General features: G+C 44.3%; 1 protein-coding gene across 1 annotated transcript; it reads left to right on the top strand.

Annotated features, from left to right (window-relative positions):
* The first annotated feature begins 22,416 nt into the window (after nucleotides 1-22,416).
* On the top strand, nucleotides 22,417-59,703 carry LOC144266540 (deubiquitinase DESI2-like). The gene is made up of 6 exons (XM_077819974.1): nucleotides 22,417-22,494; nucleotides 23,712-23,784; nucleotides 27,543-27,636; nucleotides 28,727-28,868; nucleotides 54,378-54,413; nucleotides 59,461-59,703. The coding sequence occupies exons 1-6, from the start codon at nucleotides 22,417-22,419 to the stop codon at nucleotides 59,701-59,703; spliced, it is 666 nt and encodes a 221-aa protein (XP_077676100.1).
* The last annotated feature ends 12,386 nt before the right edge of the window (nucleotides 59,704-72,089 follow it).

The following is a 72,089-nucleotide window of genomic DNA, read 5'->3' as shown; positions in this document are numbered from 1 at the left end:
CCCTCACCCCATCCCCACTTCCGGAGTAGCTCCCTGGACATTAATGGAGTTGCTTCTGAATTACACTGGTGTAACTGACACCAGAATCAGGCCCAAAGCTGTGAGTGAAAGAGGTTTAGAAAGGTGCAATGCCATGGTTTAACTTTGCAAATATATTCATGGAAACAACTTTCTCACAACCTTTCTCTTTCTCCCAGCATAGCCACTCATCCTCACAGCAACAGTGGAGAGTCACTGGAATCATCAAGCCCATCTCTCTCAATAGCTTATGTGGAAAACAGTGTCCTTAGGAGAGGTGAATGCAAAAGGGAAGTGCATCCTCCTCTTGGTTCATCTCCTCCCTTGTTTTGTATTTATCTTTCCTTTCCCTTGTGTTTGTAAGACGTGAGCCAGTGAGAACAGGTGCAGCAGCTGGACCTGCCTCAGCATCAGCACAAATCTCCCTATAACCAGACACGAAGAGAGATTGCTGAATGTATAAATACCAGCCGCCTACCAAGTTGCATTTCTCTCTGGCAAATGGTGATCTCATCTTCCTTTTTAACCTGTTTATCTCATCATTGCGTTAGTGTTCAAGGGAAGTACTGATCTGCACTGGGATTCGTGGGCATGTGTTAATCTGGTGCTGCCTCTTCCAATTCACTCCCCTCTTTCCTTCTTCCTTACTGAAGATATATGTTCAGAGGCTTCCTCTTTGCAAGATGGGAGGGAGGAAAGAAGATGTGAAATGTAAGTGCAAGGAGCCCAAATCTGAATTAGCAGATTGGGGAGGGCATGTGTGTTCTATACAATGGTGGTGCTAATTTGTAAGAAAATGCTTGTTTTCAGGGGGAAGGAAGGGCCAGAGAGACTCAACATATTCAGTGGAGGGGTGGCAATAAGGAGACCCTCTGGAAGATGTTTGGAGGGGTGCTGAGGGAGAACCCTTTGGAGAGAGTGTGAAGGTTTCTATAATTCAGGGACTTTTTGGGGGATGCCCAAGCACTTCTGTACATTTTGGATTATGAGTGAGTTTGCCATGGCAGCAGGCCTCCACTTGAGCACAGGGACAGAAAAAGTTAAGAGCTGTGTTAAATAGTGTGGCCTAAAAAATAAGGATGGGCAAACCTCCAAGTGTTTGAAGGCTCAATTCAGAGAGACCGGGCATGTCTGGGATACTTATCTGACCTCGCCCAAGTGTTTGGGTCTGAAAAACTGGGCAGGGAGCCTGGGAATCTACTGAGGACATTGTCTCTTGTGTGGCTTCTGGTCAGTCCAGAGATAAAGTAAGAATGGCCTCTCTGGCATTTCTTATAGTTGGAGAGCTGAGACGTGTAGTAAAAACATTAAAAAAGGGGCTTGCTGTCATTCAAGTATTATGTGTAACCTAAGCAAAAATATATAATTTTAGGCAAATGAATTCCCTCATCTGTACCTGTGGAGAAAATGGCAGGAGGAATTCCGCAAAATGGCAGGAGGAATTCCCCCCAGAAAGGAATGGGCAAGGAAAGCTTTCATTTCAAGCTCCCATCTGGTAGACCACATGTGTGTTCTGTGGGTGGCTGAGAAGGAAGCTGTCCCTGTCATCAAGTAGTCAGGATACAGTTTGAGCAAAAAGAAAAGGAGTACTTGTGGCACCTTAGAGACTAACCAATTTATCTGAGCATGAGCTTTCGTGAGCTACAGCTCAAATGCATCTGATGAAGTGAGCTGTAGCTCACGAAAGCTCATGCTCAAATAAATTGGTTAGTCTCTAAGGTGCCACAAGTACTCCTTTTCTTTTTGCGAATACAGACTAACACGGCTGTTAGTTTGAGCAAAGGTTTCTAGATGAAATCATAATTGACCAATTAGCTCTTGCTTGCAAAAGGGATTTTCTTGCAATTATCCATGTCCAGTGGGGTGGAAATCCAAATCTCTCTGCCTGCTGTGGATTTGCTCTTCTAGTTCATCAGGATTTTTTTTCACCACCCACATAATTGTCAGGGCCAATTTTTCCCTGTTGCCACATGCTAAGGTTATAAAGATGATTGGTACTTCCTAGTGGCAGTGAAAAACATCTTTATCCATATCACTGTGTACTGACAGTTGCATTTTTTTCATTACAGTACTTCCTTCCCAAAGGCTGCACTCTAGTTGCTATTTCCAGAGCAGGTGTCTGCATGTAGCCTCGGCTATTCCACATCTCCAATATGTCCTCCCCTGTAATGCTACTATGTAAGGGCTTGTCTATACAAGCATCTTGGTTCCCAGCAGGCTGCTGGGTAAATCTATCCCGCGCCAACCGACAGTACACTAACTGTCCATGCTGCTGCTGCATACTGAAAGTTTACTAGTCCATTTTGATCTACTCCCATTTCAAAGTGCAATTATCTGTACAATGGGGATAGTAGCGTTTTCCTATCTCACAGAGATGTCGTGAAGATAAATATATTAAAGACTGTGAGGTTCTCAAGCCCTGTGGTGGACAGGGCTAGCTAGAGCTCTATGTTGTATTCTTCAATGATTTATCTTCATAGTCAGGATATTTCCTGACCACATGGCTTTGAAATTGGTCACCATTTGAATGAGTGTTTTAACGTGTCTCTGTGTGTGTAACACATGCATATATAAAATTTGCAGGTAGCCATCTATAGTTACTTGGGCTTTGCTAATGAAATGAAATATGCAGTGAGTTGAAACTGTTTCCTCCCACTTCCTCTACCCCATCTCATCTGGGTGTAGTGAAGTAAAAAGCTCCCCCCAAAATCAAACTTCAGCTGTCACAAAGCCAGCAGACCCCATGCCCTAGTGAATCTCTCTGCTAATGAAAGAAATAGAGGCTGCAGCTAAATGCTTCATCTGCCATATGCGGCCAAAGGCCAATGAAAACAAGGGCCAGGAGCAGGTGTGTGGGTTGCCTATTGATAAAAGGAAGCTCTAGTAAAAGAGATCAAAGCAGCAATGCCAAGAGGAAATGAGAATCCCAAGCTCAAGTGGTGCTATATCAATTTTCCCACCCCTAGGCAACACTGGGGTGGGGTGGTGAGCTCTAGTCAAAAGAATGAGTAGCAATTGCTAATTAGAGAGCTTGCTCCCATGTCACAGAGTTGGAGTAGAGTTTTAAGGGCCTGATTCTGCTCTCATTAAATTCAGCTGGAGCAGGACTGGCCCTCAGAGTGCGGTTTAATTAAGAGCACTTCTATTCTCCAGTCTGGTAAGAACTGGTGGTATGCACTGGAAAATTAGCAGTGCTTTGCATTTGCAGAATCTCTGAAGAAAGGGAGTGGGAGGAGAAGAGCCACTGCCTTGCATGGCAGGCAGCTGTAGCACCTGATTCTTATGAGAATTACATGGATTTATGCAGGTATATTTTATATGTAATAATAGATAGTACTCAGGTAGCATTTTTAATCTTTAAAGCATTTTACAAATGCCCATCCCATGAGAGAGGGAAGTATTTTCCTTCCTGTTTTACAGGTGGGGAAACTGAGGTAGAGCGCGTTCCTTGATTTGCTAAAGGCATAGACTGAGTTGGAGCCAGCCTGGATTAAAACTCAGGAATTTCTGGCCCCCAGGTTTCATTTATTTTAGATTAAGGCAAAGTATGAGTTTCATCAGTGGGGTGACACAATCTAATAAAGATTAGTAGTATTCAGAGCCATTGATTCACACACATTCTAAGCACTTGTATTTTTCTCCAACAGCCATTAAAGACAATTTTGTATTTGAAACGGTGGGAGGAAAAACATATAGCTTGTGTATATGTCTGTCTGTCATTACACACAAATTAAGGCAGATCTCTGATTATGACATTCATCTTGACTGGAGAGGAAATATAAGAGTGCTCATTTATGATTATGCCAGTCATTGGATATCTGTCATCTCCTCACTCACAGAGATAAATGTCCTGTCCGAGATCATCTATCATGGTTTTTTTTATACATGATGATACATACAGTGTAGCATACAGCTAACTGGAGACTGTGTACATCTTCGGATCCTAATAACACCATGGGAACAATGTAGAGTGAAACCTAAATTCTGTGCACAGCCTTATTTGCAGTGTGATCATTTTATGTACTTGATGGATCACCCAAGTAGTTAACAAGGAGAATCTTTTCCCCTCATTTAAAATCTGGTTCTTACCAGAGACAGCCTTTTGAGGTGTTCTGGCAAACTTTTATAAATGGGTCAGAGGATAAGTTTGTTTAATTGGAGTTTCTGCTGTGACAAGTGCAGACTTCAGAATACAAGACTGTTTGTATAATAAAGGTGAGAAGTTCTGTCCTGCTGTATCATCTAGGAGTATGGCATACCCTCCCATTTTAGAGTGCTTAAAAATGTACCATGTTATGAAATGATCCTACAGAGAGACAGACCGGGGAACAAATTCATCCCTAGGAGGGCTTGCCCCAGGGATAAGTGCATAGGATTTTAGTCTGTTTTATACATGCTTCCATGCACCATGGGGGTGTCTCCTCTTTCTCTCTTCTCCACTCCTCCAGAATAGTCCTAATTAGAGATGAGCCTGAACCAAACCAAACCACTGCATCAAAAAATACCCAAAGTTTGAGGAAGTTTGGATCTCAGTGCAAACGTTGTGGCTATTCTCTATTTTAGAGTTTACTAAATTGCCCATCTCTGCTAAATCCCTGTCTCTATAGTGGGCTCAACCAGAACCTGAATCTGAACTCTGGGAAGGTTTTAGATCCATATCTGGATCTGAAATTTCTGGCTTGGACCCATCTCTATTTATAATGGAATGGTCCAGTGCTGGAGACAGCATTTCTGCCAAAGACACTTGGCAAGGGCAGTGCAGAGGGGGACTTTTGGGGGCTATGGCCACCCCAAAATTTGCCTTAGCCCCTCCATAGCCAGACCTGCCAGTAAAAAGGTCAAACATGATGCAGAAATAAGGGTGGCATGGTATGGTATTGCCACCCTTCTCTGCTGGTGGTGGTGCTGCCTTCAGTGCTGGGCACCTGACCAGTAGCCACTGCTGTCCGGCTACCCAACTCTGAATGTTGGTGGTGTCCACGGCTGGTCTTAGCAAAAATGGTGTGAATGGGGGGTGAGGGGGAAGCTCCTTGTATAGTGACGACTGGAGTACGTACAGAGAAAAATTAGCAGGTGCTTAGCACCCACCAGAAGCCAACTCCCTCCCGCCCAGCGCCTCCTGCCAACCGCAGATCAACTATTCCATGGTGTGCAGGAAGTGCTGGGAGGGAGGGAGGAGGATGAGATGTGCTTGGGGGAGGGAGTGGAAAGAGGTGGGGGAGAAAGCAGGGTGGGAGTGGAAAGAGGTGGAGTGGGGCCTTGGGGAAAGGGGTTGAATGGAGGCAGGAAGGGATGGAATGGGGGCAGGAAGAGGAGGGAGTGGGGCCTTGGGGGAAGAGGTAGAGTGGGGTGTGAGCAGGGGTTGAGCACTCCCAGGGAAAATTGGAAGCTGGCACTTGTCACTCTGTGCTGTTGCTACATTTTTGGGGGTCTTTTTTTGGTAGGGGGCTAAGAGGTTACAGTACTGGTCTCTTCCTAGTAGCGAACTCTCTGGTTCAAGGCACTTGGCCGTAGACTGCACGCACGCCTTCTTGTGAGACAATCTCTCTAGGTATTTACACTGTTTTCATTGCCGTGGGATCCGAGTGCCTACAATCTGTCGCTTCATGGGGCCAGCTCACTTAGCTGGGATCATAGTTGGGAACTGAGTTCATGTGTTTAATAAACTTTACAAGCATTTTTAATGGTACACCTCTGAGTCTGCCTGGAGGATAATGATGGAGGCAGTTAGAAGCACTCTTTACATTCTTATGTGCGTGAGAGGTGGAATTAAAGTTCCAAGTGTAATTTTTTTTAAAAGTGCCTGTTAGAGGCTATGAAATTGTTCTTTACATGAACTTTTAAAATTTCCACCTGCATAAATTTGTTTGATCCAGTAACAGCTTTAACTACATCTAAATTGACACAAATTGAGACAATAAGCCTGGAATTACATATTGCCAAGTAATTACGTATTACAAAGTGACATCTTGAAGTAGATCAGTAATGTGCCATATTATGAAATGCTCCTACAGAGAAAAGAGAGACATATACATGTGCCAAGGGACCAAAATCCCCCCGGCATAATGTCATTGGCTTTAATGGCACTTACAACAACAGTTGAACTTGGAGGACAGGGTTTTAGCTGGTTTTTAGTCCAATTTGCATTTTTAAATTAAAAGGAAATAGTCGCTGGCCTCTTCCCATCACTTTCTTCTCTCTCTCTCCAAAAAGAACTGAGGCACAGGAATTAAGTGACTTCCCTAAAGACACACACACAGTCTGTGGCAGAGCTGGGAACTGAACATCGGTCTCCCAAGTCTCAGATGAGCAGCCTAACCACTCAGACATCCTTTGTCCCCTCTACACTAATGTCTGAACAGGATTCCACTTTCTGAATGGTTCCGAGTGCTATTTCTTCCAGAGGAATTGTCCTCTATTCCCATTTATAATAATGAATGGAACACAAGGGTTGTTCAATTGCCTGTGCAATTCTTATTCCTTCCTTTAACTCACATGATGATGGAAGGGATTTCTTATCCTTTTGTGATGACTATAGTCAAGACAACTTGGTTGCTATCTAAACTTTCTCCAAGTAGTCACTCCTGACTTCTGCTGAGTCCTTAGGGAGTTGCTTTATCTGGTTATCTTCTTTCCATGGTGTTGACAGGTGCCGCCTTTTTGAAACCTTAAGAGAGACTATTGTCCCTGATGAAAATCAAGGTGAATGTAGTAAGGCATGCAAGATGAATGCTGAGGCTAATGCAGGCTTGTTGCTGAGAGACTTGAATCTTTTCTTCTTCACTAGCTCTTTTAAGGCTAGTATTCCACCGATGAAATTAACAATCTCAACACAGCTGATGAAATTGAGTTTTTTGCTTTTTACTCGTACGCTCTTTTACTCTTGCCATCTGAGGGAGGCAAGTACCCTTTGGATGGGATCATGATATTCTTGGCAAAGGAGGCCAGTATGGTGTCCCTTTTTGAAAGGGTAACTACAGTAGATTGACTTCATTCTTTTGGACTTTATAGAACCTCATTATGTGTCTGTGTAAACACTTTCCCTTGCTGAGGCATTCAGTTTCCTTTTGACAGACAGTATGGATGTGTAGGTAAACACAGGCCTTTGAGTCAGGACATCTGCTTTCTGTCCCCAAATCTGCTCCTGACTCACTAGGAGACCTTGGTCAAGTTGCAATCTCTCTGTGCCAACATTTTCCTGTTTTTAAAGTGGAGATTATAATGTTTTCCTGCCTCACGTGAATGTTGCAAAGGTTAACAAATTAATGCTTGCAAAGTGCTTTGAAACCCACAGATGGACTGCAAAATAGAGGTGAAAAGTGTTTATTTAATCCCCTACTCTGAGTGAAAAGAACCACTGACTCTCTCAGAATTTATAAAGAAGCATTTACTTCAACATTCCTCTTTTCTGTCCAGGCTGGGAATTCTCCTCCTCTTTATGATTTCTCAGTATCTACCTTGGAGTAGCCTTCCTTTAGTGCCTCCTGAGAGACTAAATCAGAGAGCTCTGCTCCTTCTTTAGAGAGAGGCAACAACCCAGATGAGGATGAACCTGCACCTCCTGTCCTTAGCACTCTCTATCTTTTTATCTGGTTTTTCTTTCTTAGGTATTTGTAGCTCTGAGTCACTCGTTGCTGAATTCCCTTGGTTTAGCTGGTCTCTTTTTGTAACTCACCTCACTTCCAGAAATTCTCTCCTAATCCTCTCACAGGCCCAGTGCAGTGGTTCTTCAGAGCGAGGCTCTTCAGACAGCGTGTCTGCAAAATAATGCTGACAGGGACTTGTCCACAGTGGATCTGCATTTACCCACTCACTCCATAGGAAGACCAACTTTGCTGTAGCAGATAACACCATTGGTCTACCAAGTCCCATCCTCTAGCACTGGTCACAGCCTGATGCATGAAAGTGCTGCCTTCCTCCCTCCCCCACAAACACCTGGCTAATTACACAACTGTTTTTGTGGATGGTTTGGGGGACAGTCTCTTCTGATCCTGGCAGGTGAGCGCTGATGCTCTGAAGTGTGAGATTTGATTACACTTCCCTTAGTACAGTGTAAACAGAGGTCAGAGTGTGACTGAAAAAATCGTGAGGCAGGAGGCTGAGCAGGTTTTCCATTACTCCAAGCCATGAAACTAATCTAGATGTCAATGGGATTGCAGAGGGGCAGGCTGCTGTCATAAAAAATAGTTGAGGAGGAAGATGAAGAAATCTTCTCTTAGAGGGAGACTTCAATTTGCCTTAAAAATAGATAGGCCCTACTGATAAGATGTTACGTTAATTGTAAAACACTGGTCAGATGACAGCTCAGCTGACCGTAATGGTGAATAATTCAGTTCCTCGAGTCCAGTATCTCTGTGCTGTGGAAAGATGGGGGTGCTGTGGAGCAATTACATGATGGATAATCCTCCTGTACCAGCTATAAATTCCCTCGTTGGCTGGCCAAATTTATTCTCCTGTCTTCCTCAAACTGCAAAGGTAATGTAGTGACGTCTAATAATGGTAGGCAGGACCCATCATCTGCCGGCACTGCTCATCCGGGTTTGGGGAATGAGAAACTGCTTAGAATTGCAACAAACGCTATTGTTCAAGGGCTTCTGAGTGAACAACCTGAGCTTGAGAGGAAAGTTTTCACCTCCACCCACCACCATGACTGTGCAGAGTTCCTGGCTTTCCTCGCCTGGACGGTTCAGTGTCTGTAGCTTTGAAGGAGAGAGCTACCCTCTGAATAGCTAATGTCTCAGATGGGCCTGCTTTGTCACTGGATCAGACGATTGGTGTCCTTTAGTTCAGCATCCTATTTTTGACTGATGCTAATACCTGAAGCTTCAGAGGAAGGCCAGAAGGCCCCATCATGTACCTATGTATGTGCATGGTAAGTGGCAGGGAGAATTCAGTCCTGACCCCCATTGCTGATCAGCCTACACCCTGAAGCACAGTATTTGATTACCCTCATTATAATACATAACCACAAATGGTGGTGGTGGCAGCCATGAAATATCCCAGTTCTTTTAAAACCCAAGATCAGTTCTGTGGCCTACAGTTCCAGAGGCTGACTACATTTCTGCACAAAGCAGGAGTATTTCATTTCACTTGGTCTAAGTTTACTGACCTTAAATTTCTTTAGATGACTTTTTTTTGTCCCCTTTTTAGGGGAGCATAAAAAGAAGGATTCAAGGTAGTTTTCACTCCGCCCTTGAATACCTTTATCAAGTCCCCTCTAACTCTTCTCTTCTTCAGTCTTGGGGGTTTACAATCTCTCTTCCCATGTAAATTTCATCCTATTGCTACTCATTGTCTTCTCTGGACCTTTTCAGTCTTTGCTGCATCTTTCTTAAGATGAAGTGACCATGAGGCCCGGACACAGGGCTCCAAAAGAAGGGAAAAATAGCATTTTATTCAATAGGAGGTAATACTGCTCTGGCCTCTGCAGCTATGGATTTTCCCTTGGCAGCAGAATAAGTACAGTTCTGTTTTTCAGGAAGGAGGGCAGGTTTCATGCAGGGGATGTACACTCTGTACAGAGCATAGCTCAATTTCACAGCAAGTGGGGCCAGGACCCACGCAAAGTCAGGGCTGCGGGTATTGTGTTATTTTCTATCCCATTTTTAAAGTGCCCAGGTATTCCATGTTTTTTAAAAGTACTGCAGCTCTGCACAGTGGTAAACGCTCCCTTTGGAGTGACAGAAGTTGATAACAGTGGTGTACAACAGGAGGCATTAAGCCTGAGTCATTGCCCCTTCTATCACAGAGACTGTTCAGGATGCACATGATGGCCCTGTTAAGCAGTACTTCTGGTAGAATCATGGAACTGTAGGACTGGAAGAGACCTCAGTAGGCCATCTAGTCGAGTCCCCTGCACTCAAGGCAGGGCTATGTGATAACTAGACCATTCCTGACCAGTGTTCTCTCAAATTTTTCCCACCCATGTGCAGAATGAATTTTATGTGCAACAATATGGAAGAGATGTGTGACACATAACAAAATTCATGTGGTGGGGGTGGGACCGAGGGGTTTGGAGTGTGGGGGGAGGCTCAGGCCTGGAGCATAGGGTTGGGGTGTGAGGGCTTCGGCTGGGGGTAGAGATTCTGGGTTGAGGCCTTGGATGAGGGGTTCAGGACTGGGGCAGAGGGTTCTTGTGCAGGTGGGGGGTGAGGGTGAGGGCTTTGTGGTGGGGCCGGGGATGAGGAATTTGGGGTGTAGGAGGGTGCTGGGTGTTTTTTGTTGTAACAGAATGGGATCTTAAACTAATGTGATACCAAACCAGTGTCAAGGTGGCCAAACTTGCATCATCACTAAACACTTCTTGCATCTGTTGGCTTGGAAAGGATTAATTTATGTTTACCTTGGGTTAAGGTTCTGAAAGTGTTAGTGAATAACCTGCTGGACACCTAACTTGTGTCAAATCCACCACTATATTAGGCCAGCAAGTGCAGTCTATCTAAGTAAAGGCAGAAGAAAGTGTTTCTCATCTTTCATCTGTCATCCCTGTTCTCTCCAAGAAGTTTCTGTGTTTATTATGTCAGGTTCTAAGGAAGTAGTCTGACACCTTTCTCTTTGCTAACATGCCCCAAATAAGAGGTGAGTGGCCAGGGGCCGATCGCTAGCAGACTCTGTCTGTGGCTCATTCTGCATTAGGGACCTGAGTGCCTGCAAAAATCTACCCCATAGCAATCACTCCTTTTGTTCTACTCCCACCTTTTATGTATGGTAACAAGTAGTTAGTCAAACGAGTTGAGATTTGGGTTCAAGGTGAGCCCTCTGGTGCTAATCAATATAAAGCAAAATACATTTGTGCCACTATTTTTTCTGCTGTCCTATTATACTGGATAATTGCAGCCTGGGTGAAAAGCATAGGTAGGGTTTATTCAAGCCAGTAAAGCCCTTAACGGAATGGGAGGGAGTGTTAAACTCCTGTGCTAGCTGTGGGGAAGAGGGTGCAGGACCTAGAGGGTTGCAGAATCTGGGTTGGAGACTGGGTGAGAGCCTGGGCAGAAAGGCCAGCTGATGCGTTAAAGCTTCTTTCATCAGGAATGTAAAGTTTTAAACAGCGCCAATGTGACTTTCACCACTATCCCTGTCCTTTGTATCTCACTCGCTCCATTCCTGACATATCCAGCTGGTAACCATGAAAAGTCTTCATCCACTGCTCTAAGTCCTAAGCAGGGACCTCCTATCTTCCCCAGTCTCTTCCTTGTCTATTGCCACACCTCCATTGCCCCATTCAGTTTTCTTGTAGACCAAGGCCTTGTCTCTATCTGTCAATAGCTCTGATTCATCAAGGAGTGTAAATGCATTGGTGCTGATACTGACCCCTAAATGCCTATGTGCAGCTTTGCACCTATTTAATTAATCAGGATTTTTGCCTTGCTTCAAGTCCTTAATTTTTTTAAAGTTTTTCCACATGGGGAACAAGTGTGTGCATGTGTGTGGCCGCATAAGGAGGGGAGTTTGAGATGTCTAGGAGTTGGTTGGTTGACTCTATGATGCTGAAAAAAGATGACCCCTTAAGTTAAATTTTTGAAAAAGTTGATTTGTGAGGTTTCATAGTCTATTCTAGGAGCATTACTCAGCGCTCCAAATACCCTCAAAAATCCAAGGGATCCTTAGAGCTCCCCAGAGTTGTGAATACCCCACCAAAGCCAAATGCTTGCTGCTGTTGGGGTCTCCATTACAGCTGGGCCTAATGTCAAGTTTCTGCTACCGCCTGGGGAGGCACTAGCAATTCCTAAACAAATTGCAAATGTGTGGTTTTTTTTGTTTTTTTTTCAAACTGCAAACGCATATATCTATTTTTTTCTCCTTTCATATAATTCTCAAAGCCAGTTGACTCATTTTTGCTCTGTCATTCCAAAAATTATATCCAGATCTAGGTTGTGATTCCTTTGCACATGTAGCCCAAAACTGCATTGCTTTTTCTTTCATTGCAAAATTCCATCTAATTTCCTGTACTGTGGAAATTAAGTGTAGACAAGGCCATTTTAAATTTTCTTCCCAGGTTTCTAAACTTTTCAGGTCCCTTTGTATTATTTCTCTGCCCTCACTGATATCTAGAAAACCTCCTCATAAATGAGTCAGAGAATCTTGCAGCTCTTCCTTTTCTGTACCTTGTCTCCCAGTAGGATTAAAACCTGTAATTGTTAAACCTGTTACTGCTAAATTAAACCAGTTTTTTTGGATTAAAATGTGTTATGAGTAGCTTCTATTGTAGTTAAAAAGTGAATTCCGTGAATGGTACAGGATAGAGAGCCCTTCAGACTGAAGTCTTATATATTTATCCACAAAGGTTATCAATATGCTTCAACCCAAACTTGAGAAGTCCGCCTTCCAGGGCTGCAAAGGGAATTCAGTGTCCCTGGGATTCTCAGCAGAGAGGCCAAGAACTAACTGGACCAACATCCGAGCCAAATTAGTGTGAACTGTGGTGGTTTTTCGAAGGTGGACTTGTCTCCACTAGAAGACTGGACTGAAGCCATCAGCTATTCTGCATATGCCACCAGCTACCTATCAGATGTCATTGACTTTGATTCATCACTTGAACCTGAGGTGAAAGGCTCTGCAGCCCATTAACAATCCTTTCCCAGTTGTCTGTTGACTTCCATTTCTGACATTCTAAAAGTGTGGTTCCCAAGGACAGCAGAAGAGAAATAATGTTTCTGGGCCACCGACAACCAGATTTAATGTGTTCACCTTTTGTTTGCAGAGAAAGAAATCATATAATGGTGGAGATCCTGGAAATGGGGTCTTGATGTGGAGCAATGAGCTTTCCTGGCTTGTCACCTGACTTAACACTGGAACTTCCCATGGCTTCTAGTCTAGTAGGACAGGCGTTTCTGTTCTTGTGTGACCGAACATTTTGGTGAATTCCTGTGGCGAATGAAGTTGTAAGCGTGGTGGTGATTCGGTTTGTGTGGTGCATTCTGTGTGGCAGAGTTCTAAAGACCTGGTAGCTCTTATGACTGCAGTTGTTTGGAGGCTGCACTCAAGAACACAGCTGTGGATGTCATTTGTAAATAAGGACCCACATATTTATTTCTTTGTTGTGGTTTGATGTTCTGATCCAATGAAAGTCATTGTAACAGATTTTTAAAAGTATATTTCGCTTATGGGATTTCAGGAGACTAAATAATTCACAGTTGGAATGCTCCACTGAGGGCTAACATGCCTATGTCATGCAGCAAAAGCACTGTAGAGTACACCACACATTAGGAACCATGTTGAAGACTTAATGTTGGAAGTTATCCTCCAACCAGGTAAAAATCACATTTAGCTGTTGCATTGTGATAACAGAAGCAATTTTTCCCCAGGTAAAAATACCAAAAGGAGATCTCAGTTGTCTACTCCCTCCCGAAATATCCTTTTTTTTTCTTTTTTCTTTTTTTTGACAGCAGCTATTAATAGTGTCTTACAATCTGTTCCTGTTTTCCAAACCATTAGGGAAAACAAGGTTTTATACTTGGTTAATTCACAAGCTTTGTACCGCTGGAAATCTGAGTATAAAAATGACATAAGTCACAGATGAAATGAGCCTTGGATCTCACCCAATGGCTTGAGAGAACTTGCTAACATCAGACCTGCTATATAATGTCATTTCACATTTCACAATGCTCCTAGGGCTTCTGTCAGGATTCCTTCCCCAGTCTGAACTCTTGGGTACAGATGTGGGGACCCGCATGGAAGACCCCCTAAGCTTATTCTTACCAGCTTAGGTTAAAACTTCCCTGAGGCAGAGATTTCTTTCTTGCTTGGGATCACTGTCACCACTAAGTGATTTAACAAACAATCAGGGAAAGGACCAGTTGGAGTCTTATTCCCCCACACTTACACCCCCTTTCCTGGGGAAGGCTTGAGCATATATCCTCACCAATTGGTTACAAAGGGACTACAGACCCAAACCCCTGGGTCTTAGAACAATGGAAAAATCAGTCAGGTTCTTAAAAAGAAGGATTTTATTTAAAGAGAAAAAGGTAAAAGAATCACCTCTGTAAACTTAGGCTGGTAGTTAATCTTACAGAGTAGCCGAAAATTCAAAGGAACCCCCTCTAGCCTTAGTTTCAAAGTTACAACAAAATAGGGATAAACCTCCCTCTAGCAAAGGGAAAATTCACAAGTTGAGAAAACAAAGATAAACTAATATGCCTTGCCTGGCTGTTACTTACAAGTTTGAAATATGACAGACTTAGTCCCAAGAGCCAACAGCCACAGAAACAAAGAACCCAAAACAAAACCTCTTTCCCCCATCTCCCAGATTTGAAAGTATCTTTTGTCCCCATTGGTTCCTTTGGTCAGGTGCCAACCAGGTTACTTGAGCTTCTTAACCCCTTTACAGGTAAGGAGGAATTTAGGCTACCCCCTATGGTTATGACCGCTTCAGGACTGGAATAGAAATAATGGTAGGATTGAAGCATATTAACAGAACTGTGTGCAAGCCCAGGACTGGAAAATTAGTGGATGATGCACATCAGGGCTGAGGTGTTTTGGCAGAGGTTTGTGGGGTAGTTTGTGTCATGCCTGCTTACAATCAGGGTAATCTTGCCTCTCCTTCAGAAGCATTACATTTATATCAAGGAAGTAAAATATTTTGTTTGCTTTTCTCTGTTTCCTCCTTCACAGACATAAGCAAGGGTTCTGGAAGCCATTAACCTATGTTGGAAATATACACTGGGTGAAATCATGACTCGGGTGAAATCAATGGGAGTTTTGCCATTAATGTCAATGGTGCCAGGATTTCACTCAGTGAATTCCTGAAGTGGTATTCCCTAGTTTCCCCTCTGTCGTCTTCTTTCATGCTATCATATTTCACATCTGGATCAATACAGCCTAAGAACTGAATGTCAAGACATTACTTTAGCACTCCCTTGACTGGCCTACTGATTCAAACGGGTGCTGCCTTGACTAATGGCTTTTGGTTTTCACCTTCATGTCATTAATGGATTTTCCCATGCTTTGTGGTGTGTTTGTGGCTACATCCATGCACTTAAACATGCAAGCATGTATATACACACTTCTCCCTATGTATACCACAGCATGTGCTAAATATCCTCCCATCCTTGCACAAAGCCTAAGCAAGTGAACTTTGCACAGAGGATCTAAGAGGGGCTGATGTGGGGAGAAATACTCCCTGCCAACCTGGTACCTTTCGTGGAACATCTGTGTAGACAATGAACTCTAATAGCAACTGGGAACCCCTGTGTGGCCCTACGGGGGAGAGGTTAAACCTTTGTATCTGCATATTGATAGGTTCTTTCTCAGTTTGCCCTTATCCAGGGGTGAAAGTAAAATTGAGCTCTTATGGGTACAGGGCATCGGGCAGAAGGGACGGGCCTGGGGTCAGCATCCCCCGGCCAGCCTATCTGCGCTGCCTGGCTCACGCTGCCCGGGGCTCCAGTGCCAATTTTAAAGGGCCATGGGCTCCGGCCGCTGTTGCTATGGTAGCAGCGGTCGGAGCACCGGGCCCTTTTAAATCACGGCCCCGGGGCAGCTGCTACTTCTCCCCCCGCCCCCTCCCCGTCAGCGGCCGCGGCAGTGCTTTAACATCACTTCCCCTTTTTGCACCCCCATTGGCGGCCCTGTCGTTAGGGACCCAGCAGGGCTGCCAGTGGGGGGCACAAAAGGGGCAGCAACTAAAGCGGGCAGGTACTGGTGGCTACTTTTTACTGGTACGCCGTACTGGCGCATACTGCCTTACTTTCACCCCTGCCCTTATCATGCTACTGACTCCCGGAATTCTTCTCAACCTCACCCCTCTTTGTGATGCACTATGGAATTGTATAAGACCATCTATGCCTGCAAAGGAGGAAGGCTCAGCATTTGGCGCTCTCTGTGATTTGGCTCCTGATAAAAATGACTCTAAAACAAACCACAAACAGTTGCACGGATGGAGTCCATTTCAGAAGCTTGTGACACTTAGCAGGAAGACTCCAGAGGCTCAAGATCACTGGAGTGCAAGGTGGTCTGCCCAGGCCCCTCGTACCTCTACATGCTCCCTGCTCACCTCCAACATCCAGATCTTAGCCTTAGCTCTGCTCCCCTTTGCCCTTACTTATTCTCCACTTGCCACATGAAAGAAAGTTAAGGCAACCTTGTTAAATTACATTTGTATTGCCTCTTTAGTGTGAGGGGAATTTGACTGTCCACCAAACATGACTCTCCAGACAAAGAAATTCAGCCCATGGGATTGTGGGATACTTTTGGTGGACTCCCAGAACATGAGGCTAGTGGGGCTGCATCTACAATGTAAAGCAATAGGGCTTGAACCGTGGGTCCCAGTTTGACTCAGGTTTGGACCCTCCACCCCCAGGGCATCCTGGGAATGAGCCCTGGGTTAGCACAATTTGCGTGTAGACAGAAGGGGGGTTAGGCTTCAGCCTGAGTTTGAACCCTCGGCTTACATTGCAGTATAGACAAACCCTAAAGCAGGGGTCAGCAACCTTTGGCACGTGGCCCATCGGGGTAATCCAGTGGCAGGCCAAGAGACATTTTGTGTACATTGACCGTCCACAGGCATGTGGTTTGCTGTTCCCAGCCAATGGGAACTGTGGGAAGCCATAGGCCACAGGGATGTGCTGGCCGCCGCTTCTCGCAGCTCCCATTGGCCAGGAACAGTGAACCGCAGCCACTGAGAGCTGTGGGGAGGCTGTGCCTATGGACGGTCAACGTAAACAAAAAGTCTCACGGCCTGCCAGTGGATTACCCTGATTGCCACGTGCGGAAAGTTGCTGATCCCTGCCCTAAATAGTTAGCTAGCCAGACCATCCAGCATAGGAGGGAAGGAAATATTTCTGTGACTCATTGTTGAACATTAGATGCCGGATGAGGGGTAGTGGTCTGAGGTAAAAAAGCAGGGTTAAAGTCTGTGATCAAAAATTGAGTTGCTGGCAGATGTGAGCAATGGTGTTAATGGGCAACTACTCCTGGGACCGGACCCCATGAGTGCTCTCATTTCCTTACACCTTGCAAAATGAGGTAATCTGTACTCACCTTCTCTACTTCTCCAGACCAGTCTTGTCTGCAGCGATCAAAATGTTGGTGTTTCTCAGTTTTTTACTTTTCTGAGATGCCCTCACGTGGCTCAGATCATGTCCCATTCAGATTTCCATTTCACGTCTGTAGCTGCAGACTAGAGTTGGGTACAGAGATAGGATTAGAATAAGAATCAGTTTGAACTTTCTCCCCAAATTTTACCAAACCAAATCACACTACAAGGCTTTTGGCTAGAGCTGGTCTCAAACCCAGCCTCTGGAACCAAAAAAATCCCTGAATTTGGACAGTGTTTAGAATCTGAATCTAGATCCAGATCCTATATTTACAGTTTGGTTAGTTTTCTCCACTGTCTCGGTTGTTCATTTTCAGGCTTTTCTCTGTGTCTTAGTTCCAGATGGGACTGAGACTGCCTAAATCCATTCACTTGGGATTTACTGCCCAATTTTGCAGACAACATGTAATAAAAGTATGAGAGAGCAATGTGCTAGTCAGAGACCAGTGAACATTATTCCCTTGACTTGGGGTGGGGTCACTGTGATGCTTCTCTGGACACTCAGGGCTGTTAGTCACCTTGATGCCACCTTCCTCCAGCATTAGTTCCCTAAACAACCAGCCTGTCAGCCACTCAAGCCTCTTCTCTGGGCTATACCAACGCTGATGATTGACAATAGAGGTACCCCAGCCTCTGAATCCCTTCACAGTGTCCCCTTGTGGTATCCAGCCACCAATCACTGGATATCCATAGAAATCCCAGATCCTCCATGCCCAAAGGAACAGTGTGCCCCAGTTTTACCTTAGACTGCTTTACACCAAGCACTTGAGTTCAATTATAAAACAAAAGGAAATTTATTTTAAGAAAGAACAGAGATTCAAATAGAAACAAGTGTGAGTGGAAACAAGTGGTTACATACAAAACAAATAATAAAACACAAACTAGGGCCTAAGCTTACTAAGTTACCTTTCCTGGCTCATGAAATATATTCTCACCCCAAAGTTCAGCCTTTTGCAGCATTTACTGGCCCCAAGGAGCTAGGACCCAGTCTTTCATTAAGCAACCCCTGCTTATTCAAGGTGCCTCCTGAGTGAATGGATCCAGAGAGTCTTTCTTCACCCTGTTATATACTGAATCAGTCTTTTGTGTTTATTCCCAGGCAGGGCCATCCCCTTGCTGTCGTATTTTTCCTTTTCACTCCCAAGTGGTTTTGAGGTTTAGTTTATCTTTGATGGTTCTCCATTGACTTTTCTGGGTTGTTGTCAGTGCTTAATTTGTGCTAAGGCTTGCCAGGACTGAGCTGGTCTGGCACCTCTAGGCTTGGCAGTTCATATCCCTGGCACCTCTGGGCTTGCTGCATCAGTTATGAATGTAAAAAAATTGCTTGAGCCCCAGCACCTCTTTCATTACAAATTAAGCACTGGTGGTTGTAATGGTGGATAACTGGGCAATACATTATGTAATTGACTGACCATGCAGGGGTGACAGCTGCCTCCCACCTGAATGGTCCATCACCGAGATATATGATTTCCTGATGACTCACTGTCACTCCAAGACCATAAGGAAATAATTTTCAATATAGTCACATTATTCCTTAAATATTACCTGTGCATGCATCTCCCAATGACTATGAGTATCACTAAGTTGTAAGCTTTCAGTAGAGCCCTCATAGGCTACCTCTTATGGATAAATTCCATGAAAGTGGTGTATTAGGTGTTGTGAGTTTGTCTCTTCTGAGGTAGGAGTTACTAGTAAAGAACAGGGAACACTTTGCCAGTTGGCACTACTGGGCCTTTGTGTCAGTTACAAAGACCAATAACCCTGTCATCTGACGGGGATCAGTATTTGCTGACTTAATTGATAGCTGTGCTCAATGGTTTGATCATTGGCCTGCTAAACCCAGGGTTGTGAGTTCAATCCTTGAGGGGGCCATTTAGAAATCTGGAGCAAAAATTGGGGATTGGTCCCGCTTTAAGCAGCGGGTTGGACTAGATGATCTCCTGAGGTCCCTTCCAACCCTGATATTCTATGATTCTGTTACACTCAGAAATGCAGACAGAATAGGCAAGTTTCTGTGTGCTTGTACAAACCAGATTTCAGATCTGACTCATTTGCTCAGCAGGAAAATAATCTGACTGATGTGCTCAGTGTAGAGCAGTCATGTCCCGAGATCTCCTAAGGACTGTGCCAAAGTGCCGGCAGGTGTTTGCTGCATGTTCAGCATAGCCTTGAGACAGCTTCTGCAGCTCTCTGGAGACAGGGATGAGGTGAGGACAATGGTAACCCTTGCTGCAAATCTGCTTTGCTTTTTGATGCCTCTGATGACAATCATGGGGATGTTTTTTGTATCTGAAATAGTCATGGGCCCAAACCTAATCCCCATTCCAATAAACATTCAGGATTGAGGGTCTTTGAAATCTAAAGCTTGATGCAGATTCAGCCTCTTCAAATGACTCCTACTAGTATAACAGGCAGAAGCAAAGCACCAGGGCCAAGTTGCTGTACTTCGGGATTTTCAAAATCTTTATCTGAATTTTGAGGTTTGAGCCCATTTCTAATTTAAAAACTTCCCCCTACTTCCAGGTTCCTTATTCCTCCAACCATCTGGGTTGGCAGAGCCTGCAAATGCTATGAGGCATTGTTGCTACTTAGCCTGAGGTGTGGAGGCAACACATGCCGTTGGACTGTGTGGCGAGTGACCCTCAGAAGGTTCAGAAATCAGGCTCAGTTCCAGGCCTCCTCTGAAGCTTAGCAGAATGAAGTGAGCATGTGAGCAGCCAGCCAGTGAGAATAGAGGAAGGCAACTGGGGGAAATAGGGGATGAAATTATCAGAGAGATGAACAGCAATTAGAGAATGAGGATAGCGTCACTTCCTAGGGTGCAATCCAGACCATTGAGGGGTTGTGTCCTGCAATCTTGGGTGCCTCACAATGCTTTGCTGTAGCTCCTCACCGGGGCCACTCACAACCATCCTACTAGCAAGCAGGTCACACCCTGAGTGTCTGTGTGCTAGACAGCCCTGGTTCAGCAGTTCTGACCTCAGCAGCCAGTCTACAGCCCTACTCTGGCTTCTACCAGCCTTCGTTACTACTTGCAGGGTGACCCCAACACACTCTCAGTCCTGAATTTTCTCCAAACTGTGTGCTCTGCAATGTCCAGCCCTGCACACTTCAGAGAAATAATATGGTTTGTGTGCTCCTTTAAGGAGTGAAAACACACCACTTTGCCACATTATCTGGAGCTGATGTTCATTTTAGTATGAACAGAACAATATTGGTTTAATAGTGAAACAAGTTTATTAATAAAAGCAGATAGGTTTTTCAGTGAGTTGAAGTATAAGAGACAATGTTAGAAAGGGTTACAATCAAATAAAAATGAAAACACGCATCGAAAAGCCTAAAGATTTGATTCGAGGCTTTATTTAAGATGGTGTTTCTCACCAACAGTCTTCGAGCAAGATGGTGAATGATCCATTCCTTGGTCAGGATCTCTTCCAGAGGCCCATATGCTGGCGCCTTTGTCACCTTAGGTGAAAAGGTTTTTGCCTAAGCAGGTTTCTCACCTATATTCGGTTCCAGAGACTTCTGTCCGCCCCGTCTTGGTTTAAAGACCCATCTTTCTCAGCCTCCAAAAGCTTTGGCCCCTTCTGTCTGTCTAGTGATGGATGCCAAAGATAGCTTCTGCCCTTGCTTATATCTCCCAAGTTCAGTGACCTTGCTTCATGAGGCAGGATGAGTAATTTTCCCTCTGATACTCACACCTTCTTGTCAACTGTTGGGAATGAGCGACTTCCACCTTGATTGAATTGGCCTCATTAGCACTGACCTTGCAATTTGGTAAGGCAACTGCCATATTTGCATGTGCTGTAATATATATACTGCTACTGTATTTTTCACTCCATGCATCTGATGAAGTGGGTTTTAGCCCACAAAAGCTTATGCCCAAATTAAATTTAGTCTCTAAGGTGGCACAAGGACTCCTTGTTGTTCATGCTGGTCTGATCTTCCTGTGGGCTTCCCATCTCCCTATATGATTTCTATGTAAATGGGTCTTCCATTGTTTCTGATTCCACCATCTTAATGTATATAGGAGACAGGTAGATAACTGTGACATTCCCCACTGTCTGGGCAGACAGTACAGCCTAATATCAATGAATATCCATAATTCCTTACACTGTGTTAATACATACATTTCACAATTATATTAATCACCCGTGTGTCATCAGATTTCCGAAAAGACCTCACTCTCTATACTTTTATAATACAGTAATATTGTGTACAATCAGTTGATTATCATTTGAGGTTAACCTGCCTCTCCTCATCTTTATAGCCCAGTAAACCTTTGAAATGAATTCTTCTGAAAAGTAAAACCCAGACCAAGCTTCTCTCTCCTGCTGGAGGTAGACACCATGCGTCTTCTCCCCCACTTGTTAGTGTGAGATTTGCCTCCATCCCTTGTTAGCTTGATGAGTCTGTTTACTATTTATATGTAAATTGAGGTAAACACACATTCCTTTGTTTAAGATAGACAGGTTTAACAACTCCCTGGTTCACGCATGCTTTAGTTATAATTCCAGCATAGATTTGTAACTCTTAATACTCATGGTGTACATACGTTGCACACAAATATTAGTAAGTTGTTAGTTTTCAAATGGTACCTCACAAGGCATATTTTGAACAAAGATTATTACAATAGTGTGTAGGGTGTGAATACAGGGCTGCTTGGTGTCACAGACAGAAACAGAAATTGGTGGAGAAGAGTAGAAGCTGTGGAATGGGACCACTACTAGGGGATCCTCCCTTCCTTCCCTGAAACAAGGTGTCTGTTGCTCAAAGGGAGGGTTTGCTGTTAATTGAGACCAAGGGGCACAGGCAGAAGTTCCCAACCTTCACTTAGCTCCAATCCCATGCTCTTAGGCCATCACTTCCATAAACACTGCACTTCACAAAGTTCAGTTAAAAAGCCTGCCTAATGAGGAGACAAATGGGGATTTAGTAATGGGAAAGGTGAAAGATGGGCTGAAGGACTACAGAGGCTCATGTAGTTTGCCAGCTGCTCTCCTGAAATGGGAGCATATGTTTTAAGGCAAGGATCTGCAAAGAAGGAGAAGCACTAGGGGCTTCCTTGCAGGGGAAACAGACTTGTAATGCCTGAGAAACTGCTAGCGAGGCATTTTGGAATTAGGGGTTTATGGTATTTGGGTTGAACCTCCTCCTAGTCACCTTTGGGACTGCACCTTGTATAACAATGCAACACTTTATATAGAGTTGCGGTCAAATGCATCTCGAGATATCTTACAGAGCTAATACAGTCAGTATTCAATCATCGTCAATAATCCGTAAACAAGTAGAATTCAGAATGTGGATTAAGTGTAACAAATCTGTGGTTACCTGCCAACTGTGAAGTGCCTACTCTGCTGCACATCATGGCCATGCAGACCCCACAGAGACAGAAGGGATACAACTTAAATATTCTGGCTTCAAAAGCACAGACTCCCTACTATGTGAGTTGAGAGAGAATCTCCTTTAGGTGTTAGCATTATAGAGTCTGTGACAAGTTGGGGGCAGTGGTACACATATACAAAACAGTTCATTACAGGATTATTCAGGGAGAGTGACAAATGATTGAGGCTAACTGTCCTAGCAGGGCTCAAAAAAACTCTGACCATGATGTTCTGAGTCACTAGGAAGTATCTGGAGGAGGAGAAGAGAGAGTAAATATGTTCTGGACTGTAGAATTCCTCTGCCCTTGGCGGAATGAAGATGTCCTGGACTTGGAAGCAATGATCTCATTTTCACTGAATTTTCTGAGGTTGATCGCTGATTTTGGGAATCCGTATGAGACCCCATTGGGCTGGTTTTGGAGCTGCAAATGCTCAGCCCTTCTGAAAATGGATGCATTTCATATGAGCTGGCACTATGTAAAATGTTGACCTTAACCTCACTGTGTTTTTGTTTCTCCATTTGTTCTGCAAAATTATTACCTATGTAGTAGCACAGATAGTGGGGAATGGTGCTTTATGGACATGTGAGAAGAGATGTTCCCTGCTCCAAAAAACTTGCTACCTAAGTGTAAACACAAAAAATGCCTTAATATAAAAAATCTAAAATGGGGAGCGTATTTACCTAACTCACATGGGTGTTGTGAGCCTAAATAAATTGGTGTTTGTAAAGTGCTTTGAAATCCTCAAATGGATGGGTGGTATAAAAATTGTTGTTAACAAACTTAACTCTGTGTTTACTAATGTTGTTAAAATGCAGAGAGATAAATGTCCCCCCCAACCCCCCAACATCCGCTGCTGTAGTAGGTTCTTGGTGAGCTCATAGTACAGAGCGTATATTTACATCTAAACCCAGGGGAAAGTCCCATACTGTGAAGTCCAGATGAACAGTTTGTTAGGATATCACCCCATCAGTTGGCCAAGCACAGATCCCACATCTAAAGGGGATGGTATTCTGTCAGTGGAGAGAAAAGGAGTATTTGTGGCACCTTAGAGACTAACAAATTTATTTGAGCATAAGCTTTCGTGAGCTACAGCTCACTTCATTGGATGCATTCAGTGGAAAATACAGTGAGGAGATTTGTTTGTTTGTTTGGTCCTTGCTAGACTCCAGAGAAATAGCCTTGAGGAAAGGACACCAGGATATATAATAGACCAAGGTCCTGTGTTTAGTTTATGCTCCACTAATGCTTCCAAATTTACCTTTCTTCTTACTGTAGTACTGGATAAATGAATACACCTCTACCTTGGGGATTGGAGTCTTCCACTCCGGCATCGAGATCTACGGCAGAGGTATGAAGCTTTCTTTTTAGTTACATCTGAGTCTGGGGGACAATCCTACTGATCTTACGATTTTTTATAAGAAATCCTGGTGTCCTGGTTTGTGCCTTTTGGGGTGAAGGGGCTCTGAGGAGTGGAAATTCAGTCAATTATTTTTAGACTGGGGTGTCCAAAGTATGGTATGCATCTCATGCAGTTCTATCGTGGACCTTGCAAATAATCTCCTTTTCAATGTAGACATGCTGTCTGCAAAGCTAGAGTACTGTTTCTTGCCTGACATCCTGCTACAGCTTTGAAGAAGGGACTGGGGAACATTATAGGCAAAAGCTCTCCAGTGAAGCAAAGCAAGAGACACGCAGAGAGTAGCTTTAAGGATAATACAGTTTCCCTTATTTTAATACATTTCCTAGTTCAGTGTCTGAAGAAAGAATCCCAGAAAAATGGCTTTCTCACTGTCCAATTACATGGTCTCAGAAACTCAGTCATTTTGCATCAGCGAGAAAAATAAAATGTCAAAATTCAACCTTGCCAAAGACTTTGTTTCATAGGCCATTCCAGGGGCTTAAGGGGAAGGAGCACTTTACTAGCTATTTAAGTTTACCACAGAATTTTTGGTAAAATATAAGTCAGCTCATTAATTTATGCAGTAGGGAGTGAAGCTAAAAATGTTTAGAAATCACTTGCCTTCACTGAGGAATCAATCAATATGAATAACTATTACATTGCCTTTTAAAAGGGCAGTGAGTATTTAATTCCAAAAAGGAAAGTACTATATGAATGGCTATGCTTTTATGGCATTTCTAAAGGTCTTTTATGAACAAGCAGAGCATCGTGACTTTGGTATCTGTCAGGGAGAGCAGGTAAGAGAACATGTAATAGTTGAGATTTTAAACAAGGAGCTTTCAAAAAAATCACATCTGAGGTCCTCTGGAACAAGGTAGTTCAACAGATATGGCCATCTGAACTAGTCAAAATGCAAGTCACCCAGCAAGGTAGCAGTCAAAGCAATGTGAAAGAAGTAGCAATGAAAAAATTCCCATGCAGGGAGGGGGAAAGAAGCCTCATAACAATGGCTTTTAAGAATGCTGAGTTCCTGGACAGAACTGTGGCAGGTGTGGCCGAGGAGAGCACAGGACAAATTATTTATTTATTTATTTTTTTATTTGTGTAGTGTCTAGGAGCCACCGGTGGAGGTACATACAGGTTGTGCAAGAAATAGGGATATTAGCAAAACAGCTATCAAAGCAAAGGAATCAAGGAGTACAAGCAAGAGTGAATAATTTGTGTTTCTTAGGATCTGTGTCCAAAGGCAGCGTTCATGAATAGATTTGGATCTAATCTCAAGATTTGCAACATTTGTTAAATTTAAAATTAATTTCAGGGGTAGAGGTGATTATTTTGTAAAGAGACTTAAGAAGATAAGCCTTAGTCCTAATCTGGAGTAGCCCAGGACAGTGTTCAATAGGCCAGGGGAACAGATCCATTGCTTCAGTCCATTCAAAACTTACCTACAAAGGCAAGGAGCCTGTGGTGTTAATGAGACTACCGCAAGTAAACTAGACCAAGCCACAATCATTAAGATGGCCCTCATAGAACTGGATGTTGGCATGGTGTTCAACAGACAGAGCCTGCTTAGAACAGAGCCATTCCAGATCCTATTGGAAGAGGGGATGTACCCTATGTGCAGTACCACCTGGAGAGTGCCCATCCCACTGCTCCTGAAAGCGAAAGAAAAACTGGAAAGGATGGAGAGGAATGGCACAATAAAGGGCAGTAATGAACCACTGGAGTGATGTGCCCCTGTAGTGTCGTGAGGCAAGGGGGAAAACTATTAGCACAGATCTAAAGATGCTCAATGAAACAGTAAGAAGGAAAAGAGAGATTCTTCTCACCACAGAAGATACTATCCCCAAGTTAATGGATGCAACAGTGCTCTCTTCACTAGGTTTCAGACAAGTTCCTCTCCACCCCAACAGTACCAACTTTTCTGCAAAGCCATTCAGAAGATATTGCTCTTTGCTACCTCCCAGTCAGGGTCACAAGCACCCAGAAATCTTCATATGGAAAAGGAGTGGGATTCTGCAAGGCCTGGAGAGTGGAAGCTTTTCTGGATGATGCTATATTTAACTCCTAGGAAATCACAGAAAGAACATAGCATAATACACTATTGCAACAGGTTCTGATGGCAACGTTACAACAAACCCAGCAACAGTTCTGATTGATAGAAGAGGGGGGAGGACAGATCCAGAAAAAGTTTTCCAAAATTTTATTTAGCAAATTGGAGAAAATTCATACTTAACCCACCCTCAAAAAAACAAGCTCTTTATGAACTCCTTAAAACAAAAGTCTCTATGTGGATCTGGAGCCAAGCATAAAAATAAGCTTTTGAGGATCTAAAGAATCTATTAACCACATCCCAGGTACTGATATTTTATGATGTTTCCAAGTCTACAGAGTTCAGCTGCTATTGTGGGGTGCTAATAGGAGCCTTTAGCATATTGCTTCTGACGGCTTTCAGATCCTAAAACCGAAACAGGGAGAGAACATTTGGCAAGTATATGGGCATGTGGGAAGATCAAATGGTACATATAGGGTTGTGGCAGTTTCATGCTCAAGATGGACCACAAACCACTCAGACATTTAATAAACAGCAAAGATCTAGGAAAGGTTCCCCTTACATGCCAGAGTTTTCTCATGAATTATTTGAGAATTAAAGCTATTGTAGATATGTACCATGGAAATACTTTGCGGTGGCTGAGAGTTGCCAGATCTAAGAGGCTTTCTTCTCTAACTGTTGGAATGCAGCCCAAAGCTTATCCAGCCTTAAACCAGGAGACCCAATCCTGATAAAACCATATGAGGAAGAATGTTGGACAACACCAGCTGTTGTCACTGGACGTAGCTGCAGCTTGAGATCCCACGTGACTGAAACTGATGAAAGTACTCAGTACAGAAGAAAAAGGCAGCACCTTTGGCTGTTGGAAGGAAGGTTCTAGACTGGAGCTCTGCAGTGAAGCAGAGAGAGAGAGACAGAATAGTGTTAGGGGTAATTTTGTTTTTCCTTATATGAATAAAGCTCCTTGTTCAGTGTTAGAAGAGAGTGTCTTTGTGATTTTTTTTTTCTTTTACCATTGCCACATGACCGATTACATGTTCCAGTATGCAATGGTCCATCTTGAACCAAGCAGCTTTTACAGTTGACTTGAGATGGAGCATGACATGATGGGTCCTGTAGTTTCCATAGGTCTGACCTGCATAAAGTGCAGCTGCAATTAGCTCAGTTTTTCTAAAAATCAGGTGGAGACTTTTGACTCCTGGTAAACTGCCTGTGTATCCTTCTGCTGGGCAGTGTTTGGTAACCCTCTGCTCTACTGAAGAATAGAGGAGTTTTCTTAACTGGGTGTCAGTCCCATCACCTTCCTATATTACTTTAGGATTTCTTCACCTTAGTAATAAGCTTTGCTGCCACCTTGACTTGCTGACCAAATCCATTCAGGCCAGCTCAGAGAGCCCCACACAGGGATTGCCTAGGACTATGGCCAACTAATAGCATTAGCAGAGATGGAGTATGATCGGGAATTGGGGTTGTGAGGGTATCCTGGGGCTGATATGTAACTGGAGTAGGAGGATGGATTTTAGTGCCTGACTGAAACTGACTCTGGCAACGGCCCTAACACCATTGCTGATGTAAGCCATGCAGACAGCTGCTGTGTACTTTCCCTGGTACAGCCTTCATTTGATTACTCACAGTCTCTTTCTTTCCTTGTCAGAATTTGCCTATGGAGGGCATCCTTATCCTTTCAGTGGGATTTTCGAGATCACACCTGGCAGTGCGGTAGAGCTTGGCGAGACCTTTAAGTTCAAGTAAGGGCCCTTCTTCACACACCCCTCATCTTGACGTCATCAATGAGCCTATTTAGGGTCAACAGATCAGTCCTGCCTTGCCATTTTGAGTCTCATCTTCCTAGTACCTGCTCCCACCCCCACCATGTTTCCACCTGCTCCTGATTCAAAAGCAGTCCAACAGGACTCTTGGTGTGGGTGACGGTTGTGCACAAGGACATAGGGCAGGATATCTGAGAGAGTGCTCAGCGTTTTCCTCCTCTGTTTTCAAGTGCAGTTTGACATGAACACAGTTCTTTTTTGTAATTTGGTTGTTTTCTTTTTATGCTCCAGTTTTGCCACTCAGCAAAATTCTGAGACTAGTACCTTGGTAGCTGCTGCAGAGCCAGTAGAAGGAGCACAAGAACATCACACATTGCTTTTTATGCTTTCCACAAAACCAGGAGCTATTGGAAGTTTTCTCTTTTGTCTGCTTCCTATTGACAGAGTGGGAATACATTACTTTCTAGAGCAGAAGTGGGAGGATTTTAGATGCCCCATTATAAAATATTCAAGGTGATCAGATTTTGGGACTGTGGCTCAGTTAATGGAAGATGGAGCCTGTCTTCCCTAGATCACTGATTCAGATTTGGCTCAGAAGAAATTGACTGACTGCAGGATTTTACCCTCTGAGATCCATGGCCTATGTCAAATGAACCTTGTGGGGGTGGAGAATTTTCAATCCAGTTCTTACAGTCAGGAGTCCACATCACAAAAACCACCACCATAAATGGCACACTTCTTGGTGGTGTCAGCTGATGGACCTAGGACTGAATGGGTAGAGAAGTGATCCCTGCAGCTCGGAGTTAAGGCAGTTTTGCAGGGTAGTGTGTAGGGAAGGTCTCAGTGCTGCTGCCTGGGCTGTACCTATTTTTGTGGATAAATAGAGGACATTAGCTTGCAGAGTTGTCATCCAGGAACTTTTCACTAGCACTACGTACATGTAAACCAATCCTGCCAAATTTAAAGCCTAAATGACTTGCCAGTGTCTTGTTTTCTCTCTCTTTAGCCTGTGTCTATTCAACCTTTTTCACGGTGTCTTCCCATGTTTCCTGTTTTGTTTTTAAACTAGAGAGTCCGTTGCTTTGGGCACCACTGATTTCACAGAAGAGGATGTGGATAAGATTATGGAGGAGCTGGGCAAGGAGTACAAGGGCAATGCGTACCATCTCATGCACAAGAACTGCAATCACTTCTCCACTGCTCTGGCAGAGGTTGGCACAGCTATTTTCTACTTATCTTTACTGTTTCAAGACCCACAGCAATGCTCATGTGGGAACTGGGGCCAGCACAGCCAGAACCAAATCTCTGATCTCTGGCTTTAACCCTCCTTGTGATGTTGCAAAAGTTCTTTGCTGTTCTTAAGCTTTCAAAAGCATGCAATCAGGATGTAGTGAGGTCCAATACAGCAGGTTAATCGCAAGTAGGTATTGTCTGTATTGCTCACCTATAACTTATGTATCTGTGGTAAAGAGGTGGGTGCTGAAATAGTGCTGTAGGGCAGGGGTACCTGCACTCTGGCACATTGTACTGGCTACTCAACAGAAACTGGAAGGCCATACTTAATTAGCATTGTGATACAGGAGGGCCAGGGACCAGTGGTAGAGTGCTAGAGGGGAAATATATAAGCTCAAGGCTAATTAAGGTGTGGTTCCCTGTAGACTAGGGAAGGTGGCTGCAAGTTAATTGGAGCACCTGCAGTCAATTAAGGCCCTGTTAGGAACCTAATAAGACTCCCTGCTTCAGGCAGACAGAGAAGAGGAAGAAGGAGAGAGGACTGGAACTTGGAGGTGTGCTGTGAGACTTGGAAAATCAGAGAACTGAAGTAAGGGGGACCCTGCCCAGTAGGGGAGGGGGACAGCCTTATGATAGTATGTAATCATGTAATTAAAGCCTGTTTTTTACTACAGGACCCCAGTCTCATTCAGTAAATGGGTAGTTACTCAATATTTCTTTTTATCCTCCGCATTCCATGTTTGACCCCAAGTCTTATTTACCACACACCATCCAAACCCTGCAATGAAGACTGATTTACTGATTTCCTCATGGACTTTTCTATGGCACTCAACACTTTAGTATCTGAGTGCTTCACACATATTAATTAATTTATGTTCACAACACCCTTATCTCCATTTTACAGGTGGGGAGCTGAAGCACAGAGCGATTAAGGTAAAACAGCACCCCCTAATTGTGGATGCCTGATTTGAGACACCCAGGACTTGATTTTTCAGAGTACTTAGCATTATAGAGCGCTTCATACGTTCAAAGCACAGCTTCAGTTACAGCTGTGAGTACTCAGCACTTCTGCAAATCAGACCCAGGGTCTCAAGTCAGGCACCCAGAAAATGAGAAACACACAATTAGTGCCCACTTATGTAAAGTTTGGTTTAACTGACTTGCCCAGCACCATACAGGGTCTCTGTGGCAGAGGCAGAGAGACTCCAGTTCTGCAGTCAACTGCCTTAACTGTGAAACTTCTCTTTCTCTTCCTGCAATCCCCTACCTGATTCACTATATGCCTTCCAACTTTTGCAACAGATGAAGCAGAGATCCTATAGACAAAAGTCTCTGTCACTACACAGTTTTGATTGATCCCCACAGCAGGTCCATCTTGTGCATTGAATAAGGCAGGGGTCTTGTGGGAAAATGTTATAGAGTCATAGATTTTAAGGTCAAAAGGGACCATGATGATCCTCTAGTCTGACCTCCTGCACAACGCAGGCCACAGAATCTCACCCACTCAGTCCTGTAATGAACCCCTAACCTATGTCTGAGCTATTGAAGTCCTCAAATCATGGTTTAAAGACTTCAAGGTGCAGAGAATCCTCTGGCAAGTGACCCGTGCCCCATGCTGCAGAGGAAGGTGAAAAACCCCCAGGGCCTCTGCCAATCTGCCCTGGAGGAAAATTCCTTCCCGACCCCAAATATGGTGATCAGGTAAACCCTGAGCATGTGGGCAAGACTCACCAGCCAGCCACCCAGGAAAGAATTCTCTGTAATAACTCAGATCCCACCCCATCTAACATCCCATCACTGGGCATTGGGCATTTACTGCTAATAATCAAAGATCAATTAATTGCCAAAATTAGGCTATCCCATCATACCATCCCCTCCATAAACTTATCAAGCTTAGTCTTGAAGCCAGATATGTCTTTTGCCCCCACTGGTCCCCTTGGAAGTCTGTTCCAGAACTTCTCTCCTCTGATGGTTAGAAACCTTCGTCTAATTTCAAGTCTAAACTTCCTGATGGCCAGTTTATATCCATTTGTTCTTGTGTCCACATTGGTATTGAGCTTAAATAATTCTTTTCCCTCTGTGGTATTTATCCCTCTGATATAATTATAGAGAGCAATCATATCTCCTCTTAGCCTTCTTTTGGATAGGCTAAACAAGCCTACCTCTTTGAGTCTCCTTTCATAAGACAGGTTTTCCATTCCTCGGATCATCCTAGTAGCCCTTCTCTGTACCTGTTCCAGTTTGAATTCATCCTTCTTAAACATGGGAGACCAGAACTGCACACAATATTCCAGATGAGATCTCACCAGTGCTTTGTATAACAGTACTAACACCTCCTTATCTCTACTGGAAATACCTTGCCTGATGCATCCCAAGACCGCATTAGCTTTTTTTCATGGTCATATCACATTGGCAGCTCACAGTCATCCTGTGATAGACCAATACTCCGAGGTCCTTCTCCTCCTCTGTTACTTCCAACTGATGAGTCCCCAGCTTATAACAAAAATTCTTGTTGTTAATCCCTAAATGCATGACCTTGCACTTTTTCACTATTAAATTTAATTGTATTACTATTACTCCGGTTTACAAGGTCATCCAGATCTTCCTGTATGATATCCCGGTCCTTCTCTGTATTGGCAATACCTCCCAGCTTTCTGTCATCTGCAAACTGTATTAGCACACTCCCACTTTTTGTGCTGAGGTCAGTAATAAAAAGATTTAAATAAGACTGGTCCCAAAACTGATCCCTGAGGAACTCCACTAGTAACCTCCCTCCAGCCTGACAGTTCACCTTTCAGTATGACACATTGTAGTTTCCCCTTTAACCAGTTCCTTATCCACCTTTCAATTTTCATATTGATCCCCATCTCTTCCAATTTAACTAATAATTCCCCATGTGGAACCATATCAAATGCCTTACTGTGCTCATGTAATTAAAAGCGGTGTCATAATTGTGAGAACGAAAGGTTAATTTAGGAGGGAGCTGGTGATTGGCTGACACACACCCAGATTCTCAATGGTTCTGGTCCATGTTGCCTCTTGAAAGAGAGAAGATTCAGTATCCATTATATAAATTTTATTAGTATTAATAAACAAAAATAAAATCAAGAAAGCATATCGCTAAAAGGAAACTTCTATTAACACTGCTAAATTGAATTAAGAAATACAATTACCAAATCAACAAATTAACAGCAATATTGGATGGTAGTCAAATCATCAGATTTATTTTATACAACAGCTAATCTTATAAGTCATAAAAATGAATCTCAGGAGGTGGTTGTCTGTTTGGTTATAAGTTCCAACTAAAGAACTTCATCCAAGGCAGCGCAAAAGAAGAAATTTGACAACTCTTATTTACCAATTTACAGCCGACTGGTTTAAAGTGTTTTAGTTCTCTCTACAGAACGTGGAACATGCATTCAATAAATAGCTTTTAAGAGACTGAGTTCAGGGATGTTTAAACTTTCTTTCCAGTTCCTTCTCCACATGACCTTTCTTGGCACTCTCACACACACACACACGTGCACAGCCACGCTTCCATATTCTAAAACGCTAAAAAAGGCCTGGGACATCTTCCAATTAATAAAATAAGACAAAACCAGGAGAAGGAAAAATAAAATATTTAACAGGGTTTGAACTCTGTAGCGCTCACGGCCTTTGGACTAGGATGGAATAGGAGCTGGAGCTGCAGTCAGGGAACCAGATGATGATGTAGCTGGGACAGTGCTTGGTGCTGGGAGACTGGGCAAAAGTTGGTGGAGTCTTTGTTGTTCTCGTCACTTCCTTTTCCCAAAGGTGGCCTGCTTTGTACACCAGGAATGTCGGTCTTCCCTCGGCTGGCTCGTTGAGCTGGTGGACAAAGGCCCATGGCTTTAACCTTCATTCTTATAGTTTCCGATTTTTGCTCACTCCACCTTACAGCACCTCCCCCTAAGGTCTTTCGACAAATCAGGCATGAAATATACCTTGATCAGAGGTTAGGTAATTTTTAGGCCAGCATCAGTTTGAAAAAGCGCTGCTTAAGCCAGCAGTTTTAAAAATATTTATTGTTGCATACCACAAGCACTATGGGGGTGAGTTTGTCACCCCCAAAAATATCCAAAATGGAAGAGGCGCAAGACCCTTTTTGAGGAAGTTAACCTATCTCTCTCCTCCCTGACCCTTCAGGGCAGAAAGCCTTCGCTGACATCTTGTACCAACTTACCAAAAGTGAGGGCTCAAAATTCAGTAAAAATAGCTGGTTGCAAAGACCCGAGCAAAAACACCAGCCTCTCAACATCCATCAGCAACATTAAAATTACATGTGGACATCATCTGACAGATGTCTCTGACTTTTCTGGTAAACATGATAATTTGGCAACCTTCCTATTTTTAAAACGGGTGACAGGTCATGCAGCTTATCTCTTTGGAAATTTCAGTCTTCTAGGGGAAAGACTTTAAAGCTTCTTAAGATAAATCCCATTTAAACTAAAAATAATTAAAGTTTATATAAAGTCTGTATTTTCATATGTGTTGTTTCTCTCTCAAATTGCACACACAAGGGGGCCAAATTAAGGTTGTGCAGGCAACTTTTATTTTGGCATTTCCTAATTTTTGACTGCTTGACTTAATATTCTTTTTATGCGGGTTTTAATGTAACTTCCTATTAAAGTTTAATAATTAAACAAACAAACTGAAAAAACTAATTCTATCATGTGGAACCATACTGACCACCCACGGGAGTCATCAGCAGGGTTTGGATCTTTGCATTCACAGCAAAAGGCAGTAACTAGTAGCAGTAGTAGGCTGTTATCTTCTGTATAGACCAGTCAGTGGAGGGTGGCAGAGAAACACGCTTTGCCAGTAGGTGTCACAGACATTAAATTGTCTGCTGTCAGCCAGAGACTCAGGACTCCTGGGTTCAATTTTAGGTTCTGAAGGGGTATGTAATCTAGGTATTATAGACCCTTATGCCCCCAGCCTGTCTCTTTCCACCGTACTGCTATCTATCACACCCCAACTCTCACCCTTCTGCTCTTATTCACCCCCAAATCTCCACCCACTCTCCTTCTATGCTCCTACTGCACCTTGCCTCCAGCTCTCCTCCCCTTATTCAAGCCCCTATCCCCTGGCTTCTGTCCCCTCACTCCTTTGAGACTATGTACCCTCCAACTTACCCCTTTTGCTTCATCCATCCCTCTCCCCTTCTGTTCTTATCCAGCCCCACCCCCACAGAGGCTCTTCTTCATCTGAGGCAGACCACAGCATCTATTTAATAATGCATAGCTACATTATGCAAAAGTGAAGGACTGGAAGTAAAGAAGAATAGACAAGAAGAAAATTGATGTGGGGATTTAGGTCAGCAGAATGTAATTACTTGATCAAACTGGGATTTGACTAGGGACACCAGGTTGAACACACAGCCCCATGCAAAAAATCCCCAGGGAGCTCAAGTGGGTGCATGTGGTCAGGACCTCTCTTGATACCTCTCATCCAAGAGATGGCACTTTCAGGAGTACTGTGCCTTTACACCGCTCTTGGCATTGACTCACTTCTGACATGGAGGGAAGAGTGCTACCTACTGAATCATCAATGCCACTTCCTACAGCAGCTTGGCATTCCTTGGAGGCAGTGTGGCCTAATGGATAGTACATTAGACTGGGATTCTGGAGACCTTGGTTCTATTCTTGGTGCTGCTGCTGACTTGCTGGGTGACCTTAGGGAAGTCTCTTCACTGCTCTATGCCTCCATTTCCACATGTATACAATGGGAATAATGATACTGACCTCCTTTGACTGGCACTTTGAGATCTACTTATGATAAGAGCTAGATATTACTACTGCTTCTATTATTACTATCTGTCAGGCCAATACTACTTGGGATATTTGATGAGATCACAGCCTGTGGTGCTCTCTGTGCAGACAAAATCAGGGGTAGAACTATGAAGCTAGGGAAAGAACTATCTTATCCAGAAGGAGTGAGCTGAGACAGCCTAAAAGCCAGTTGGCAATGTAAGAGTTAATATTAGTTTTCACAAACACGGTTGGGTGAGATGGACAGCCACGTGCTAGCTGACTGTGTCTGGCCTTCTTAATTTCCTCATTTGGCTGTGGCCCTGTTAATTAGCGTCCATACAGATGTTACTCAGTTGGCTGATTGGCTGGAAGTTTGGAGGCTACCATCTGGTCACGTGGACTGAAGGCAGACTCCATGGCACGTTAAGCAGACAGAGGTCATGTTGCCACAGAGAGAGGACAGAAAGGAGTAGGAGCTCTGTTCTCCCCATGGAGGATGGGTTAGGTTCTGAGTCCCATCTTAATAAAACACCCACTCTTCCCATTGTTTGGGCTCAGCTGATTGATTGGGGTCCCTCAGACAGAAACCCAGTTACAATCTGAGATGGGCTTGAGCTACCACATTCAGATTTGGATCCAGTTTCTGAACACTCGATAGTTGAGAGAGAAAGGTGGTATGTGTGTTGATTTCAACCTCTCTTATTACAGTAGGACAGATTTACTTTTAACAAGGCCTCAGCTTGGCTTGCCTTGCCTTTTCATGCCCACGGTTGTTGGTGGATGCAAATAACTGTGGATGCAGTTGATGTCGATGTTAGGGGGTTTATTCCTTCACCCACTTACTTCCCTGGTCCTTCTCGCATGAACAGAGAGCAACAATACCCGAAGTCCAAAGGTGCAAACAATTCAATGTTTATTGGGGTGAACTTCCAGCAAGCATGATTCCAGTTTCCTTCCTTAGTGTCCCCCTTCCCAGCTCTGACACCACAGAGCCTTACCTGTGGCCCTGTTCCCATTCCTGCCCTTAGCAGGACATGATTCCAATTTCCCCACCCCCATTCCCTGTTCCCATTCTCCCCCCGCACCTCCCCCACTTCCTGATTGACTGCAGACTATATAGTAAAACTTGAGTTCTGCTTAGCCATACCTTAACCAATCATTTTACTGAAATTTACCTAATCAATCCTAACATATTGTAACATGATTAACTAACCACTTATATCCCACCACCTTAATTAGTTTACACCCAGCAAAATTAATTATACAGCAGACAGAAACAATCACAGAACCAGACAGAGATTATACAGACAAACAATAGGGAAATGGGGACTACAGTGATAGAACAACAAAGAAATGAGGATTTCACATCCCAGCTATTGATAAGTGAGTTCTTGCCAGACAGGATGCTATCAAACTAAGTTTCCTTTTACATCTTCTAGGCACTTCTCTTTCTCTGGAGGCGATAGGCATTATCAGGACAGGATTGTATTCCTAACAGCCCAATAGCACCTTATTTCAATGTGACTAGTTTGGAATGTGAGGATGTGACCATTCGCTTCCCAGCGTATGGCTGCCTCTGCTGCTTAGCCAAAGATTTAGCCTAAGCACAGGGCCTCAGACTGTCATAGTAAGAGAAGGACCTTACACCGGCAGACAGTGATTTTGATTCTTTCTTTTATACCTCTATAACTAGCCAAGCGGTAAGAATACACCTACATTCTTAGAGTATAGGCCTTTACAGACAGGCCTGAATATCTATATCCTAATAGTCATTTACATGTCTAACTACTGGACTGCACCCGCATATTAGGCATCTAAATGATTCTAGCTGCAATCCAGATCCCACCTAGCTGCCCCTAGTGGTACCTTCATGGTTCATCTGGGAAGGGAGTGGGAAATTAGTGAATGTGGCAGCCTCCAGCAGAGATTTTCAGATGTGAATGTGCAAGCAAACTGCAACATTATTGTTAATAACCTGGTTCCCTTTCAAATTCTTCTAGGGCAGAGGCAAGTCTTAAACTGTACAAAAGTGTGCTCTGTGATCCCTATGACAGATCATGCATGACTGCTCCAAACTCTCCCTTTTGATGATACATCCTCAAGCTGATGTCCATATAATTAGGTACTGGATTGAGAACCACAAACTGGTTTTAATTTTAAAGGGTATTTATGTTGGAAGTACACTGCAGGGCTGCGGTGACAGAAGGGCCAGTGCTCGGTTCACGTATTGGTTCTTTGCTCCCTGCTCTTGAAAGGGGAATGATTTTCTTTCTGATTTGTGTGCGTAATTTATCTGAAGTGCCACAGAAAAGGTCACAACCTTCTGCATCTTGTAGCAGCCTCCCAGCCTGGAGTTATTTATCTGTCTTACAGTTGCTCTGAAACCCTCCTGCTGCTGCTTTTTTTAAATAATGGGGACAAGCAGGAAAAGGCTGAATCAGTCAATGCAACCAGGTCAGGTCTCCTGGGGCACAGACAGAGAATCCCTGATAGCTATTGGGCCAAACGCTGCTCACATATGCCTGTGTGAATGGGCAATAATTCTGCTTAAATCAATGATAGCAGAATTCAGCTGCGTGGTTGAGAAACTTGTTCTGAAAGAGCTCTCTGGGATGCTGAGGTGAGAGTTAAGCATCCCAAATCGCCTCCTAAATTATCACATAATTTTTTTTTAAACCTAGAGAGACTATTTAAAGAGACTGAAAATGATCCTGAAGTTAGCACATTTGGTTCAAACTCCCATGCGATTATTCTTTTGAAGTCTCTATATTTCTAAAACTATCTAGATTTGATTGGTAAAAATCACTTGTGGGAAGCAGTATCATCCCAGTGCCAGATTCCCTTCTTACCATGCTTGTTTTTTCCTTCCTTTTGCACCTGCTGCTGCCTTTTTCCTCCTTTATTCCTCCACTCACAAGCCAGTAGGTTCCCCATCTGTCAAGCATCATTACAGCGTGGGCTAGTGGAATGATTAAGTGGAACCTGGCAAGGTTCAGAAGTTTGGTTTGGATTAGCACCTTGAGGCTGAACTGATTATCTGAGCATGTTGGGACAAATTCATGCACCTTCACAGACTACAGTGGTGTTGCACTTCCTGACTCTATCCTTAGCAAAAATTCCAGTATGCTCCTCTGAAAGTTTCCAAATGCTCCCTCTTCTGTCTCTATTGGATTTCTTTGGAAATCTAGGAACCAGTAGACCAAAGAGCTGCTTTGCTTTGTTCCAAAATTGGCCAAATGGAAAAGTAGTGTGGGGATGTGGAAAGCATCCATTTCCTTCCCATGTATGCCTTGGCCCCTCTCAACAGTCTATGGCAGTGTTAATCCTCCCCTCCCTATCTGAAATTCTTCATCATGTGATCACAGCTCCCTCACACCCAAATTGGATCAGGAAGTGGAGCCAAAGAGTAGTTTCCTAAATGGGCAGTGGGGAATGGTATTGAGGAATTAGTTCTCTGCTGATGCCTGATGACTCTGGAGTTGGACAGGATCATGGAGAGGGAATTTAGAAAGATACTTTGGTTGGTGGGTCATGGGTTTATGGAGCTGGTTCTAGGGATGGTGAACATAGTGCCCACTTTGGTGACCAAAGCTCTGGGACTAAGAGTAGTGGCAATAGTTACTTTTTTTTTGTTTTGTTTTTTGTTTTTTAAAGGGTTGAGAGTGATGAAAATCTCATGGATGAGGAGTGTCTTCTTGGGGAGAATAAAAGGAAGGTGACTGAAGAAACTTGTGTCCTACTAGGCAGTTCTCACAATGTCACAAGACGAAGGTTGCTCAGACATGCTTGGGGCCATAGCTACTGGCTCATGCAGACTCTGGATTCTCACTATTAATTGGTAATGAGACAATACCTAGAGTTCAGAGGTCTGATTTAAAGAAGCATGCAAAAGCTTGGCTGCTTATCCGCCAGCCTTTGGGTGGTAGCTTCTTTTGTTTTATCTGTCTTATTCCATAAAAGGAACTTAATTGCTTCTCCTATTTAGTCCGGCTAGCACACTTCTCAGCCCCAGCTAGGTCTGTGGTTGCCCATAGATCAAAGACCGGCTTGCTGGCAGCTACCAACACCAACAGGAATGGAAGGAAAGTGTGTATGAGGTCAGCAGTTAGAACGGGAAATTGTGAGCTAGGATTCCCGTGTTCTATTTCCTCTGCCGCTGACTCACTGTGCGACAGTGGACAAGTTTGCTAAAGTTTGCCTCTGTGTCTCCGTTTTCTCATCTGTAAAATGGTGATGCTAATACTTCCCTCTTTCATGGGCATAGTGTGAGGCTTAATTATCTGCAAAGTGCATCAGATCCTCTGATGACAGGTGCTGTAAGGGGCAAAGTATATATTTTTTATTAGATAGCCTTAGTTGGCTGCCAGAAGAACAAAGAGAGAGACTCCTAAGCCCCTGAGCTGGTTTAGTTCAATCTTCAGTAAAATAGTTCCATGTCCTTACTAGGGCTGAACTGTATGGTGAGATTCCAAGCTTGTCAGAACCAGTTACCACTGAGCTTCGTAGCTAAAAATCTTTTTTGTGTTCTGGTTCAACAGATTCAGCATCACCTCACTCAGAGCATCCTGCTATGAGGGTTAGCCCAGAAGCTCACAAAGGCAGTTGGGTTCTCTGAACTTTGGTAAACATCCAAACCCCAAATGATTTGGGGTTGTCATCCTTGGCAACGCTTACTTTGAAATTGCTAAGATAATGGCAAATGGAGTGTGAATGAGGGATTATGCAGGGTATTGCAACCTGAGGGCTAATGTGAGTGTTAGCATGCAGGAGTTAAGCTAGCAGTCTAGTGGATAGGGTGCTGCTAGTGGCTGGTAGCATGTTAAGATTATCAAGATTCTGGGGGCAGATGGAGCCAGCTTGGGCAGGCATACCTGATGAAAGCATGCAAATGGAATCTTAGTAGGAGGAGTCTGTATGCAGTGTTGTAGCCATGTCAGTTCCAGCATATGAGAGAAACAAGATGGATGAGGGTCCAATAAAAGATATTACAACTTCTGTTGGTAAGAGGGACAAGCTTTTGAGCTACACAGAGCTCTTCTTCAGGTCTGGGAAAGGTACTCCGAGCGTCACAGCTAAGTACAAGGTTGAACAGATAGTTTAGCATAAGCAGTTATCACATATTCTAAGGGACCATTCAAGGTGAAATGGCTCATTAACACCCGTGTAATCATAGCACAGAAAGTGGGGTTAGTGGGTTACAGATTGTTATTATAAACCATACATTCAGTGTCTGTATTAAGACCATGAGTTTTAGTGTCTAGCAAAGTTATGAATTTAAGCTCCCAGGCTCGTCTTTTAAAGTGTTGTGCAGGTTTCCTCTATGTAGCTGGAAAGCTTGTCTCTCTCGCCAACAGAGGGTGGTCCAATAAAAGATATTCCCACACTTACCTTGTCTCTGGGAAGTATCTGGCGATTCCAGATGCTACATGATTTTCAGGTGGAGCCATATCCAGATAGGATACAAGATTTTGTACCCCACCCCACCCTGTAATTCTGGGCAAAGGTCTCTCTATTAATAGGTGGTGGTGTGTGGCAGGGAGGGGGGTATAGGTCTGTCACTGGTTGATAGAGTCATGCTGGACAGGTTTGTGCCCTATGTAATTGAAGCCCTGGTGGAATGGGGATTAAGGAGTCTTAAGATGCCTGTTATGTGATTTACAGCATTCCACAGAAGCTCATTAATAATGACATTCTGTATCCATAAATTCCTCCTGCAGTTTCAATTGGAGGTGATTTTTCTTTATTTCCTGCCATAAGGTTGTGTAGTTTTTCTGTTGAATACAGCAGCTGTTTTATTTCAGGTCTGGCCACAGTAAAGCAGTGAAATGAGCAGATTTCTAGGAATAGCTTCTACTATCAGTTTAAGTTTATGAAGCATTTTAGAATTCCTTGGGATGAAATATGCTATATAAAAGTCTAAAAGATTATTCTTTCATCACTAATCTTTACACTCTTGGCTGCACTGAATGATTCTCTCAGCTCAATGAAAATGATTAACAGATAAATGGTTCAGAGAGGGCAACAAAGATGATTAAGGGTATGGATCAGCTGACGTACAAGGAGAGACTAAAAAGATTAGAGCTGTTCAATTTAGTCATAGACATGAGGGCCAGAATGGACTATGATGATCACCTGGTTAGACCTGCACATCGCAGGCCACAAAACCTTAGCCACTCACTCCTGTAATAGGCCCATAACCTCTGGCTGAGTTACTGAAGTTCTCAAATCTTGATTTAAATACTTCAAGTTACAGAGAATCCACCATTTACTCTAGTGCAAACCAGCAAGTGACTCGTGCCCCATGGTGCAGAGGAAGTTGAAATTCCCCCAATATCTCTGCCAAGCTGACCCTGAGAGAAAATTCCTTCCCTACCCCAAATATGATGATTAGTTAGACCCTGAGCATGTAGGCAAGACCTGCCAGCCAGACACCTGGGAAAAAATTCTCTGTAGTAACTTGGAACCCTCCCCATCTAGTGTCCTATCTCTTGCCATTGGGGATATTCGCTAATAGCAGTTGTGGATGGGCCATATGCCACTGTATGCAATCTCATCATGCCATCTCCTCCATAAATTTATTAAACTCAGTCTTAAAATAAGTTAATTATTTTGTCCCCACTTCTCCCCTTGGAAGATTTTTCCAGAACTTCACTCCTCTGACGGTTAGAAACCTTTGTCTAAGTTCAAGCCCAAACTTATGGATAGACAGTTTATATCCATTTGTTCGTGTCAGTTTTGGTCCTTAACTTAAATAACTCCTCTTCCTTCCTGGTTTCAGAGTAGCAGCCGTGTTAGTCTGTATCTGCAAAAAGAAAAGAAGGACTTGTGGCACCTTAGAGACTAACAAATGTATTTGAGCATAAGCTTTCGTGAGCTATAGCTCACTTCATCGGATGCATTCAGTGGAAAATACAGTGGGGAGATTTATATACACAGAGAACATGAAAGAATGGGTGTTACCATACACACTGTAACGAGAGTGATCAGGTAAGGTGAGCTATTACCAGCAGGGGTCGGGGGGGGGGGAACCTTTTGTAGTGATAATCAAGGTGGGCCATTTCCAGCAGTTGACAAGAACGTCTGAGGAACAGTGGGGGTGGGAATAAACATGGGGAAATAGTTTAACTTTGTGTAATGACCCATCCATTCCCAGTCTCTATTCAAGCCTACGTTAATTATATCCAGTTTGCAAATTAATTCCAATTCAGCAGTCTCTCGTTGGAGTCTGTTTTTGAAGTTTTTTTGTTGAAGAATTGCCACTTTTAGGTCTGTAATCGAGTGACGTTCTTGTCAACTGCTGGAAATGGCCCACCTTGATTATCACTACAAAAGGTTCCCCCCCACTCTCCTGCTGGTAATAGCTCACCTTACCTGATCACTCTCGTTACAGTGTGTATGGTAACACCCATTGTTTCATGTTCTCTGTGTATATAAATCTCCCCACCGTATTTTCCACTACATGCATCCGATGAAGTGAGCTGTAGCTCACGAAAGCTTATGCTCAGATACATTGGTTAGTCTCTAAGGTGCCACCACAAGTACTCCTTGTCTCCCGTCCTGGTGTTTTTCCCTCTGACGCATTTCTAGAGAGCAACCGTATCTCCCCTCAGCCTTCATTTTGTTAGGCTAAACAAGCTAAGATCATTAAGTCTCCTCTTGTGAAGTAGGTTCTTCGTACCTCTGACCATCCTAAAAGCCTTTCTCTGCACCTGTTCCAGTGTGAAATCATCTTTCCTAAACATGAATTGCACACAGAATTTCAGATGAGGTCTCACCAGTGCCTGGATAATGGTACTAACACTTCCCTGTCTCTGCTGAAAATACCTTGCCTGATGTATCCCAGGATTGTATTAGCCTTTTTCATGGTAACATCACATTGGCAGCTCATAGTCATCCTGTGATCAACCAATACACCCAGATCTTTCTCCCTCTCTGTTGCTGCTAACTGATACATCTCCAGTTTATAGCAAAAAAGTCTTGTAGTTAATCCCTAAGTGCATGACCTGCACTTTTCTTCCTAGCTCTTTTACTACAGTTTTCAAGGTCATCCAAATCTTGTATGATATTATGGTTCTCCTCTGTATTAGCAGTACCTCCCAATGTTGTGTTATCTGCAAATTGTATTAGCACACAGCTACTTTTATGTGCCAAGGTCGTTAATGGAAGTGTTAAATATGACCAGTCCCAAGACCTATCCTTGAGGAACTCCACTCATAACCTCCCTCCAGGCTGACCGCTCACCTTGCAGTATGACCTTTTGTAATCTCCCGTTTAACCAGATCCTTATCCACCTTTCAATTCTCATATTAATTCCTATCTTTTCCTATTTAACTAATAATTTCCCATGTGGAACTGCATCAAATGCCTTCCTGAAATCAAGGTAGATTAGATCTACTACATTTTCTTTGTAGAAAATTGGTTATCTTCTCAAAGAAAGAGATTATGTTGGTCTGCCACAATCTACCTTTTGTAAAACCCTATTGTATTTTATCCTGATTACCATTTACCTCTATGGATTTAACTACTCTCTCTTTCAAAATTTGTTCTAAGTCCTTGCTTGCAATTAAGATCAAACTCATGGGTCTGTAGTTTCCCAGTCACTATTTTTTCCTTTCTTAAATATATTTTTCAATTCTCCAGTCATAGGGTATGACCTCCCCCACAAGTTTATATATTCATTAAAAATCCTTTGCTATTGGGGGTGGCAATTTCATGTGCCAGTTCCTTTAACATTCTTGGATGGAGATTATCTGGGTTCCCTGATCTGTTTCCATTAAGATGTTTATGTTTGGCTTCCACCTCAGATGTGATGATTTCTGCTTCCATAACCTCGTTGTCATTAGTCATGCTGCCCGTGCCCCCAAGCTCCTCATTACCCTTATTAAAAAAAGGGAAAATATTCATTTAGGTGTTTGGCAGTGCCTAGATTATCTTTAATCTTCACCTGATCCTCCGTGCTTAGCGGTCCCACTTCTTCTTTCCTTGTTTTCTTTTTATTTAGTTGGCTAAGGAATCTCTTACTATTGGTTTTAATTTTCTTTGCAAGGTCCAACTCTCCTTGGCTTTTGGCAATTCTCACTTTTCCTCTACACTTTCTGACCTCCAAGAGGTAGCTTTCCTTGCTGATCCATCCTTTCTTCTATTCCTTATAGACTTTCTGCTTTCTCTTAATAACCTATTTGAGATGCTTGTTCATCCAGTTTGGTCTGGACCCTTCTCTACAAATTTTCCCCCTTGCTTGTGATGCAGGCTTCTGATAGTTTCCTCAACTTTGACTTAAAGTAATTCCAAGCCTCCTCCACATTCAGAAACTTGAGTTCTTCAGTCTAGTCCGCTTCCCTAACTAATTCCTTTAATTTTTTTTAATTTGCCCTTTTGAAATCAAGGACCCTAGTAGCAGACCTCTTATAAAAGAGATGATTAAGGGGGGGAGGGGATATGACAGAGGTATATAAAACTGTGAATGATATGGAAAAAGTGAATAGAGAAGTTTTATTTGCCCTTTTCCACAATACAAAACTCAGGAGTCATCCAATGAAATTAACAGGCAGCGGGTTTAATACAAACAAAAGGAAGTACTTTTTTCACCCAATGCATCATTAACCTGTGGAACGTGTTGCCAGGGGATGTTGTGATGGCCGAAAATATAACAGAGTTCAAAAAAGAATTAGATAAGTTCATGGAGGATAGGTCCATCAATGGCTGTTAGCCAAAATGGTCAAGCATGTAACCCCATGTTTGCGGCATCCCTAAACCTCTAAGTGCCAGAAGCTGGTAGGGGAAGACAGGTAGAACTTTCCAAAATGGCCCTGTTCTGTACACTCCTCCTGAAGCTTTGGTACTCCCATTATTCGAGGAAGGATTTTGGGCTAGATGGACCATTGGTTTGACCTAGTATGGCCGTTCTTATAATTGCCTGTGCTCACTCTTGGTCCAGCCTCAGTCCCCATCTGTCCGCACTTGTGGGTAAGAAATTTGAATTAAGAACACAAACCCCTTACATTTCCATTTTAAAGTGGTCCTATTGTCCAGCAAATTATATGAAATTTGCAGTATCTCATTAAAAACAAAGGCACATGTTCTCAACTGTCATAAATTGGCATAATCCCACTGTAGTCAGAGGAACTATGTCAATTTTCACCAGCTCAGGATCTGGCCTGAATTTTCCTGGTCATAGCAGCATGACATTTTTGTATGTGCAATGGCATGAAAACATATTCCTCTTTTGCACAGCTCTAGATGGCAAGGAAAAACCTAATCCTTATAACTAAGCTTGGAAGGACTAGATTTTTATCAGAAAATGTCAATTTTACCATAAACACAGGCACAAAAATATTTCCGTTGATGATAATTGAAATTTACAGATAGGCAAAATAAGAAAAATGCTGCTTGAGTTCTTAGTTTGATTTAAGGATATTTATTTTGTATATTTTGACATGTGATGTTGACAATTTCTGTTTCAATGGCTGTAAAGCTTTAACTTTTTGAATCTCAATAACTACATTCATTAAATAATTTATGGCCTGAGCCTCTATTGTTTGGACCCCCCATAATTTCCCACAACTGCGAAAATTTAAAACCATAAAAATAGAAGAAAATGCTTAAATATAAACACTGATAATAACCACCGAAATTACATGTATAAAAAAATCAAATTCTGCCCAGCCGACTTATAACAGAAGCCAGTTGATAAGTAAGAAGTGTCAGAAGAGTAAGCAAATTATCTAGGTGTGGCAGTTAGTTTTTGCAGGATTGGGAGTCTTGTTTGGGAGCAATTCTACCCGCCCCCAAGAGCTGCTGGATTCTACCTCTGATCTTTCCCTGCCTCCCGCCACTCCACCAACCTGTTGCTTCTGTATAGTTGTTAGAGAAGAGCAGCTGGGAAAAGAAAAACTGGAGTGTCAGAGTCAACCCTTCAGGGAAGAAGCTCATCACAACACACAATGGGATTGGTCTAGAAGACATGTTCAGCATGGAATCCACACTCCAAGGGGTGAAACTCTGAGTTGTGGCTGTTCTGAGCCATTGGCCTGGCAGGAACACCCTGCTGCGAAAGAAGAATTCCTCTGTGTGCCCTTGCAATAGCTTGAGTGAATTACAGTTATTCATCCATTTGGTATGATAACCATTATTCTAAGTGTCACCAGTAGTCCCAGTCTTAATTATACTCAGTCTTCCCTAGAGGGCCTTCTGTTATTAGGCCACTTGTTACCTATCTTGTCATCCTGAATCTTCTTGCTGTACTTAAATCCTAGTCTCAATGACTTTCACACAGGGGAACATCTTCACATGGCAGGCTTGGTTTACAGCTGAACAGGTTGATACCATTGGTGAATCTGACTCCTTGTTTTGTTCATCAAGATGGCCTGTAGTCCAGACTCTCAGCCTTTGAGCATCTCAACTGGAGCCCTGGTTGGCTGGGCTGAAGTAGCACTTCCTCACCCACAGCCCTAGAACCAGCTGTTTCATTTGACCCTGATTTTTTTTTCCTGTCTCATAACTTCTCTGCTCATGGATTCCTATGTACATGCAGCTATATCCTCTAGCACGGGGACATAGAGATGCAACTGCCATGTTCCTGCAAGTAGGCAGAGGGAGTATGAGTGATGGTTTGGCAGACCCATCATTTCTTCCTGCTCTTTCCCTTTTGCAACCTCCTTTCCAGGTTCATTTTGACAGTGCAGAGGGCTTGTTTCACTTTACATGAGGAAAGTGACTGGGATTCTAGGGAGAATCTCCATGAGGACCATGTCACACCCAGGGTGGACCAGAAAGTGATTGCACAGGGGAATCTGGGCATCTGGGCAGCCCTGCTTGCGCTGATTTTAAAGCTTCTCACCCCTTTCCCCACTGGCCTTAGGATATCAATTCCCTGAAAACAAGTTAACTACTGAGTCCATTCATACTCATTTACTAGTCTCAGCTGTTCTCTACACTGTGAGATGAAGGCCATTCACAGTACTGCTCCTTTAGTGCATGCACACGGAATGCAGTCTGGCCTGAGCTTTATGGTATGTTGCCACTCAGTCTATTTTGTTGATCTATGCAGGCTAGTTACACTCCCTGGGGTGTAAGTTCAAGTTTTTACACGGTAACTATAAAACAAATTTAGTCTAAACAATTAATTCCAACGTGAAAACTTTACTAAGGCTTTTAAGGAAACTAAGCATTCATGGGATAACAGGGAAGGTCTTCTCATGGACCAGTAACTAGTTAAAAGTTAGGAAACAAAGGCCAGAAGTAAATGGTCAGTTTTCACAATGGAGGGAGGTAAACAGCAAGGTCCTGCAAGGGTCTGTGCTGGGACCTGTACTGTTCAACATATTATTTAATGATCTGGAAAAGGGATTTGCCAGTGAAATGGCAGCGCTTGCATATTCAAAATTATTCAAGATAGTTAAGTCCAAAGCTGACTGTGCAGAGTTGTAGTGGGATCTCACAAAATTGGGTGACTTGGCAACAAAATGGAAGATTAAATTCAACATTGATAAATGCAAAGTTGTGCACTTTGGAAAAAATAGCAATATATAATGATGGGCTCTAAATTAGCTGTTATCACTCAGGAAAGAGATCTTGGAGACGTCATGAATACTTCTCTGAAAACGTCAGTTCAACGCGCAGCAGTGGTCAAAAAGGCTAACAAAATGTTAGGAGCTATTTGGAAAGTGACAGAAAATAAGACCAAAAATCTCATGCGCCATAGTATAAATCCATGGTTTAGTGTGTCTGGTTCTGGTCACCCCATATCTAAAAGAATATAATGGAACTGAAAATGGTTCAGAGAAGGGTAACAAAGATGATCCAGGGTATGGAACAGCTTCCATATGTTGAGAGACTCAGAAGGTTAGGGCTGTTCAGTTTAGAAAAGAGACAAAGGAGAGGAAATATGATAGATATATAAAATCATAAATGAGATGGAAAAAGTGAATAGAGAAGTTTTATTTGCTTTTCCCCACAAACAAAAACCAAAGATCACCCAATGAAATTAATAAGCAGCAGGTTTAATACAGAAGAACCTCAGATTACAAACACCAGAGTTACAAACTGACCTGTCAACCACACACCTCATTTGGAACCAAAAAAATGCAATCAGGCAGCAGCAGAGACCAAAAAAAGAAACAAATACAGTTCAGTACTGTGTTAAATGTAAACTACTAAAAAAAATAAAAGGGAAAGTTTAAAAAAAAGATTTGACAAGGTAAGGAAACTGTTTCTGTGCTTGTTTCATTTAAATTAAGATGGTCAAAAGCAGCATTTTTCTTCTGCACTGTAAAGTTTCAAAGCTGTATTAAGTCAATGTTCATCTGTAAACTTTTGAAACAACAACCAACACGTTTTATTCAGTTACAAACAACTTCCATTCCCCAAGGTATTTGTAACTTTGAGGTTCTATTGTAGAAACAAAAGGAAATACTTTTTCCACACAGTGCACAATTGACCTATAGAACTCATTGCCAGGGGATGTTGTGAAGACCAAAAGTATAACTGAGTTCAAAAAAGAACTAGATAAGTTCATGGAGGATAGGTCCATCAATGGGTATTAGCTAAGCTAATCAGGGACATAATTCTGTGTTTGAGGTGACCCTAAACCTCTGCCAGAAGCAGAGGGGAAGATGGGATGGATCTCTCAAAAATTGCCCTGTTCTATACACTTCCCCTGAAGCTCTGGATTTGGCTGCTGTCAGAGATAGGATACTGGGCTAGATGGACATTAGTCTGACCCATTATGGCAGTTCTTATGTGAAGTTGTTTTTCGCTACATCTCAAGTTATGGTTTCATGCTTGAGTGCATGTTACCTTTCAGGAATGTTGTTTAAAACAAACAAACCTCATGTTAGACAACCAGGAAGTACGGAGTTCAAGTTGCACTTCTCCACAAGGTACCCAGGCTCCCGTAACTCTGCCTTCATAGAGATGCGAGGCTACCATCTTCCCTTCTTTGCATGCAGAGCATTAAAAGCATGCACCACAGAGCATTGATTCTAAAATTTAATCTATGAATGCCCAAATGCTAATTGTGCTGCGTTGTCAACATAGTAACTCTCTTTCTTTTCACACGTTTGCACAATAGCATAATCTGGCATATGAAGTTTGTAAAAGGAGACCTGCCAGTCTGTGTCTTCTGGCATCTGTAGAACTGGTTGCCACATTGAATCACAAGGCCTGGTTCTGAGGGCTTGATGAGAGCCATCTACAATGTACTGAATACCTTCAGCTCCTTGCAGGATTCTGCCCTTAGAGTCTGAGTCAAAGCCCTTGGGAAGACTCACATTGACTTCATGAAGCTTTGGATCAGACCCTTAATGAGGTGTGGGAAATGACTGCCTTCACTGTGTTGTTTGTCTAATCAGAAATTTGTAAAATTCTGTGTGCATTCTAAGTATGATCCTAAAGAAGGTTGTGAAGCAGCGCAACAATTATATGCTTAATGTTGAAGCTTTCTAGTCTTTGTGGTCACTGATGAAAGGAAATTCTGTACTGGTTGGATTAAGAATTAGGAGTTTCTGATTTCTGAGGGTCCGGGCATGGAGATAGAGTTAAGATGGTTTGGGAGTTGTGTTTGAGAAGTGTAACCGTCACTCTGCATTTTATAATGTGTGAAGATTGTACAGTGTTGTTCTTACAAACTCTCATCCTTGAAAGGTAATACACACCAAAACTGCTGAGATGTGCTTGCCTCAAGTGAATCTAGAGAGTTTATTAGGCCTCCAACAAGGCAATGTAAGTCTGTCAGAGTCTGAAAAGGCTCAGACCTCCTGTTGTCTGCAGTCCCATCCCGCTGCAGGTGTCCTAAGGTTTGCAGGACAAGGACTTCCTTCCTCAGGGCCGGCTCCAGCTTTTCTGCCGCCCAAGCGGCGAAGAAAAAAAAAAAAGAAAAGAAAAACCCGATTGAGCTGCCGCCGAATTGCCGAGGAGGAGGGAATGAAGGACTCGCTGCCGAAGACCTGGATGTGCCGCCCCTTTCTATTGGCCACCCCAGGCACCTGCTTCCTTCGCTGGTGCCTGGAGCCGGCCCGAGGTCTGCAGAGGGAGGAGCATATGAAAATTGGATGGGGGGTTGGGTAAGATGAGAGGGGATAGGATGGGAGGAGAGTAGATGAGGGAGGCATTCCTCCTGGGATTTGCAGGATAGAACCTCCTTGCAGTGGCGAAGTTCTCTTTTCCATTAACAAGCCACTCTAGCCATCAGGTTTCACTTTAGATTGTATCACTGCAGGGGAAAGGACCAGAGACTTATTTTTTCCATTGAAGGGTCCATTGACATGCTATAGTAATCTTGCTGAGGTTGACGTTCCCTGTAGTCACTAAAAGAGAACGTAACGTTAGGTAGGTGAGATCATTATACAAAAAATGTGGTCCATGGTACTAGATCTCAGCTAGGTGACTCCAGTGAAGTCAGTTTTATCCCTCTACTATGTTCTCTCAGTCTATGAAACTGTGATCAGTAACGTAGCAGAAGATCCTGTGGTCTGTTACTTGCCACTGATTCATAGATTCCAAGGCCAGAATGGAGCATTGTGATCATCTAGTTTGCCCTCTTGTATAACCCAGGCCATAGAACTTCCCCACAATAATTCCTAGAGCAGAGCTTTTAGAAACACTTCCAGTCTTGAGTTAAAAATTGCCAGTGATGGAGAATCCACCAGGAACCTCGATAAGTTGTTCCAAAAGTTAATCACCATCACTGTTCAAAATGACAGGTTTCAGAGTAGCAGCTGTGTTAGTCTGTATCCGCAAAAAGAAAAGGAGTACTTGTGGCACCTTAGAGACTAACAAATTTATTTGAGCATAAGCTTTCATGAGCTACTGCCACAAGTACTCCTTTTCTTTTTACTGTTCAAAATGTATTTCCAGGCTTAATTTGTCGGGCTTCAATTTCCAGCCATTGGATCATATTATACCTTATTTGCTAGACTAAAGATCCCTTTATTAAATATTTGTTTCTCATGTAGGCACTTATTGACTGCAATAGACTCCCTGCTTAACCTTCTCTTTGTTAAGCTAAGTAGATTAAGTTTCTTGAGTCTATCACTATAAGGCAGGTTTTCTAATCCTTTAATCATTCTTGTGGCTCTTCTCTCACCTTCCTGCTAACTGTGTTCCCTCCTTATCCCCATTCTCATGTTTAGGTCCCCAGTACATTTCTAGATATCCCAAATATCACAGGGGTATTTGGAGATATTGGTCTAAACCTAAATATCAGTGATATTTAGGGAACTATTCAGTTTGCTGCATAGTACTATTTAGGGATGATAGTTTCCTGTTGCGTTATTCCAAATGTTTTTTATCACACTTTTTGTCACTCTCCTATTGCATGTGAAGTAGCATTTCTGGCATATGTGGGTCAGATTACCCAGCTGTCAGTTCCAGCAGTAGTAAAGGATGTGGCTGCCAGCAATAACGTGCTTTAAGCACATGATGGATGTTATAAATTTCTGCTATTTTCCTTCATTTAAATGAATTCAACTCTAATACGTTGGAGGATGGGAATTGGGCCTGACTTCAGGGGCTCAGAGGCCCTCTCTATTTCCTGCATAACTTGTAGATTGGTGAGCTGAAGCACTGGTGTGGACTTGAAAGCTCCACAGAAATAGATTCCAGACTGTCAGTTCCCATTTCTCCCTCACTTTTGGCTTCTGCTCTGTATGTCTGAACTGTGTTTCCACTTGGCTTCCCAGACAGCAGCGGGGCCATTTGCAGCTCTTAGCCACACACCCCAGAAGAACCCCTAGTAAAGGGAAGCCACCTTCTCTACTGTAAAATGCCCCCTAGTGGCAGCAGTAAGTACACACAGCTGCTACAGAAGTTTCCTGCCTCAAATGGGGGCAATGCATGAAGTGTGCAGGTTTTAGTGTGAGCCGTTAATCCAGAAGGAAGATGCGGGAAGATGCAGGACGTACATGGGGATAAGCAGTGACTCTCAGTACCTACTCTCGCTAGCCCACAGTGTTGAATATGTCTGTAGGAGCAGTGAGAGCCCCCATGACACCAAAATGTAGTGGTGCAAGAGGAATAGCTCAGATTGAATACAGAAGCTGTGGAAGGTCCAGGGCCAACAGCAATGAATGGATACAATTCACAGGGGTTTTGTATGAACAAAAAAACCTGTTCCTGGAATGTGTATTTCGGATTTTTTCTCTAGTAGCTGTACCTCTCAAATGGCCACTGTCTACACTACCAATTTGTGTCAACAAAAGTGATGTCAAACACCCAAAAGTCAGCCTAATACAAATCACAATTTCATGTTCACACTTGCTCCCTCTGTCGGCAGATCGCGTCCACAGTGGGGGCACCATCATTGACAATGTGATCAATGTACTGTGGGTACCTATCCCACAGTCCTTCTGTTGCTAGGTGTTGTGGGATGACAGAGTGGATCGCGGTGCATCTTGGGACAGTGGTAAATGTCCTATGATGCATTACTTTCTTTCCCAGCACTCCATGGGCTTCCAGCTTTCTTTCACGGTATTTTTTCAGCGGCCCTTTGCTGTGCACCCCAGCATCTTTGTGAGAAGGGATGGATCCCCCACCGGTCTGCTAAGCTCTGTTAACTGTCATGAAGATATTGTGGATGGCAGTGCAGTTAATCATGAAGTTCCTAACTGAGGAAGACTCACAGGTGCCTGACATTCTGCGCTTTCTGGATAGGAGCAACTTTAGATTGCTTTTGGCATTCACAAAGCAGGTGCATAGGATAGACCATCACTTTTGGGCTCGTGAAACAAGCACTGAATGATGGGATCATATTGTCATGCAGGTGTGGGATGACGAGCAGTGGCTACAGAACTTCTGGATTCGGAAAGCACCTTCCTGGAACTGTCCGCAGAGCTGGCCCCAGACCTGCGGTGCAAGGACACCAAAATGAGAGCTGCCCTCTCAGTAGAGAAGCGTGTGGCAATCGCTGTGTAGAAGCTGGCAACTCCAGACTGCTACTAGTCAGTCGCGAATCCATTTGGAATGGGGAAGTCGCCCGTTGGGGCTATGTTAATGCAAGTGTGCAGGGCAATAAATCATAACCTGCTACGAAGGACCATGACTGGGAAATGTGCATGAAATAGTGGACAGCTTTGGAGAAATGGGTTTCCCTAACTGTGGAGAGGCGATAGATGGCACACACATTCTAATTTTGGCACTAGACCACCTTGTAATGGAGTCCATCAATAGGAAAGGGTACTTCTCCATGGTGTTGCAGGCACTTGTGGATCACTGTGGGCAGTGATGTGGATCACTGACATTAATGTGGGGTGGTCTGGGAAGGTGCATGACACACGCATCTTCAGGATCACAGGCCTGTACAGAAAGCTGCAAGCGGGGACTTTCTTTCCTAACCAGAAGATTACAGGTGCGGGGGGTTGAAATGCCCATAGTGATCCTGGGGTACCCTGTGTACCCCTTATAGCCGTGGCTCATGAAACCTTACACGGGACACCTGGACAGCAATAAGGAGCAGTTCAACAACAGGCTCAGTAGGTGCCGGATGACAGTTGAATGTGCCTTTGGCATATTAAAGGCACGCTGGCGATGCCTTTATGGCAGGTTGGACCTTACTGATGATAATATTCCCGTGGTCATAGCCGCATGCCGTACATTGCATAATCTCTGTGAAGCTAAGGGTGAACTCAGGGGTGGAATGCTGAGGCAGACTCCTTGGCCACTGATTTTGAGCAGCCAGATACCAGGGCTGTCAGAGGAGCTCAGAGAGTAGCTATTTGAAGCAGGGAGGCTTTGAGGCAGCACTTTGACATATCTCTCTGTCTTAATTGCTTTAATGTTACATTACATGTAGTTTTCCTAGGGGGCAATGGTGACATTTGGGGCCTTATATTCCTATAATAAAGTGATTAAAATGCCTGTGCATGTATTGGCAGTGCCTGCAATCTCATCTTGTACCAAAAAAAAGATGATTTACCATTATAAAAGTTTTCTTTTATTGCACAAGAAATAGCACACACAAACATACAGATGCTTGGCGGGAAAGGAGGAACCAGGGAAGGGCAGACTTTCACAGCTGTGTGTAGGTCCAGCTATCATTGTGAAAGTTGTCCAAGGGGGTGGAGTGAAGAGGAAACCAAGAAGTCCCAGAAGGTGGAAAGAAATGAGTGGGAGGAGTTTGGCAGGGCATGGAAAAGAGTTCTGAATGTGCTGCAGTGGAGGTCAAGCACTGATCTACTCAGTCTGCTGTATTATTAAGGACTTCAGCATCTGTGTTTGCTCCTCCATTACTTTAATCATCTGCTCATTAGCATCCTTAACAAATGCATTATTCTCTTTTCTGTCATGCTATTTGGCTTCCCAGCACTCCTTTCATTCCCTTTTTTCTGAATTGGAGCACTGCAGGATGTCCCAGAACATGTCATCTTTGCTGCGTCTTGGGCACTATCTTATCTGGTGGAGATGCTCGGCAGGGGTGCGTGGGGTGTTCCTGAAGGCCACATCTGGTAAAGCACAGGGGACAATGCACAGAAGCGAGATTGTTATATTTACACACAGCATTGAAACATTTCAATTAATACACCTTTTGCAACATTGCTGTCACTTTCTCACTGACTCTAGCCAGGTACACATCTCTGCGAACACCCAAAGCATGGTGAGTGTTGGCGGGGGGAAGAAGTGGCGCTCCACATGGAGAAAAGAGCACACACACTCTTTGCAAGGGTCATGGTGCAGCATTCTAGGGAACAAATTCTAAAATTCTCCCATACTTTTCCACAGATGGGGATAATTCTAGCAGACAACTCACTGCTAAGGGTAAGCAGGGAAATGAGGTACATCCACTCCATGCTTGTGGCTTGCGCCCTGCTCCCTATGCTGCTCGCCTGTGTGCCGCTTTGGTCTCCGCACAAGTGATTTCCATATGGCACTGGAAAGTTTCCTACAATGAGGGAAGGAACAAAGCTGCTTTGCCAGGGAACTTTAAGCAGAGGATTACCGAGTACCTCCAGGAAACTTTCTTCGAGATCTCTCTGGAGGATTCCCGTGAGATCTCAGTATGCATCAACACCCTGTTCCACCATATTGATTAGCTACACAGGGAAATGTCCAGCTCACAGAAACCCAGACAGCCTCCCACATTTCTTTGCCCTGAGCCCACCTGTGCACTACGCAAGCCACAGCCACTTACCAGAAGTCTCATCTCCAGCTTCTGGCTCACTGCTGAGACTGGCTAGGTACCTCTGTAGTGGAGAACAGTTCCTGGCTGCCCGCCTCACTGGCGACCCTGCTGGGAGCTGCACATCCTCATCTAACTCCACCTCTTCATCAATAACTTCTTCCTCTGGGTTAGGTCCTCTTTCCGCCATTTTTGTGTCCTCCAAAGTATCCATGGGGCTCTTGGTGATGGAGGTGGGGTCACCACCGAGGATAGCATCCAGCTCCTTATAGAACCTGCAGGTCTTAGGTGAAGCAGCGGAGCGACGGGTTGCCTCCCTCACCTTATGGTACGCTTGCATCAGCTGCTTAATCTTCGCTCTGCACTGCAGCATGTCCTGATCATAGCCCTTTTCACATAAGCCTCGATAAATCTGCCCGTAGATATCCCAATTCCTACGGCTCAAGCGCAGATGGGACTGTACAGCCTCCTCTCCCCATATCCTGAGCAGATCCAACAGCTCTGCTGTGGTCCAAGCAGGAGAGCGTTTGCTGCTATAACCTGCCATGGTCACCTGGGAAGATGCAATGAGGCCTCTCCATGCCGAGCCAACAGGAAATGAAATTTCAAAAATTCCCGGGGCTTCTATGAGGGAGGGACGGATGGTTGTTTACCTGGCTGCAGGGCAGTGGAGTTCAAACTGCTGATCAGAGCAGTCAGGATGGGCATTGTGAGACACCTCCTGGAGGCCAATTAAAGCAATGAAATGAAGTGTGGTGTCTACACTTGCACTTTGTCGAAAAAAATGTAGAGGAAAAAGACATAAATCTCTTGTGAGGGTGGATGTATTTTTTTTTGCCAAAACCAGACATTGTCCCCGACAAAAGTTGCCCCCCAGTGTGTACGCATTCACTGTTTGGGTTGACGAATGGCAGTTTTGGTGACAAAACTTGGTAGTGTAGACAAGGCCTTCATGTAATGTTCCTTAAATTGAGCCACATTTGAGAGGTACCTTAGTGTTACTCAAGCTGTATTCTCTCTCAGATGGATGCCTAAGAATCCCCATGCTACCTCTTCAGAGTTCAGTTTGATGCAGCCTAGTCCAGCCCTCGTAGCTCCCTGTCTTCATTTTATGAGGGGGGAATAAGCATCTCTACAGTCAACTTAAAGGGCTTGTTTAGTGCAACAAGGCTCCCTGTCCCAATTAGCAGAATCAGCTAGGAGCCTCAACTGCCTTCTCAAAGCCTCAGACCAGGGCCGGCTCTAGGTTTTTTGCCACCCCAAGCGCGCACACACACAAAAAAAGGGCCAGAGTGCCACCCCTTGAAAAGTTCCGCCTCAAGCACATGCTTGGTTTGCTAGTGCCTAGAGCCGACCCTGCCTCAGACAAACTGGAAGAAGACAGCATTCCTTATTCCATCCACTTTTCAGTACTTCTGCTCCCAGGGACTCTGTAAAGCCTGACAGGAATCCAGATGAGGATTCACTACAGAGCTTTTAAGTTTCCTAGGGTAGCCAGTCGGTACCTTTTGAAAGCATGATGGGTGTTTATTTTGACCTAGAAAAATCAAGACTAGTGTTTCTGATACAAGACAGTTTACCTGTTGTGTCTCAAAGGACTTGCACACAGCCCTCCACAGAAGGGAATGCCCTTCTTGGGGGAGAAAAAAGTATTCCACATTGTCTGGCATGTGTGACACCCAGGAAAGGGTTACACTGCTGGAAACAGTGTCTGGCCATCAGGGTAGTTGAGTTGTTCTCCTGATGTAATGTTTCTAACTGATTATTCTGCCTAGGGAGCTACAATAGGCAGAGTTTCCAGGGATTCAGATACTATTGGAATTCTCCCTCTTCATTTTCCTTGTACAGCTTTAATTAAGTTCAGTTGGTCTAATCTCATTTTCTCTATTACCTCTGGACTGGTAAGTACTACTACTCCAGCCACAATACATTGCAAAGCAGGCAGCTCAGACCTAAGGAAAAGGCTGTACCACTGTTCGGATTTCCCAAAGTTCCCTTTGCTAGCTTGTTGAGATTCCTATTCCACTGTGGAATAGTAACAAGATGGCTTTGGTGGTTGTGAAGACCCAGACTGGTGTGTCTCTGACAGAAGGGGAACTACTCAGGCCTGGTCTACACTTAAAAGCTAGGTTGACATAGCTACAGCACTCAGGGTGTGAAAATATCACATCCCTGAGCAGTGTAGTTATACCTGCCTAGCCCCTGATGTAGACAAGGCTAGGTTGATGGAAGGATTCTTCCACTGCCCTAGCGACCATCACTCGACAAGGTGGATTACCTACGGCTATGGAAAACCCCTTGGTAACGGGGTGTGCTGAGTCAGGAGCTAACTTAGCACCCTGTCGCTCCGCTCCCCACCAGTACTGTATATATTAATGGGGACCTTACTGGAAGGCGGGTAGTTGACTGAGGGTGCCACTTCACTGAGGAGAACTACAGCTGAGGGTCTGATTGAGGGGGAAGCAACCCCAGCTCCTGGGATAAGATAAGCAGACAGGAAGGCAGTGCTGGGGAAGAGGACAGAGCTGAAGGAGGCAGAGATAGGCAAGACTGACTGCTGCTAGTACTGGTCCCTGCCCTAGAAGAAAGTGGGGAAGCTGGCTCTGGACTGTAAATGTATGTAAATAACACTGCAGGCTGTAGCCTGCTGGAAAAACACAGTACAATATGGTGGTGGCAAAGGAGACCTAGAGTGGTTTTGGTTTGTGATTAAAGCCTGAAAGGTCTCTCTCTGGATTGCCCCGTGACACCCTCCTGTCACATCTACACTACAGAGCTGCTGTAGCTGTACCACTGTAGCACTCCTAGTGTAGACGTGATCTTAGGCTTCATCATTGCCCTCAAGCTCCATAAATTGCCCTACTTGGTGAGCGATGGCCTGATGACCACGTGTCCTTAAGTACGTTTTACAGTTCCTCCTGGCTTGATTGATTTGCCCTGTGAAAAAGCTAATAAAAGCAAAAGCCCTCAGCATCATTTCCACTCAGGGAACGGCAGGAGCAATTGCCACAGTTTTCTTTGAGCTGCTCAGTGAAAGGAATCAAACAAAACAGCTGCTCCAACCACTCCTTCCTTCTGCTTCTCTTTTTCTAGCACTAATTCTCCAAAAGCTCCACTACTGTGTTAATTGTTCTAATGGTATTTTTGTGATTCCTTCTTAGCTTTGATCTAGCACCTTTCCCCAGAATTAAATGCACACTTAAAAAAAAGGCCCCTTATTTTATATATTCATTTTCCAAGGAGGTAATATGTTACCAGAGCTACTGGGGCTGGAAAAGGGATTGAGGGGCATGCAACCAAAAATGGAGGCAAGGGTACTAGGTTTGGAGGTACTGGTCAGGGTTCAAGGAGATACATGGGTAAAATATTTGCTTTTCAAAGGTGAGTGTTGGGCTAAATTTATATAATATAATTTAAAAAATGAATTTTCTTAAGATCCTGGATGGAACTAAAGTGACCTGCTGACAAAATCTTATTCAGTGGTTCTCAAACTGTGACTTGTGGATCAGTCTGGACTATAGATCCTTTCCTGTTAACTATTCTTAAACCCATGATGTAGGGATATGGTCCATGAGAAGATCTGGCAGTGGTGTTTAGAAATTTGGGGGGAGTGGTGACTCCATGAGGAAGTCACTGATGTAGGAATTTGTCCCCAAAATGAAAATGTAGAACATTACTGATTCCTACATAATTTGGGTGTTTACAAGTAATTTTGGAAGCAAAAGAACTACTCAAGGGACATGTATTCACTTCTCTGATGCTTAGTACCAGTGCCCTGGGTTTCATACACTTATCTCTAAACTTTAAAGTAGTTCCACATGCTACTGTTATTCAGTAAAAATGTATTTGGACTCATGTCCTAGGGGAGAAAGGGTCTGTGTCACGAAAACAATCCCCTGAGCCATCCCATGCCATCATGTCAGATTTTGCATGGTTATTAGCAAAGCAAAACAAAACATGGCAGTACACATGAGAGCATACACAAAACAATGCCATGCATGTGGTATGTGTAGGACCCACAAGACACTGGGATTTGTTCTTGGTGGTTTTTTTACTATTTCAGTAGTTTATTTTAAGGAAGAATGGAGGAGCTAAGAGTTACAATAAGAAAAGGACTTCAAGGTGCTATGGCATATATCTACTTTGTAAATTAATCAACCTGACTGCATCAATGTTACAGAAAGTGGGGAGCAGACAGAATAGTTCCTCACAATCATCCATTCACCTGGTTACGGCCAACTGTCAGCTTAATGAAGCTCAGGGCAATGTCAGTCCAAATCTTTTGGCATTACAGAGTGAAAATGGTATCAACTGTGTTCTGAGAGCTACCCGCAGGACTGGCTTTCTGATCTACGAGCCCCAAATAAGGAGAGAGCGGACAGAGGGGATAGAGCAGACAGGAGTAGTTTTCCCCACCTTCCCCAAACCTGCTGATTGAGGGACAGGTTGGGCTGGCCAGTCACTTGGGAGTTTGCCTTTGGCACCCCAAGAAGAAGCTTACATTGTTTGAGTTTATGGCTGGCTGTAACCTCAAAAGATAGCCCCTGTAATCAAACAGGAATCTTCTGAGCACTGAGGAATCCAGACCATTGACTGACTGGGGGGAAGGAGGTGGTGGTTATAGCAGTCTCCTGATACACATGCCTTGGTGCTGGTAACAATGTTCCTTTTCTGTTTGCTCTGCAGATCCTGTGTGGGAAGGAGATCCCCCGTTGGGTGAATCGCCTAGCCTACTTCAGCTCGTGCATCCCTTTCCTCCAAAGTTGCCTCCCCAGGGAGTGGCTGACCCCAGCAGCCCTGCAGACCCACATCAACCTTGGCCTCCACAAGGAAGAGCAGGGAGACACGACAGATGAGGAGTCCCCATCCACTTCTGCGGCTCCCTCAGCCTCAGGCACCTCGCGAACCTGTAGGCATACCCGGGTCTAAGCTGTGCCCAACATGCTCCCTTCTCTCGCTCTCTGGGTTTCTTCTATTTCTTTCTCATTTCGTCTCTTACAGCAGCTTTCTTTCTCCCTCTTTTCTTCGCCCACGAACATTGAGGGAAACCCCCTTTAATGAGAAGACGAGCTCTTGATCCTTCTCGAAGGGTTGTCACTACTGTTGCTTGGCAAAATGATGCTGAACTATAGCATTGTGCTGACAAGTGTGGTGGCTAACCTGGATTCTCCTCTCAAGGCCCCCTGTGCTCCTTGATTCACAGAGAACTGTTGACTTTCTGGGCACGAGAGCATGGGACTAGAGGGGAACCATACCGGGAAGTTCCTTGGCTGGAACTGTTTTTATTCTTTTATCTCCCCCTCTCTCCACTCTCCAGTTCTGTCAAGGCTGCCCCCCACCTACAGCATACCTCCTGGACATACCAAATGAAGGAAGCAGAACCTCAGTTTGACTTTCTCATCTCTAAGACCAGCAACAAGCTCCTACCTATCCTCTTTTTTGTAATTACCAGGTTTCTAAATCATTCGAAGGACAAGTGAAAGGTATTGCTGTTGTATGAGCACCAGTTTTCCGTGTTAGAATTTAAGAGATTAGAGGACTGCCCCCCCCCCACAACAATACCACAATTACCTAGAAAACAAATGTATAATGGTGGTTTTTATTTGGTTACAACAGGGGGCGGGGGTTACTGCTTGGGGGTAGCTACTAAGTAGATGCAAAGGTGGCCTTTGATGGATTGGTTCTCTTAGTTTCCCAACCCAAGTCACCAGTTTCACATCCCTGGTTTACTATTTCCCTTCCTTTTCAGTGAGGTGTTAAATCTGTCTTCTGGCTGGCTAGCCAGCTGCCTCTGGCAACCTGTGTTTTGTGGAGGGACTTCTGGAGTGAGAGGATGGTGAGAGGGAATCCCTTGGGCAGACTGCTATTTCCTGCAGTCTTTCTTCACAGAACCAAACATATGGGTCCCTTGGCAGCCATCTACCCAGTCTACATTTAAAGCCAAGCCAGGAAGGCGAAAACTATCTAGACAGAGAATAAACCAGAAGAATTGACATTTGTTCCCCTGCCTCAGACGCTGTTTTGGGATGGAGAGGGCAGCTTGGAATCCTGTCAGGAAGCAGAGGTTGCTGCCCCATGTACATCCCCATGGCATCTTTTGTTACATAACACTCTCTTTATTTCAGTCATTTGCAATAGAACAGGGGCAAGGCTGGTTGACCAACCACCCCAGCATTGGTTCATAGATGTACTATGCCCATGATGATGGTTTCTATGCTGGGGGGCAGGTGGAGAAGGGAGCAGATATTCCAATTCCATTATTCAGTCACCTAGCCAGGAATTATGTTCAGTGACTACACCAGCATGGGAAGGGAAAATCTAGGTCCCTCTTCCCCCACCATGCAGCTATGCAGAAGAGGAAGACAAAAGAGCCTGAGGATGCATGTGTAATGTATTGATTTAGGGCCTGATTCTTGGAAGCACTGCGCTCCAGCTGAAGGCAGGAGGAGCTATCGGTGCTCAGTGCCTCTGAAAATCAGGCTCTTAGAGTGAATAATCCTGTCTCCAGCCACAGTGAGAATAACAGACTGCTAATTACAACCAGCTAAGCAAGCTACTCCATTAGCTCAAGTTTACAGAAATTGTGGGCCTGGTATTGAAAGTCCTGGGTTTGATCCCCACTGATATGCCTGGTGTCTGTACATACGTGGTCTCAGTTTGTTACGTGTGTGTGTATCCAGCACTCTATTATCCTGGGTTCCCGGTATAGTTGCATAGAGCCAGCATCACATTCTCTATTACCCTGGTTTGTTCCACGGTGATTTACTACGATCAGCATCATATTCTCCATTATTCTGAAGTTGCCAGAGCTGCTGCCCAGACACAACATTACACAATACAGTACTGCGCACTCAGTTGTCCTGCAGTGACTTGTGTCACTGCCTAAGCCAGTCATGCAATCTCCATTTTTCTGAAGTTCCCAGGATCTCTGCCAAAAAACAGCATTATGACCGCAGGTATGTGCAGTGACTGGAAGGAACTGAGTGGAGGTCTCCCGGAGCTTTCATTTGGCGAGGGAACATTGCAGTCAGATTAAGAGGTAATAGCAAATAGTCCGTGATTGACTGCCATCCATCCATCACTCCAACCTGCTATCTTGCATCTGATCTCATATGAAGTGTCACATTGGAAGTACCTTTCCTAAGGGAACTGCTTTGTCTAAGGGTATGTCTACACTACGAAATTAGGTTGAATGTATAGAAGTCGGTTTTGTAGAAAGCGGTTTTATACAGTCGATTGTGTGTGTCCCCACACAAATGCTCTAAGTGCATGTAGTCGGCGGAGTGTGTCCACAGTACCGAGGCAACCGTCGACTTCCGGAGCGTTGCACTGTGGGTAGCTATCCCGCAGTCTCCGCCTCCCATTTGAATTCTGGCTAGAAATCCCAGTGCCCGATGGGGCTAAAACATGTCACGGGTGGTTCTGGGTACATATCGTCAGGCCCCCCTTCCCTCCCTCCTTCCATGAAAGCAAGGGCAGACAATCGTTTTGTGCCTTTTTTCTTGAGTTACCTGTGCAGATGCCATACCACGGCAAGCATGGAGCCTGCTCAGCTAACCATCACCGTATGTCTCCTGGGTGCTGGCAGACCTGGTACTGCCTTGCTACACACCAGCAGTTTGTTGCCTTTTGGCAGCAGACAGTGCAGTATGACTGGTAGCCATCGTCGACGTAGTCCTGGGTGCTCTTTTAACCGACCTCGATGAGGTCAGGGGCGCCTGGGCAAATATGGGAGTGTCTCAGCCGGGTCATTTCCCTTTTAAGTTTCATCTCATGGTGATTGAGTCCTACTGGCAGTGCACTGTCTTTTAATCAGCAGCCAGCAGAAGACGATGGCCAGTAGTCATACTGCACCATCTTCTGCCGAGCACCCAGGAGATGACAATGGCTAGCGGTCGTACTGCACAGTCTGCTGCCAGCAAGATGTATAAAGATAGATGAAGTGGCTCAAAACAAGAAATAGACCAGATTTGTTTTGTATTCATTTTCTCCTCCCTCCCTCCGTGAAATCAACAGCCTGCTAAACCCAGTTTTGAGTTCTATCCTTGAGGTTTTGAGCTCTATCCTTGAGGGGGCCAATCAGTTTCTCGCAAAGCCACCCCCTTTGTTGATTTTAGTTCCCTGTAAGCCAACCCTGTAAGCCATGTCGTCAGTCGCCCCTCCCTCCATCAGGGCAATGGCAGACAGTTGTTCCGCGCCTTTTTTCTGTGCAGACGCCATACCACGGCAAGCATGGAGACCGCTCAGATCACTTTGGCAATTAGGAGCACATTAAACACCACGCGCATTATCCAGCAATATATGCAGCACCAGAACCTGGCAAAGTGAAACCGGGTGAGTAGGCAACGTCAGCGCGGTGACAAAGAGTGATGAGGACATGGACACAGACTTCTCTCAAAGCACGGGCCCTGGCAATGTGGGCATCAAGGTGCTAATGGGGCAGGTTCATGCGGTGGAAAGCCGATTCTGGGCTTGGGAAACGAGCACAGACTGGTGGGACCGCATAGTGTTGCAGGTCTGGGACGATTCCCAGTGGCTGCGAAACTTTTGCTTGAGTAAGGGCACTTTCATGGAACTTTGTGACTTGCTTTCCCCTGCCCTGAGGCGCAAGAATACCGAGATGAGAGCAGCCCTCACAGTTGAGAAGCGAGTGGCAATAACCCTGTGGAAGCTTGCAACGCCAGACAGCTACCGGTCAGTTGGGAATCAATTTGGAGTGGGCAAATCTACTCTGGGGGCTGCTGTGATGCAAGTAGCCAACGCAATCAAAGATCTGCTGATATCAAGGGTAACGACCCTGGGAAATGTGTAGGTCATAGTGGATGGCTTTGCTGCAATGGGATTGCCTAACTGTGGTGGGGCCATAGACGGAACCCATATCCCTATCTTGGCACCGGAGCACCAAGCCGGCGAGTACATAAACCACAAGGGGTACTTTTCAATAGTACTGCAAGCACTGGTGGATCACAAGGGACGTTTCACCAACATCAACGTGGGATGGCCGGGAAAGGTATATGACGCTCGCATTTTCAGGAACTCTGGTCTGTTTCAAAAGCTGCAGGAGGGGACTTTATTCCCAGACCAGAAAATAACCATTGGGGATGTTGAAATGCCTATAGTTATCCTTGGGAACCCAGCCTACCCCTTAATGCCATGGCTCATGAAGCCATACTCAAGCAGCCTGGACAATAGTCAGGAGCTGTTCAACTACAGGCTGAGCAAGTGCAGAATGGAGGTACAATGTGCATTTGGACGTTTAAAAACGCGCTGGCGCCATTTACTGACTCGGTTAGACCTCAGCGAAACCAAGTATTCCCACTGTTATTACTGCTTGCTGTGCACTCCACAATATCTGAGAGAGTAAAGGGGAGACGTTTATGGCGGGGTGAGAGGTTGAGGCAAATCGCTTGGCTGCTGGTTACGCACAGCCAGACACCAGGGCAATTAGAAGAGCACAGGAGGGTGCTCTGCGCATCAGAGAAGCCTTGAAAACCAGTTTCATGACTGGCCAGGCTACGGTGTGAAAGTTCTGTTTGTTTCTCCTTGATGAAACCCCCCGCCCCTTGGTTCACTCTACTTCCCTGTAAGCTAACCACCCTCCCGTCCTCCCTTCCATCACCGCTTGCAGGGGCAATAAAGTCATTGTTGCTTCACATTCATGCGTTCTTTATTAATTCATCACACAAATAGGGGGATAACTACCAAGGTAGCCCAGGAGGGGTGGTGGAGGAGAGAAGCACCAGGCGGGGTGGTGGAGGAGGGAAGGACAAGGCCACACAGCACTTTAAAAGTTTAAAACTTTAAAACTTATTGAATGCCAGCCTTCTGTTGCTTGGGCAATCTTCTGGGGTGGAGTGGCTGGGTGGCCGGAGGCCCCCGCACCGCATTCTTGGGCGTCTGGGTGAGGAGGCTATGGAACTTGGGGAGGAGGGCAGTTGGTTACACAGGGCCTGTAGCGGCAGTCTGTGCTCCAGCTGCCTTTCCTTCAGCTCAACCATATGCTGGAGCATATTAGTTTGATCCTCCAGCAGCCTCAGCATTGAATCCTGCCTCCTCTCATCACGCTGCCGCCACCTTTTAGCTTCAGCCCTCCACCTCTCCTCCGTCATTTTGTGCTTTCCTGCACTCTGACATTGTCTGCCTCCACGCATTCATCTGTGCTCTGTCAGTGTGGGAGGACAGCATGAGCTCAGAGAACATTTCATCGCGAGTGCATTTTTTTCGCCTTTTGATCTTCGCTAGCCTCTGGGAAGGAGACGATCCTGTGATCCTTGAAACACATGCAGCTGGTGGAGAAAAAAAAAGGGACAGTGGTATTTAAAAAGACACATTTTATAGAACAATGGGTACACTCTTTCAGGGTAAACCTTGCTGTTAACATTACATACACAGCACATGTGCTTTCGTTCCAAGGTCACATTTTGCCTCCCCCCACCACGTAGCTAGCCCCTCCCCCCACCCGCCTCCCCGTGGCTAACAGCGGGGAACATTTCTGTTCAGCCACAGGCAAACAGCCCAGCAGAAATGGGCACCTCTGAATGTTCCCTTAAGAAAAGCACCCTATTTCAACCAGGTGACAATGAATGATATCACTCTCCTAACACAGAGAGATAAAGAACGGATGTTGTTTGAACGCCAGCAAACCTACACTGCAATGCTTTGTTCTACAATGATTCCCAAGTATGTGCTACTGGCCTGGAGTGGTAAAGTGTCCTATTACGGTGGATGGAATAAGGCTGCCCTCCCCAGAAACTCTTTGCAAAGGTTTTGAGAGTACATCCAGGAGAGCCGCGAATGCCAGGGCAAATTATTAAACATGCTTGCTTTTAAACCATGTATAGTATTTTAAAAGGTACACTCACCAGAGGTCCCTTCTCCACCTGGCGGGTCCAGGAGGCAGCCTTGGGTGGGTTCGGGGGGTACTGGCTCCAGGTGCAGGGTAAGAAACAGTTCCTGGCTGTCGGGAAAACCGGTTTCTCCGCTTGCTTGCTGTGAGCTATCTACAACCTCATCATCATCATCTTCCACGTCCCCAAAACCTGCTTCCGTGTTGCCTCCATCTCCATTGAAGGAGTCAGACAATATGGCTGGGGTAGTGGTGGCTGACCCCCCTAAAATGGCATGCAGCTCATCATAGAAGCAGCATGTTTTGGGCTCTGATCCGGAGCGGCCGTTCACCTCTCTAGTTTTCTGGTAGGCTTGCCTCAGCTACTTAAGTTTCACACGGCACTGCTTCGGGTCCCTATTATGGCGTCTGTCCTTCATGCCCTGGGAGATGTTTTGGCATGTCGAAAACTGGAACGGAGTTCTGATAGCACGGATTCCTCTCCCTATACAGCGATCAGATCCCGTACCTCCTGTTCGGTCCATGCTGGAGCTCTTTTGCGATTCTGGGACTCCATCATGGTCATCTCTGCTGATGAGCTCTGCATGGTCACCTGCAGCTTGCCATGCTGGCCAAATAGGAAATTGAAACTCAAAAGTTCGCGGGCCTTTTTCTGTCTACCTGGCCAGTGCATCTGAGTTGAGTGCTGTCCAGAGCGGTCACAATGGAGCACTCTGGGATAGCTCACGGAGGCCAATACTGTCTAATTGCGTCCACAGTACCCCAAATTCAAACCAGCAAGGCCGATTTCAGCGCTAATCCCCTTGTCGCGGGTGGAGTAAGGAAATCCATTTTAAGAGCTCTTTAAGTCGAAAAAAAGGGCTTCATCGTGTGGACGGGTGCAGGGTTAAATCGATATAACGCTGCTAAATTCAACCTCAACTCCTAGTGTAGACCAGGGCTAAATGTTTTACTAAACAGCATACATAACTAGGTTTATTTTAATCCAGGCAAGCTGCATTCTTCCTCCATTCAAGTCTTTGGGGAGAGGAGACATTCTTGAGGTTGCAGGACACTCCTTTGGTGCAAGCTGTCAGCACTATCAAAAGATTTTAAAAAATTGCAACGGGGACAAGAAGCTGGAAGAGAATCAAACCATCACTGTGGCTAATTCATAGCTCAGAATGTGTTCTAGTCCTCAAGACTGCTGCTTACCTCCCTACCCTGGCCAAGCTACCTGACCAACGGTGACCAGAATAAAGAAAGCGACACTGTGGAAATAAAAAGTATAATAACAATATTGTTACCTGTGTAATTAACCACATTTTAATGATTAAAATGGAGTTTTTAAAATCTAATGTATTGGTCCCCACTGATTCAGTTCGTTTATTTTGGGCACTTTGCTTACCCTTCAGAGTGTGAAATTAGACTGGTTGATTTCACTTTCTGGTTGTAGTCACTTTTACTTCCTATTTCTCCTGCACTGCTCAGTGCTGTTGTTTGGGCTCCTAACACTGTCCGGGAAGTTTCAAATACAAACATTTTCCACTGGAAAAAATATATATGTTTGTGTACATTTGGAAAATATTTTTATTCATAATGTTTTGTTGCTCCCCACCTCTTTTTTCACTTAATTACAAAACCTAAAGTTGTGGCCAAAAATACTTGACAGTGTCCTTTTAAAAGGAAACTGAGAGGAGCCATCTGGGAACCTTGGGACTAACATCTGAGAGTGATTCTTCTTATAGAGGGCCTTGCAAAGATGAGGTGATAAGAGTTCAGGCATGGTTATATTAATGCTGGAATGAGAGAAAGAGAGGTTAGCAATAAACAGAATCTGCTCTCAGAAACTATATTTCAATAATGCCAGCTCTCCCAATTTGGGGAGACATTTCTTTCAGAAGGCCCCTGTCACTTGACTACTTCCCTCTCCTGATCTAGGATTTGGGGACCCCCAGCTCTGAAATGCTTAAAGATCATAGAAAACAATAGCTCTGCTTTTAGTCTTTGTCAGTTAATTCCGTGAATTTTGTACCACTGCATTGGGACAACACAGTGAAAAGTGCCAGTCCCAGCACCACAGAGGGCCGGGTTGCAGAGGTGCTCCCCTTCCTCACCCCCCACCCCTCCCCAATACTTTTGGTTGGAGTTGTAAGCATTCAAGACTTCTGAAAATCAGGCCTATATTTCTCTTGCATAGCTGATAACTTCAAGAAGCAATAGCATTTGTGAAGATGTCAGTCCAAGCTAAGCAGCCCTACATCTTCTGCAGTTGAGAAGTGGCGTACATGTGGCATTTATGGTAAGTGACTTGATGACCTTTTTAATTTTCAAGATTTTAGCCTGCTAAAAAAGAACAGCATCACTGATACTAGAGATGGAAATACCTCATAGGCAATCCAGCTTAGGGCAGCATTGTTCCCTATAGTATACTTTCCAGGGCTTTGTCTGATTTAAAAGACCCAAGCTATATGACTTCCATCATTTCCCATAGGACACGATTCCATCTGCCTCATTGTCAGGAAGGTTTTTTTGGTATTTAGCCTAAGTTTTTTCCTTTTCTTAATTTCATCCCATCACATCTAGTTATTCCCCTTAATATCCCCTTAAACAATTCTTCTTCTCCTTCACCTTCAGTGTTTTTACCCTTCAGATCAGTTCAATCATCTCATTAGATGGATTGGTTTCTTGGAGGATTTGGTCACTGAATGGAAACACCATTAAGGGGTTGTACACACTACCATGTATGTTCATATAATTTATGTCACTCGAAGTGTGAATAAACCACCCTCCTGAGCAACATAAGTTACACCGACAGAAGCGCCAGTGTGGACAGTGCTGTGTCAATGGGAGAGCTGCTCCCACTGACATAGCTACTGCCTCTTGTGAAGGTGGTTTTATTATGCCCATGGGAGAGCTCTCTCCCTTCAGCATAGAGCATCTTCACCAGATGTGCTACAGTTTGTTTTTCATTATATATTTGATCATCATGCATAGTTTGTTTATGCTTCTGGCCTGTCTAACATGGAAGAGCAAACAGGGCCCTAATAAAAGGGGAATCAACACTGAAGTGCAGAACTGTTTCTACAGTTTCATGTTGCCTCAATGAATCGGGATCCTTCTTACAACTATTATTTGTATAGTACCATTGATGTGTACGGTACTTAGTGGGCCAAATTCAGTTCTGGCATAGCTGCTCCCATGTGCTCCTTTAACAGTGTTGAATTTGGTCAAAAATCTTTGCCCTGTGGCATTAACAATCTAAGTCATGAACCTTAGCAGTCATTGGGAACTGCACCACGAGTTCCTTAGGAATAGGACTGGGCCGTGAGGGCTTAATCCTGCAACCCATAGCTTGTCACCTGCTTGGGGCAGGGGAATGTGACTTTTATCTGTCTAGAAAGCACCATTCTCACCTATGTTGCCGTAAAAATACTACTAGTATAAACAGTGACAGACTGCCAGGAGAATTGAAAGTCCCCAACACCTCTGAAAATCAGGCCAATTAGTTAGGAGCCTAAACATGGACTGAGATGCTTGACTTTAGATAGCTCTATGTTTGAAAATGTTGGCCTAAGTCAGTGGCCTGAGGTCACACAAGTGGGAATAGAATTCCAGAGTCTTGACTCCAAGCCTGGGGGGTGGTCTCAGTGATTACAATAGATCTGTCCATCTCTTCCTGCTAGGATTCCACTCAATAGTACTCCCTTCTTCACTCTGTATTTAGTCAGGTCTCCAGGCTGTCAGGGACCCTTCATATGGGACATTAAATTCCTTGAACTATCTGCTTGAAATTTAGATTAGCAGCTTAGTAGATTTTTAAGTTTCAGTGGGGGTTGACGCATCATGTCCCTCGCTGCCATGACCTGATGTAGAACTTCAAAGACAGCTGTTCCTTTTGAGCGCACCTCATCCCTTCAGTGCCCCCCCATGCAGCAGCTTCTCTGCTTGCACCTCCTGGTGGCAGCCTCTTCCCTTCAGCAGCTTCTTCCCTATGCCATTTTACCATCCCTCCCTTCTTCTTGCCAACTGTGCTCATGTCTGCCACGTGTGGCTAGAGCTGGCCCTGTGTTTGAAGCACTTAGCAATTATTTGTAATTAATTCATTATATGATGCAGGGAACCAGTGATCTAGGTTTGCTGTGATGCTGTCCAGATGTTCAGGCTGTGCAGGTCTCATTTGATTACTAATTACAAACTCCCACTCTGTCCTTTTTCAAATCTATTGGTGTATACTGAACCCCTTTGCTGCGGTAGAATGCACAACACAATCATGTTCCCGGGCAATGCTGAGATTTTGCCAACACCTTATGGTGATACAACTCCATGGATGGCAGCACCTGAGACATTGTACACCAACTGCCTGGTGCTGTGTGGCAGCACACAAGTGGTACTCGTAGAAATTCATTGTGGTTCTTAATCTAAACTAAACTGCACACTCGTGCCATGATAACAGCTTTGTTTTTGTAGAGCCTACAGGAAGTTACACACCTGTTGTTTTATTACTCATGGCTGTGCTGATTCACGTGGCAAAAATGAAAAACTCTGGTGGCAGCTGAAGCCTGAGGACTGCATTAGTCAATGAGCTTTAATAGACAGTTAAACATTATGGGAGAAATTCTGCCCTCAGAGGCAAGAATGATCCGCCTATGAAAGCCAGCTGGGGCTGCACATGCACAGTTTAAAGCAATGTTTGGCCAATTGACAACACACCTGTAACTTGTCCTTATCTGGTTGAAGACAGTGCTGTTTTGAACATCAAATGACGGCCAAATAGTGTTGATTTCAGGTATAAATAGTGCAGGCAGGTGCTGTACATGTTTCTCCTCCCTGGGTCTCCTAATGCACATCAATCCTGACCTGGAATGCCCTCTGCTATTCCAGTCCTGTTCTCCCTCGCAGCTCTGCCAGTGCACTGCCTTCCTCCTGCACTACAGCACCTCCTAATCCCATCGTGTCCCCCTCTTCTAGCTTTATCAGGGGGGCTCAGTCCTCTGTTGGCCCAGTTTGATTCAGACTGTAAATCACACCAAAGTGTGATTCATGGGGCAATGAATCCACCAGCACAGAGAGCTGGGAGGAAGGAGGACTGGCCACTCCTGTTGTACAGTTGGGGGACGGGGGGGGGGGTCTTATCTGCATTGCAAAACAAACAAACAAAAAGCCCCAAACAACCAACTGTGCTGATTTGGTTACGGAAAGGCACCCCTGTGCCAGACCAGGCAGGGGTGCGGAGACACATTGTTCGCTGTTACAACCACTGAGATTTAACCCCCTGGTGTCCAGATACAACCCACATTTAAAAGCTGACCATGCCAGTAAGTGGCTACAAACTTAATTAAAGATTTGTGTGGACAGGGACTTATTTACTCTCTGGTACCCCCTTGCCACAGTTGGCAGAAACTTTCTGCAGCTTTCTGAGGAGACAATGTGAAGCAACGGCACTAATGTTTGACACCATCTAGTGGTGAAAGAGGAAGTATACTAGTACAATCAACAGGTTAATTTGCCCAATTCCTAAAGTCCCAAATTTAGCTACTGGAGGGTAGGTCCACCAATGGCTATTAACCAAGATGTCAGGGGTGCAACACCATGCTCACGGTGTACCTAAACCTTTGCCTGCCAGAAACTGGGACTGTATGCCAGGGGATGGATCACTCGATAATTGCCCTGTTCTGTTCTTTCTGTTTGAAGCATCTGGTACTGGTCACTGTTGGAAGACAGGCTTTTGGGTTAGGTGGGCCATTGGGCTGACCCAGTATGTCCATTCTTATGTTCAGATGTGAATAGACTGCACTGATGTTTGATGCCATCTTGTGGAGAAACAGGAAGTATACTAGTACAATAAACAGTCTAATTTGCTCTGTTCCTAAGGTCCCAAATTTAGCTACTGAAATGCTCCATTGCAGTGGAGTGAACCAGGCACATCCACTCTTGTGAGTCCTAAGCTACATGAAATGTTCAGATGTAGTGGTGTTATCCAAGAATACATTCCCTCATGGCTCCCACCCTGAGCTACCTGAGTGCCCATCCTAGAGAGCAGTGATAGGGTCTAGGAGGCCTAGAGTCGTGGAGGTAAGACAGTGAATTCTTTGCTAGCTTGAGGCACACAGGCTTTTCAGACTGTGTACATAAAAAGCTATTGGAATCACCCATATCCATTAACTGAAATGAAAACACGTCAACAAAATAGCATCAGTATTGAAAAGCAAAGCAGAATTTACAAACTCTATTTAGTTGTAATAGGGCGATACCTGTAACAAAGGTAAGGGCTGTTTTAAAATATTTTTAACATGCTAATGCCCCTTTAGTATGTTAGTATCTTCTTGAACACCATCAGTGCAATTAGCATGGTACAGAGCAGAGGAGAAATGTTCCCTGGCTCCCAAGATGGTAATAAAGTTAGAAGGAAAGCAAACAAAACACTCAAAGCTCTGCATGACCCTATGCTGGAGCTGGATGCAGGACAGCACTACATTCTTTTGTAGTT

Source organism: Eretmochelys imbricata, chromosome 6, assembly GCF_965152235.1.
Source record: "Eretmochelys imbricata isolate rEreImb1 chromosome 6, rEreImb1.hap1, whole genome shotgun sequence".
Lineage (NCBI taxonomy): Eukaryota > Metazoa > Chordata > Testudines > Cheloniidae > Eretmochelys > Eretmochelys imbricata.
Note: the sequence above shows the minus strand (reverse complement) of the source record. Positions and strands in the feature narration are given on the sequence as shown.

Bases quoted from the DNA above. Each gene is read 5' to 3' on its own strand.
- LOC144266540 (XM_077819974.1), top strand. From the start codon at position 22,417: ATGGCCATGCAGACCCCACAGAGACAGAAGGGATACAACTTAAATATT. The intron at 22,495-23,711 runs GTGAGTTGAGAG...TTCTTACTGTAG, and splicing joins AAGCACAGACTCCCTACTAT to TACTGGATAAATGAATACAC. The intron at 54,414-59,460 runs GTAAGCAGGGAA...TTTGCTCTGCAG, and splicing joins CAGACAACTCACTGCTAAGG to ATCCTGTGTGGGAAGGAGAT.